Below are 71463 nucleotides of genomic sequence, written 5' to 3'. Positions count from 1 at the left end.
CCACTACAAATGTAGAAAGAACAGACTCAGGCTGGTTTCTGGTGCTACTGATGTTTCCACAGAGTCCTAAATGCCTAGAAGAGAATGCTCATGTTTGGCTTCAGGGGGTGGGTGTCCTGTGATTATGTGGGAAGGTCCAATTCTTTTTTTTTGTTTGTTTTGTTTTTTGTTTTTTTGGGCCACATGGCTCTGCTCAGGCATTACGTCTAGCTCTCTGCTGAGAAATAGCTCCTGGCAGGCATGGGGGTCCATATAGGACATGGGGATTCAAACCACCTTTGGTCCTGGGTCAACTGCTTGCAAGGCAAACACTCTACCACTGTGCCATTTCTCCAGCCCCAAAGGTCTAGTTCTTGAAACTTGGCCTTTGCATGAGGAAGGAGGCAACCAGGGTCCCCTGGGGGTGGGCTTGGTTTTGGGGGACCACATCCAGCAGTACTCAGGACTTTCTCCTGACTCTGCACTCCGGGATCACTCCTGGCTCTACTCAGAGGACCCACCAAACATGATGCTGAGAACTAAACCAGAGTTTGTCATGTGTAAACAAGCACCTTTTCTGCTATATTATCTCTCTGGTCTCCAACTTGCTTTTTTGAAGGCAAAATCCAACCTTTAAGTGTTTGAACAATGACATTTAAATCTACCAGCCACATCCTGCATGTTTTGGAAGCACAGCTGAGGGTGTGGCCCCTTACCCCAGCTCTAGTGCCCTTGGGAGTTAAGACCTTGGTTCTACAATAATACAGACCTCCCTCAGTGAGACAGACCGCCTCAAAGAAACATCCCCCCCCTCAAGAAGACAGGACCTTCCCTTAAACTCCAGATCTGCCACTTGATAGCTATGTGGCAGTTGTTGGATTATGGGTTCCTACCCTACTTCTTTACTTTAGGGTGTGATCTGGTGATTCCCGACTTAGTATTTATTCTTCACCCTAGGATGTGATTTGGTTCTTGCTAATAAAAGACCTGGGCTTCAGGAAGGCAGGGTGTTCATTAGTGGACCTTCCTCCACTAAGCTGCCTTCCTTTTTAGAAGTGGAAGGCTTGTGTGTTGGAATTCCTGAACCTGTTCTAACCCCCTTTCATTGTGTGGACTATATTTGCATTGACGTTTGCTTCCAGGCCTATATCTCTCCAGGTCCTGGTTTTGGAACCTGAGGCTTTCTTGACAGATGGCGCCTGAACAGGGACTCAGCCAACATTGGTGAGATGTTAATTTCGTGTCTTAAGTATATTTCACTGCCTGGGCTTTTTAGTTTGCATCTAATTGATTCAAAGTGGTAACAAAGACTTGGTTTTTGGTTGAAGGACCCTAGATTTTCCTCATGCAAATTGCATTAGTGGTGGTTTTCTTTATTTTTTAGTTTGTATGTATTGTGAGATGTGAAAAATACGGGTTGACTAACCTTGCACTAAAAGTTTCTGAAGCACTTTCTAATGTTTCTAAAAGGCCTGTATAGCCAAAAATTAGAAAGGCATTTCCAGCGATCATACCTAGTCACACCAAAAGCTCTGAGGTGGTTGTTCTGTCCCCACCCTTACTGGAGCTAGGCCAGTAGAGTTTTTAGTTGTTTCACTCAATTTTATTGGCTTACAAAGCGAATCAAATTATATTAAAATGGCCCAATCAGAAGCTAAATTAGAAGGGAAATCTATAAGATTCTTACACCACCACCACCACCACCACCACAGCTCTTTAGAGAGTGTGGAATGGACCTGCATCACCCACAACGGCTAGTTCTTAGAGAAATTGGTACTAACACAGAATCAGAAATGAATTCTCTCCCATCAGGAAAACAATCAAACTTCAACCTATGAGAGTTTAAATATGGATTACTTCTGTTGATTTAAGAAACATGCTTGGATGGGGCCGGGCGGTGGCGCTGGAGGTAAGGTGCCTGCCTTGCCTGCGCTAGCCTAGGACGGACCGCGGTTCGATCCCCCGGCGTCCCATATGGTCCCCCAAGAAGCCAGGAGCAACTTCTGAGCGCATAGCCAGGAGTAACCCCTGAGCATCACAGGGTGTGGCCCAAAAACAAAAACAAAAACAAAAACAAAAAAAAAAAGAAACATGCTTGGAGAATGGTCCTTTGTTCATTTTGTGTTGAATTCCTTGGTACCTGGATTGATGGTGGGTGCTGGACCCACCAGGTCTTCAACTTTGTAGCAAAAACCTGTTTGAACACATCTCAATATTTACAGTAGAAAATGTGGTTATCTGAAAGCTCTAAGAGTAAAATGAATAGCTTACGTATATCACTCTGGAAGGATGGTCGCAGGAGGAATGTTGTCTTATGAGATGCTGATAGGAGAAGGGGAGTTCACAGAAGTAAATAAGCAGGCAAGACTACCACGTGCTGTTTTGAGACTTGTCAGGGAACTTGCTTTAAAGCAGGGGTCTCAAACTCAATTTACCTGGGGGCCGCAGGAGGCAAAGTTGGGGTGAGATAGGGCCACATAAGGGATTTCACTTACCGAAAATTCGCAATAAAAAATCGCATTAATGGGACCGGGAAGGTGGCACTAGAGGTGCACTAGCCTTGCAAGCGCTAGCGTAGGACAGACTGCGGTTCGATCCCCCGGTCCCATATGGTACCCCCAAGACAGGAGCTTTTTTTTTTTTTTTGGTTTTTGGGCCACACCCGGCATTGCTCAGGGGTTATTCCTAGCTGGCTGCCTGCTCAGAAATAGCTCCTGGCAGGCACGGGGAACCATATGGGACACCGGGATTTGAACCAACTTCCTTTGGTCCTGGATCGGCTGCTTGCAAAGCAAACTGCCGCTGTGCTATTTCTCCAGGCCCTCCAGGAGCTATTTCTGAGTGCATAGTCAGGAGTAACCCCTGAGCGTCCAACGGGTGTGGCCCAAAAACAAAACAAAACAAAAATTCGCATTAGTAAGAAAAAAAATTGCAAAGAATCGCATTAAACATTTGCATACCACAAACGGAACTGCTCGGGGTATGCAAATGTTTAATGCGATTTTTTTCTTACTAATGCGATTTTTATTGCGATTATTCGGTAAGCGAATAATCGTGAATACTGCCATATTTGAAGGCCGGCCGTGGGCCACAAAATGTTGTACGGAGGGCCGCAAACGGCCCGCGGGCCGCTTGGGGAAAAATTGAATCAGAAACCGAGTACAGGGTAGTTATACAAAGATTTTTCAGGGAGCTATGGAGCCATATGCAGAATTTGTAGGGAAATTGACGGAGGTGATTAAAAGGCAGATTAGAGATACAGAAGTTCTAAAGCTCCTGATAAAAAAAACCTTTGCCTTTGATAATGCCAGTAAATATTGTCAGGCTATATAACGTCTAATTAGGGAGAAAGAAGATGTCATGAGATTTCTACTTGCTTGTAGAAATGCTGGAACTTACAATTATTCCCTTTTGCACCACCCGCCCCCCGTTGGAACGTACAATTCCCCCCACACACACACACCTTTAACAACATTTGCCATTCAAATGCAAACTCCAAGTGTGGCAATATGGGATGATATTTATAATAATGTTCTTTTTTTTTTGTTTTTGTTTTTGTTTTTTTGGGGGTCACACCCAGCAGCACTCAGGGGTTACTCCTCGCTCTACACTCAGAAATCGCTCCTGGCTGGCTTTGGGGACTATATGGGATGTGGGGATTTGAACCACCACCATTCTTCTGCATGCAAGGCAAACGCCCTACCTCCATGCTATCTATCTGGCCCCTATAATAATGTTCTAGTGCTTTTACCAACAGGGAAACAGCTGTAGGCTATGGACTCCCACTACAGTGCTCATTATTAGAATGTTTTAGTGTTTTAACTTCTATCCTATTATGTTCATAATAACTTCCTTTTTTGGGGGGGTCACACCTGGCAGTGCTCAGGGGTTACTCCTGGCTCTATGCTCAGAAATCACTCCTGGCAGGCTTGGGAGACCATATGGGATGCTGGGATTTGAACCACCATCCTTCTGCATGCAAGGCAAATGCCTTAGCTCCATGCTATCTCTCTGGCCCCTATAATAACTTCTTCTTTTTTTTTATCATTTTTTTCACAATCTTCTTTCTTTTTTTTTATAATGCAATGTATTGTATATAATAATATATTGTATATACATTGTATTCCATTATTGAATAACAATATTTTTTTTCTTAACACCACCCATCACCAGTGCAACATTCCCATCACCAATGTCCCAAGTCTCCCTCCTCCCCACCCGACCCCCGCCTGTACTCTAAACAGGTTCTCAATTTCCCTCATACATTCTCATTATTATGACAGTTCAAAATGTAGTTATTTATCCAACTAAACTCATCACTCTTTGTGATGAGCTTCCTGAGGTGAGCTGGAACTTCCAGCTCTTTTCTCTTTTATGTCTGAAAGTTATTATTGCAAGAATGTCTTTCATTTTTCTTAAAACCCATAAATGTGTGAGACCATTCTGCGTTTTTCTCTCTCTCTCTGACTTATTTTACTCAGCATAATAGATTCCGTGTACATCCATGTATAGGAAAATTTCATGACTTCATCTCTCCTGACAGCTGCATAATATTCCATTGTGTATATGTACCACAGTTTCTTTAGCCATTCATCTGTTGAAGGGCATCTTGGTTGTTTCCAGAGTCTTGCTATGGTAAATAGAGCTGCAATGAATATAGGTGTAAGGAAGGGGTTTTTGTATTGTATTTTTGTGTTCCTAGGGTATATTCCTAGGAGTGGTATAGCTGGATCGTATGGGAGCTCGATTTCCAGTTTTTGGAGGAATCTCCATATTGCTTTCCATAAAGGTTGAACTAGACGGCATTCCCACCAGCAGTGGATAAGAGTTCCTTTCTCCCCACATCCCCGCCAACACTGTTTATTCTCATTCTTTGTGATGTGTGCCATTCTCTGTGGTGTGAGGTGGTATCTCATCATTGTTTTGATTTGCATCTCCCTGATGATTAGTGATGTGGAGCACTTTTTCATGTGTCTTTTGGCCATCTGTATTTCTTCTTTGTCAAAGTGTCTGTTCATTTCTTATCCCCATTTTTTGATGGGATTAGATGTTTTTTTCTTGTAAAGTTCTGTCAGTGCCTTGTATATTTTGGAGATTAGCCCCTTATCTGATGGGTATTGGGTGAATAGTTTCTCCCACTCAGTGGGTGGCTCTTGTATCTTGGGCACTATTTCCTTTGAGGTGCAGAAGCTTCTCAGCTTAATATATTCCCATCTGTTAATTTCTGCTTTCACTTGCTTGGAGAGTGCAGTTTATTCCTTGAAGATGCCTTTAGCCTCAATGTCCTGGAGTGTTTTACCTACGTATTGTTCTATATATCTTATGGTTTGGAGGCTGATATCAAGGTCTTTAATCCATTTGGATTTTACCTTTGTACATGATGTTAGCTGGGGGTCGAAGTTCAATTTTTTTGCAAGTGGCTACCCAGTTCTGCCAACACCACTTGTTGAAGAGGCTTTCTTTGTTCCATTTAGGATTTTTTGCTCCTTTATCAAAAATTAGGTGATTGTATGTCTGGGGAACATTCTCTGAGTATTCAAGCTTATTCCACTGATCTGAGGGCCTGTCCTTATTCCAATACCATGCTGTTTTGATAACTATTGCTTTGTAGTAAAGTTTAAAGTTGGGGAAAGTAATTCCTCCCATATTCTTTTTCCCAATGATTGCTTTAGCTATTCGAGGGTGTTTATTGTTCCAAATAAATTTCAAAAGTGCCTGGTCCACTTCTTTGAAGAATGTCATGGGTATCTTTAGGGGGATCGCATTAAATCTGTACAGTGCTTTGGGGAGTATTGCCATTTTAATGATGTTAATCCTGCCAATCCATGAGCAGGGTATGTGCTTCCATTTCCGCGTGTCCTCTCTTATTTCTTGGAGCAGAGTTTTATAGTTTTCCTTGTATAGGTCCTTCACATTTTTAGTCAAGTTGATTCCAAGATATTTGAGTTTGTGTGACACTATAGTGAATGGAGTTGTTTTCTTAATGTCCATTTCTTCCTTATTAGTATTGGTGTATAGAAAGGCCATTGATTTTTGTGTGTTAATTTTGTAGCCTGCCACCTTGCTATATGAGTCTATTGTTTCTAGAAGCTTTTTGGTAGAGTCTTTGGGGTTTTCTAAGTAGAGAATCATGTCATCTGCAAACAGTGAGAGCTTGACTTCTTCCTTTCCTATCTGGATTCCCTTGATATCCTTTTCTTGCCTAATCGCTATAGCGAGTACTTCCAGTGCTATGTTGAATAGGAGTGGTGAGAGAGGACAGCCTTGTCTTGTGCCAGAATTTAGAGGAAAGGCTTTCAGTTTTTCTCCATTGAGGACAATATTTGCCTCTGGCTTGTGGTAGATGGCCTTAACTATATTGAGAAAGGTTCCTTCCATTCCCATCTTGCTGAGAGTTTTGATCAAGAATGGGTGTTGGACCTTGTCAAATGCTTTCTCTGCGTCAATTGATATGATCATGTGATTTTTATTTTTCTTGCTGTTGATGTTGTGTATTATGTTGACAGATTTACGGATGTTAAACCAGCCTTGCATTCCTGGAATGAAACCTACTTGATCGTAGTGGATGATCTTCTTAATGAGGCATTGAATCCTATTTGCCAGGATTTTGTTGAAGATCTTTGCATCTGCATTCATCAGCGATATTGGTCTGTAATTTTCTTTTTTCGTAGCATCTCTGTCTGGTTTAGGTATCAAGGTAATGTTGGCTTCATAAAAGCTATTTGGAAGTTTTCCTGTTTTTTCAATTTCATGAAAGAGTCTTGCCAGGATTGGTAGTAGTTCCTCTTGAAAGGTTTGAAAGAATTCATTAGTAAATCCATCTGGGCCTGGGCTTTTGTTTTTGGGCAGACATTTGATTACTTTCTTAATTTCCTCAATAGTAATGGGTGTGTTTAGATATGCTACATCCTCTTCATTCAATCGTGGAAGATTATAAGATTCCAAGAATTTATCCATTTCTTCCAGGTTTTCATTTTTAGTGGCATAGAGTTTCTCAAAGTAGTTTCTGATTACCCTTTGAATCTCTACCATATCAGTAGTGATCTCTCCTTTTTCATTCCTAATACGAGTTATCAAGTTTCTCTCTCTTTCTTTCTTTGTTAGTTTTGCCAGTGGTCTATCAATCTTGTTTATTTTTTCAAAGAACCAACTTCTGCTTTCGTTGATCTTTTGGATGGTTTTTTCTGGTTTCCACTTCATTGATTTCTGCTCTCAGCTTTGTTATTTCCTTCTGCCTCCCTATTTTTGGATCCTTTTGTTGAGCACTTTCTAATTCTATGAGCTGCGTCATTAAGCTATTCAGGTATGCCCCTTCTTCTTCCTGATGTGTGCTTGCAAAGCTATAAATTTTCCTCTCAGTACTGCTTTTGCTGTGTCCCATAGGTTCTGATAATTTGTGTCTCCATTGTCATTTGTTTTCAGGAAGGTTTTGATTTCCTCTTTGATTTCATCTCGGACCCACTGATTATTCAGTATGAGGCTATTTAACTTCCAGGTGTTAAAATTTTTCTTCTGTGTCCCTTTGTAGTTTATATATAATTTCAGGGCTTTGTGGTCAGCAAAGGCAGCCTGCAAAATTTCTATCCTCTTGATATTATGGAGGTATGTTTTGTGTGCTAACATGTAGTCTATCCTAGAGAATGTCCCATGTACATTAGAGAAAAATGTGTATCCAGGCTTCTGGGGGTGGAGTGTCCCTGTATATATCTACTAGGCCTCTTTCTTCCATTTCTCTCCTCAGGTCTAGTATATTCTTGTTGGGTTTCAGTCTGGTTGACCTGTCTAGTGTTGACAATGCCGTGTTGAGGTCTCCCACAATTATTGTGTTGTTATTGATATTATTTTTCAGATTTGTCAACAGTTGTATTAAATATTTTGCTGGCCCCTCATTCGGTGCATATATGTTTAGGAGGGTGATTTCTTCCTGCTGTACATATCCCTTGATTAATACAAAATGTCCATCTTTGTCCCTTACAACTTTCCTAAGTATAAAGTTTGCATCATCTGATATTAATATGGCCACTCCTGCTTTTTTTTGGGTGTTGTTTGCTTGGATGATTTTCCTCCAGCCTTTTATTTTGAGTCTATGTTTGTTCTGACTATTCAGGTGCGTTTCTTGTAGGCAGCAGAAGGTTGGATTGAGTTTTTTGATCCATTTAGCCACTCTGTGTCTCTTAACTGGTGCATTTAGTCCATTGACATTGAGAGAAAGAATTGTCCTGGGAGTTAGTGCCATCTTTATATTAAAGTTTGGTGTGTCTGTTGGTAAGCCTTGTCTTAAAGTATGCCGTTCAGTTTTTCTTTTAAGAATGGTTTTGAGTCTGTGAAGTTTTTGAGCTGTTGTTTGTCTGTGAAACTATGTATTGTTCCTTCAAACCTGAAAGTGAGTTTTGCTGGGTGCAGTATTCTAGGCGAAGCATTTATTTCATTGAGTTTTGTCACTATGTCCCACCACTGCCTTCTGGCCTTGAGTGTTTCTGGTGACAGGTCTGCAGTAAATCTCAAGGATGTTCCCTTGAATGTAATTTCTCTTTTCGATCTTGCTGCTTTCAGAATTCTGTCTCTATCTATGGGATTCATCATTGTGACTAGGATGTGTCTTGGGGTGTTTTTTCTGGGGTCTCTTTTAGTTGGCACTCTTCGGGCATGCAGGATTTGATCACATGTATTCATTATCTCTGGTAGTTTCTCTTTAATGATGTTCTTGACTGTTGATTCTTCCCGGAGATTTTCTTCCTGAGTCTCTGGGACTCCAATGATTCTTAAGTTGTTTCTGTTGAGCTTATCATAGACTTCTATTTTCATCTGTTCCCATTCTTTGAGTAATTTTTCCATTGTTTGATCATTTGCTTTGAGGCTTTTTTCCAATTTCTTCTGCTGTATGTAATTGTTATGTATCTCATCTTCCAGTGTACTGATTCTATCCTCAGCTGCTGTTAACCTGTGGGAAATCTCAAACATGTTTTTCTTCAATTCATCTACTGAGTTTCTCAGACCTGTTATTTGATCTGAAATTTCTGTTTGGAGTTTTCTCATTTCTATCTTCATATTCTCCTGATTCTTTTTAGTTTTCTCTTCTATACTTTGTTTGAGTTCTTTGAACATGTTCCATATTGCAACTCTAAACTCCTTATCTGAGAGACTGACTAGGTGGTTGGTCATGTTCAAGTCATCAGAGTTGCCATCTTCATTCTCTATGTCTGGCACTGGCCCGTGTTGTTTCCCCCATTGTCACACTAGTACTGCGTGTTTTTCTACGTGTTGTGATTGTATTCATCGGCTAAATGCTGTGCACCGTCACGAAGGGGAGCAGAGCAACCGTGCTCCTCTGGCTTCTCCCTTTCTGGGCGTGTCGACTCACCTCCACGGAAGGCTCACAGGAAGGCAGGCTGGCAGATGGGCCGCACCCAGGATGAAATCAGGCCAAAAATGCAGGACAGCAGAGTAGAGAGGCAGAAGTGTGCTGGCATCTGAGATCCAGCGAAGTTCAGTGGCTCCTCCCTTTCTGGGTGTGTCGACTCACCTCCACGGAAGGCTCACGGGAAGGCAGACTCCCCAGAAAGCTCACAGGAAGGCAGGCTGGCTGATGAGCCGCACCAAGGGTGAAATCAGGCCGAAAATGCAGGACAGCAGAGTAGAGAGGCAGAAGGGTGCTGGCATCTGAGATCCAGCGAAGTTCAGTGGCTCCTCCCTTTCTGGGCGTGTCAACTCACCTCCACGGAAGGCTCACGGGAAGGCAGACTCCCCGGAAAGTTCACACAAAGGCAGGCTGGCTGATGAGCCGCACCAAGGGTGAAATCAGGCCGAAAATGCAGGACAGCAGAGTAGAGAGGCAGAAGGGTGCTGGCATCTGAGATCCAGCGAAGTTCAGTATAATAACTTCTTAATGTTAACAGTGATCCATAGAGATATAGTTTGGATGCCCTAGTTTCACATTACAGTGATATATTCCATTGGATTCTTAATACAGTGCTCATTATGATAATGTCTTAACAAATATTTTAAATAATTCATTTTTCATTTGATTATATCTGCTTGTATGATCTAATGTTTCTCCACAGAGATCCTTGAATAAGGCATCTGAATGCCATAGACTCTTTTTACAGTGCTCATTACCATAATTACTTAGTATTCTAGCCTTGAAGATTATGATTGTTTTAAGAATGTTCTATGGGGCTGGAGAGATAGCATGGAGGTAAGGCATTTGCCTTGCATGCAGAAGGTCGGTGGTTTGAATTCCTGCATCCCATGTGGTCCTCTGAGCCTGCCAGGTCCTCTGAGCATAGAGCCAGGATTAGTAACCCCTGAGCACTGCCGGGTGTGGCCCAAAAACCAAAAAAAAAAAAAAAAGAATGTTCTATGCACATTCTAAACCATGAAACCTTTTCAGCAAAGTTCCCCTCCATCAACGTCTATTACTCCAAGGAACTAGAAAAATGTTACACCTGAGATGCCAGTTTTATATTTGAAGCACTTTGATCCATTCTGCCTGGGTCAATTTTCCTAATGTAATCTATGGATTGATCCTTTTGTTCGTGTGTGTGTGTGTGTGTGTGGTGGCCACCTCTATATTTGTTTAATGTTTGTCATATGATACATCATGTCTATCTATATTGTAGACAGCCCCTCCTTGTATATGGCCATGCTTTCTCCTCGGAAGATGACTCCACCGCTGCCACAGTGGCTGAACTGGTGCTTATGGTGCCGCTCTAGTATGTTTGAAGGATCAACATAAATTGTGTGGACTGCCAACTGCATGGTGGAGAGTGGGGCTTGTGCAGCACCATTGGCGTGCAAGCTGCTCATGGTCCTCTCCAATGCCTCATCCTGCAATGAAGGTCTCTTGCTCCATGTCATTGCCATGGCTGCTGCTGTTGTCAGAGTTACTCAAGTCATCCTTAAAGAAGGCAGGCATACTGCTGTTACTGATGTGTTCTCTGTGATCACTTTTTACCACAGATTGACTGTTGCTCACAACTGGCTTCACTTTTTATTTATTTTTTTTTTTTTGGTGGAAGTGGTGGGATACATGGCTTCAGCTTTTGAGAGATCCTCAGCTCTGGGACATTTCCTGATCTGTGACTGCTGTGAGCTGTTTTGTTCAGATTCCTTAAGACTACGTTGCTGACAGAAGTTGTGATCTAGAATTTATACTCTCCTCAGACTATCTCAAAAGATTTAGGGGATATGTATACCTTATTTGTATACTTCTTAAGTTTATCTCTTCAACATGTATATTCTTTATTGTATTTTTCATTATGTAGTTCATCTTTCCCCCTTCTCTTTATATTTGCTAGTAGGAATTTTTAGAAGTTACTATAGATAGTACTCTTGAAGTTTTGTGCTTTTGATAGGACCAAATTAGGAATTATTTGGTTTGTTATTATCTTTCCCTTAGGCCTCAATAGTATCTTATGGCACCATTCCTTTTGCATAGACACACTAAAATAAAAAAAAATATTAGATGCTAAAAGGAGTTATTATTCACTAAGGAAGAGAAATCAGTAATTTCTTGCTACTGGGTGGCCTTCTACCCTAAACATTTGCCTTGATGACTTAGGCTTTAGTCACGTGAACATCGACTGATTACTCCTGAACCTTGGGTCTCATCTTTGGGTCCAGCACAGCTCTTTGCACCTACACTGGGAATCAACCTTTTACTAGTATGAACCCTGTAACTGTACTGTCTAGCCATAGCCTGGGCTCTGCTCTCAACATTGAAAAAAGTTTTAGGGTCTGGAGAGATAGCACAGCGGTGTTTGCCTTGCAAGCAGCCGATCCAGGACCAAAGGTGGTTGGTTTGAATCCCAGTGTCCCGTATGGTCCCCTGTGCCTGCCAGGAGCTATTTCTGAGCAGACAGCCATGAGTAACCCCTGAGCACCGCCAGGTGTGGCCCAAAAACAAAAACAAGTTTTAGAGATCAGAGTCTCTCTGAAACTGAAGAGGGATGGAACAGACCTCCTTCTACCAGGACACTCCTATAGAAGATGAGAGGCCCAAGGACACCTTTCAGTTCATCATGTTGACTTGACCTTTATATCTTTACATCTGCCAAGCCTGGGTAACACTGATATAACAGGGAGACCATAAAGGCAGATTGACTGAGGGACATTGGAGATAGTCTAGGAATGAATGGAACTGCCTTGGCACATACTTGCCCAGGGTTGGCTAACACACTAACCTGACTATGGCTTGGAAATCAGCAATGACTTGTTTTGAAGGCAGATTTCCCTGCCTTGCCACTTAATGGTGATATAAAACCAGGAGACACATCAGGACATCCTGGCATCGACATAGGGTATGTGCTAACACCAATATCTCCAATTACTGAAACCTGACAGTGAAAACCATGATTGAGGAAAACCTGTCCTGGGACCTTGAAGAAAGACTTTGGGGTTAGACAAATTAATGTGCCTGGAGTCTGTAGTTGATCTTAGGGCAGGGTGCTTCTTTGGTATAGATACCCTGTTTTTAGGCTAAAAGTTTTTTCTTTTTCTTTTTCCAACTTCTGCTACACCTATGCAAAATATTGTCAACCCCTTTATATTTTAGTTAGAGGCATCTACCCTTTTCTTAGAGCCATTGGGTGTGAATTACTTTGTTTTGCCGCAGTTGGGGTGACCCTTGAGTGCAAAGTCAGTAGTAAGCCTTGAACATTGGGGTGTGTGACCCAAACAACTAAAACAAAACAAAACAAAACAAAAAAGGATTCCTCTAGGGCAGGGCCACAAAATGTTGTACAGAGAGCCATTTGCGGCCCTCAGGCCACGAGTTTGAGAACCCTGCTTTACGGAGAGATGTTGGATTACCGGGCCCTACCCTACTCTGTATCCATTCTCCACCTTAGGGTGTGACCTGGTGATTGGATTACTGGGTCCCTCCCTATTTAGTATTCATTCTCTACCCTAGGATGCGGTCTGGTTTTTGCTAATAAAAGACCCAGATTTCAGGAAGGCAGGGTATTCATTCTTTGGTCTTCCTCCACTAAGCTGCCTTCATTCTTAGCCTTGTGTGTTGAAATTCCTGAACCTGTTCTTGCCCCCTTTCGCTGTGTGTATTATTTCCGCATCTCACCAGGTTCTAGTTTTGGAATCTGAGGCTTCCTTCAAAGCTAGTGATTCTCTTAACTTCTCTGAGTTAGTTCTGGAATCATTGTGAAACCAGGTGCTTCATTTGGGGGTCCTTAAGGCAGAACCCTATGCTGGATGGCTGAGCCAGGGCACAGCTGCACCTCTAAATAACTCTCATTTCCAAGGGGAAGCAGCTGGTCATTGATTTTCAAACGTTCCTCCAGAGGATGCCAAAAGCTGTCCTGGGATTTGAAGAAGCTCCTTCATTTCCAGAGTCTCCATTGGAGTCCCAGGTGTGGGGCATTTTGAGCACTGGTCCCCTGAGCATAGCCAGGAATGATTCCTGAGCACTGCTGGGTTGTGGCTCAGAAACCCAAGATATATAGGATATATATCTATATAGTAGATACATTTTATAGGACACATATATCAATATCCTATATGTATCTATATTTGTACATGTACAAATATAGGTACATATATTGGGTAGATATAGTATAGATACAAAAGTCTTTCTGGTGGTAACTTTAAATTACTTTACTTAAACATAGAGGTTACCAACTTGTTCATGATTGCATTTCAGTCATACAATATCCAACACCCTTCACCAGTGCACATTTCCCACCACCAATGTTTCCAGTTTCCCCCCTACTTTACTCTCTTGCCCTACCTCTCTCTATCCCCCACCCTCTCACCCTCTTCCTTTTTCCCATTTCTTCTTCTTCTTCTTCTTCTTCTTCTTCTTCTTCTTCTTCTTCTTCTTCTTCTTCTTCTTCTTCTTCTTCTCCTTCTCCTCCTCCTCCTCCTCCTCCTCCTCCTTCTTCTTCTTCTTCTTCTTCTTCTTCTTCTTCTTCTTCTTCTTCTTCTTCTTATTATTATTATTATTATTATTATTATTATTATTATTATTATATATTTTTTGGTTTTTGGGTCACACCCAGTGGTGCTCAGGGTTACTTCTGACTCTACACTCAGAAGTCACTCCTGGCAGGCTCAGAGGACCATATAGGATGTCGGGATTCAAACCAGGATTCGTCCTGTGTTGGCTACATTCAAGGCAAACTCCTTACCATTGTGATATTGCTCCAGCCCCCTTTTCTCCCCTTTTAAATACTGGTTTGCACTCTTGTTATTGAAGGAGCATCATGCCTATCACTATCTTCTTCTAGCACCCAAAGATACAGATGTCTTAAGCGGTAAAACAGCGGCAATGCTGAGATCCAATCCTCCCTATGAGCCAACAATTTCCTCACTTAGCCCATAATGACCTAAGTCAAAGCTGGAGTGACACCTCAACTGAAGGGTGTTGGCCCTTCCAGCTGAGCATTTTGAAGCTACAGATGAAATCAAGGTTTGGTAGCTCATCCCTAGATGTGACTTGAAAATTTTTCTATTGGCCTGTCTTCAAGTTTAGAGCAGTTGTTTTCAGTACTTTGCTGCTAGATTTAGGAGTGAGATTTAGAAGGTCCTCTGCATCTGATTTAGGAGTGAGAGCTCTTCCTGACGTACTTGTCTCTCAAACCTCTTTGTCTCTTATAACCTTTTTGAGCTTCAGATAAGTCTATGTTATCTGATACTAGTACAGCCACCCGATTCTTTGGGGATTCTTTGATTGAAGGATTGTCTTCCCACCTGACTCGGACTCTGTGTTTGCTCTAATTATGTCCTTACTGTTGCTGAAGTGGACTTTTGGGAGGCAGCAAAGCATGCTGAAAACCCTCAGTTGCATGTGCTCTGCTCTGGCCTAACTGCCTGGGGGGGGGGGGGTCACCCTCATACCTTCCTGAGAGGTGTCATTGCCTCCATCTACTAAGGAAGGTGACTGCTGTGGGGTTCAGGGGGACCCAGTGTCTATTCAAGGCCTGGCACATCCAGGGTTTGCATCTTCCTTTCCTGCACATAGGTGACTATGAGAGGGCCATGAGAGGGCACCGGAGGAGGGAAGGGGGGCACGGAGAAGGGTCGCATGTGTTGGTTTCCAGTGTGACCATGGGCAAATAGGAGGCCACCTTCGGGGGTGCTGCTGTGGGAGATAAACACACACAAACACAAGAGAAGATGCACTGCCTACAGCCAGGAGCAGCCGTTGCCAAGGTAACGCCAGGAAGGCAGGCAGCCTGGCAGGTGTGAGGGGCTGCACTCACCTGCTGTCTGGAGGCTGTGTGTGTGAATGTGGAAAGGAGGGGTGTGTGTCTGCGTGTGTGAGAAAATGTCTCTGTGTGAGGGAGCTGTGTCTACAGTGTGTAAATGAATGGGACTAAATAGGTATGAGTATTTGTAAGTGATTATGTGCGTGAATGTTTCTGAGTGTATATGTCTTTGAGTGTGAAGGTGTCTGTGAATGTGTGAATGTGTCTGACTGTGTGTCTGTGTGTGTGTAGACACGTAGCATGTCATTTGGGAAGAAGACAATTTCCTATCAGCCCCCAATGTCTCCAGTGCCTTAATCTTCCGGTCCCTGCCCCTCAGGCTTCCATGTGGCGATGGCCCTGACAGGCACTGAGCACCAAATCCCCCACCACATCTTGCTGCCACTGTTGTGGCTATTCCACTAAAAGGTGTCCTGTACCCTTTTGTCTGCTCAGGGAGTGCCTCAGCAGATCCTGGCTTTCTGCTGACCCCACTTTTAGTTCAACAACAATAGCACCCCCCCAAACAGCAATCTCTGAATTAGCAGGCTGACATCCCCACCTACTTAATCTTCCCACTTCTTAATTATGCCTTTATTTCAGACATGTCTCTTTATTTTAATTATATCCAATTACACATAATTGCAGATTCAGAAAAGGCTCCTCGCCAAAGCGCTGCTGATTTCTCCTGGGTTCACTCTCCTCCACCCTCTGGGCACCAGTAGGTGCCTTCGTGGTGCTCACTGTCCAGGGCAGGTGCTAGCCATGACTCAGTGTGGCTGTCAGGATGAGTAAACTCTACAGAGTCAAGGAGGTAACTTGATGGCAGCTCCAGAGTAGAGGCGTGTTGGAGAACCCGCTGTCTGCCTTCTGCTGGCTGCCTCCCTGTTCACAGCCCCTGTTCAGGCAGGAAAACTCGCTCCCAGGGATGTGTGGCCATGCACATGACTAAGAGGAGCTGCATGTTTGACTGCTCAGTGCTGTGTAAGGGAGGAGACACTGGGGGGGGGGTTGCTCTTAGAAGCAACACTGTCCACATCCACACCCTCTTGCCCTTCAATTGATGCTATCAGCTTCTGCTCACTGCTGGACTCAGAAATCAAGGGGTTCTCTCAGTGCCATGAAATCTGGCACTGGCGTTCATGACTGCCACAGATGTACAGACCCTAAAGATCGTGTCCTCCTCTCCAGAACTTTCCTTCTGTGGCTCTGTGACATGAATGGGCTGTGTCCTTTTTGTTTTGTTTGGTGTTACTCCTGGCTCTGTACTCAGGGATCACTCCTGGCAGGCTTGGGGGACCTTATGGGATGCTGAGGACCAAATCCAGGTCAGCTAAGTGCAAGGCAATCACCCTCCCTACTTTGCTATCTCTGCAGCCTCAGTGTGGGTCTTTTTCTTATAGCAGCAAGTTTTCTGCTATTCTGGCCTCAGAGGTTTTATTTTGGGGAGGGGAGTGTGTTAGTGGAAGGTTTGGAGCCAAATCTGGCAGTGCTCATGGCTTACTTCTGCCACTGCACTCAGGGATCACTCCCGGTGGCTCAGGGAATCCATATGAGGTGGTGGGGATTGAACCTGGCTAGGTCTCCTGCAAGGCAAGTGCCCTCCCCACTTTGCTAGTCCCCCCACCTCCATCTCCTGCCTGCAGAATCCTAACACACAGAAGTGCTGAGGACCCAACAGGTGGCCCCATCCTGGGCCATGCATGGCTGACTCCACACCCAGCTGCGTCCAAGTCATGGCTGAACTCCCCCCACTGTCTGCTCAGGTCACTCAGGCTTTGAGCAGACAAAGGAGAGCCAGAGTCCATCTCAGAGGCTCATATAGTGTCACCAGGCAGCAGCATCTGTGACATCCAATGTTTGCTCAGGAATTGGGATACCACCCCAGGCAGATGGGGGACCACTTTCTCATGGTCACCTCTGAGAAACAGCCCAAGGATGCTGTAGATCAGCAAAGGGACCAGCACTCCCAATGAGGGCAAGTGACAATGGGTTCTTTAAAGAACCCACATTCTTCCCAAGTGGGAATTCACAGATTCAAGGCAAGAGAACCCATCACAAGATGGCTTCTCTGGCTCCAGATAATTCTAGAAGGCTTCAGGTGGTCTCCAAAGCATGCTGGGCTTTGAGGCTTCAGAGACTCAGGAGGAAGCTTCAGGCCATTTAAGGATGGGGGACATTTGAGGAAAGGACAAGAAAGGGGCTTGGGGGTGCTCGGGAGCTTGCTAGGGAGGGAGGGAGCCAGTAGAGTTGTTGATACCCAGGAAGTTCAGAGCGGAGAGAGAGAGAAAGAGAAAGAGAGGAAGAAAGGAAGAGAGAGTCCAGCAGGTGTGTGAACATTTAGAATGTTCAGAGAGGAAAGAGGGAGAGAGAGAGTGACCGAGGGGGGAGAGGGAGTGTGTGTGAGAGTGAAAGAGACAATGAGAGTGAGAGACACAGTGATCTGCATGGGAAAAAGTGGGAAAAGGACCCAGGAAGGGCAGGGACTAGACTAGCTCAAGCATGGAGGACTCCAGAGCTGGGAGGAGTCACAGGACTATCTGGTGCTGAATTTGCTTAGTCGGCTGGGGCCATCTCTAGCCTGTGGTTGCCCAGTTCATTCCAGCCACTGGCCGGGCCTCCTTTGGCACATACCTGTATCTTACTACTCCATGCAGAGCCTGGAGGTGAAGTGCAACCCCAAGACTCAAATCTGAGTTCACACAGCCTGGACTTGCCCTTGAATTCTGCTCCCTAGGGAATTTGAGGGAGACTGTGGACTCCCCCCAGAGTCCCCACTATTGTTTGAGGATGCAGACCATGTCCAGCCTGTGGTTCTTAGGCCTCGCTGTGCCCTCTGGCCAGGGCACTGACCCTTAGCACTTGCCAGTGGAAATTGAAGAAATTGAAGCTAGAAGAACATCTGAAAGTTTCAAATCGAGGTCAATTGATTTGACTTTCAATGATAGGATCACACTGAAAGATGATCAGGAAAAAAAAGGGGGGGACCTCCCTGTGTGCCTTAAAATGCTACTCCCTGCCATGACTTACATGAGTCTAAAATGCCATCCTCTTGACCAGTCCTAGCAGCCTCCCAGGGCCCGGTAGGCCCAGCCAGGCACTGAGCAATTCTCTGAGGATGTTCAGGGCTCCCAAGCTGGTCTTTGGGTCCGGTTCTGTCGGGCTCTACTGCCACCTGCTGTTCATGCGCTGCACTGCGTGGTCCCGCTGGTCCACATCTGAGCTGCAACCACCCCGCAGACGTAAATGTCATTTTTAAAGCCATATTCCGTGCTTTCGCTCTAACAAGCCTGCATGGGAGAGCGAAACTGTTCTCGCGTAGGTAACGGGTTGATGCTTTATGAAGCCAGAACAGTCGATAACTGCTCCAAGGAAACACAGAAGGAGCAGGTGCAAGATCAGCTTAATCCATCATACCCTCCGCCCTCCCTCCCTCCTCCAGACCAGGTCCTTCCTTAGCAGACTAGCAAAACAGGCTGCTCGACTGCGGCGACGATCTTAGGAAGGGTGGCTTGAAAAAGGGGGCTAGTTTGAGAAGGTCAAGGGGAGAATCAGGAACAAGTAGAGAATGATCTCACCACTACAGAGCCCAATTACATCTTTGATGGGCTCGGAGGCTCCTCCCACACGAAGTACCGGGCGGTGAGACTCTCAGAGGGTGTCGGAGAGACAGCTGTACAGAACTCAAACCTAGGCACGGTCCCTGCTGGAGAGTGACAGCGACCAGGAGCACTGGGGAGGGAGAGAACAGGAATGGAGCAGTGCTTTGGGAGGGGTGTCTGGAAGGGGGTGTGGATCCCAAGGTCCTAAGGATCTTGCAGAAACAGTTCAGGCTGGGCTATAGGCTGGTGCATTTTTATCAAGTCCTAGAGGCACAAGACGGAGAGATAGCACAGCGATAAGGCGTTTGCCTTGCACAGCAGCCAATTCAGGACGGACGACGGTTCGAATCCCGGTGTCACATATAATCCTCCATGCCTGCCAGGAGCGATTTCTGAGCACAGAGCCAGGAATAACACCTGAGCGCTGCCGGGTGTGACCCCCCCCCCTAAAAAACCCCAAAAGTCATAGAGGCAGCTGCAGTAGGGGATGGGTCAGTGCACCCCGGGGACGGCTACCTGAGTTCCTCCCAGAGGCGTTAGCATTACCTTTCTATCTCAACGTCACGGTGCTGCAGTCCCTGGGCCCCCCTCACTCTCGGAGGCGCCCCGAAACCTCGGTCCCCAGACCCATTGCACACCTGCACTCTCCTACTGGGGGGATTGGAAGGACATTCTGTATCAGCCCCAGGCTCTGAGGGGCGGACACAGGCCAAGGTCCTCTTCTCGTCGTCCTATCTTCCCCTGTCCTTTGAGACACAAACAATTTGGAGGGGCTATGAGTGTGGCAGGTAGGGTGGAGGGTGCGTCAAAGCTAAAAGATAGCGGTTTTGGTTATTTTTTTCCCCTGGTCGGAACTGAAAGGCTCAAGTCTAGATATGCGCCCGGACGGCTTCTGAACGGACCGACGCCGGCCCGAACTCGCAGCTTTTGATCTCCGCCCCACCCACCGCCGCTTCCGCCCGGATTGACGCCTATCGGGTAGCCACTTCCGCCAGGAGTTCCGGCGGCTGGTCCAGGGACTCGGCCCTTGGTCCTGCAGCGGCCGCTCCCGCTTAGCGCTGCCCCCACCCGCCGGCCGAGGCGCCGGGGCCTGTCGCGGGCCTCTCGGGGCCGAGTCTAGGCCGTGTCCAGCGCCGAGTCCCCGCGGCCTGCGACCGTGGTGTCCGCAGGCCCTGCCCGGCCCTGCCCGGCTGCATCCCCGGTGTCCTCCCTCCCCTCCGGCCGGCCCAGCCTTACCCCTGCCCCTGCCCGGCCACCATGGAGTTTGCGGAGCTGATCAAGACCCCGCGGGTGGACAACGTGGTGCTGCACCGGCCCTTCCATCCGGCCGTCGAGGGGACGCTGTGCCTGACCGGCCACCACCTCATCCTGTCATCGCGCCAGGACTGCTCGGAGGAGCTGTGGCTCCTGCACTCCAACATCGACGCCATCGACAAGCGGTGAGCGCGACCCTGCGGGGCCCAGGGGTGCTCGGGGACCCACCTTGGCCTGCCGGCCGTCCGTCACGGCGTGGGGCGTTTCCTCTTGCTCCTCCTTATGGAGTGTCTGGGATGCCCCATGGCTCCCCACTGGTCACGGTCAGGGACTGCGGGGTCGTAGGCGACATCACTTAGGGCCACCCTCAGCACACCCTGCCTGGCCACCTAGGCCCCTGGTCTCCCCCTCCACAAAAAGCATCCAGTTTGTCATATTCCTCCCCGACACCCCCTTTTAGATCTTGTGGACCTCAGTATAAACTTCCCACCATGGGAGGTGTTGCTGTCTTATTTATTTGTTGTTTTGGGGGCCATACTCAGAGGTGCCCAGGGGTTAATCCTGGTTCTGCTTTCAGAAATTATTCCTGGTGGGGCTCCGGGGACTTTATAGGTTGCCCGGGATTGAATTTGGGTTGGGCCATGTGTAAGGCAGACGCCCTTCCCACTGTGCTATTGCTCTGGTTCCTCTTTATTTATTTGTAATTCCTCCCCTCCCTTTTTTTGGTTTTGTGTTTTGGTTTTGTGTTTGCTGCCAGGTGATGCCTGGATGGAACTCAGGGCCCCTAGCTCTGCACCTCAATTCTGTCTGGAATCCTTTCTGAGAAGTGTGTTTGTTACCTTTTTCTTTGGGAGACACCCCAGATTTTGTTTTCCCTGGGCAGTGCCCTCTGCCCTGTGCTCTTGCCCAGCGGAAGGGGCAGTGAGGAAGGTTAGATCCCTACATTTAGTGGGTATTTCCCGCCCAGAGCCAGGGGGTGCTGAGCTGGTGGTCACCTCTATCTGTCCCTCTCTGTGCCCTCCTCTCTCTTTGTTGTTCTCTGTCCCTGTCTCATTTCCTGAGGTCTCGCCTATCAGGGCCCTTGGTACTGCTCTGCACACTCCACTCTGGCTCATCTATCCTGCATCCTTATGTCTGTCTGTCTGTCTCTCCCTTTGCCTGCTCTGCTTGGCAGCTCTCAGGCTCTGCTCACACATTGTGGCACCAGGAGCCTGAGATGTGCAGGACCTAATGCCGTCAGCGAATTTGGAAGTGGCTCTTATCCAACCCTTCACTCTATCTACATTCTGTGGTGCCTTCCCAATCATCTTTGTGAACCCCACAAGTGGAATAGCTCCCCCTGACATTCTGCTGCTCCCCAGTCAGAGTTTCTCTTATTGTCTGTGACACTGGATGTGTCTTGGGTAGGCAGGTGTGAAAACAGGAAGGTGTCCACTGATGGGCGTGGGTGCCCCAGCTTCAGAGCCACCTTGTTTTTTGTCAGGGTGCTCTGTGCACTTGCCCATCATCCCACATGCTAGCATTACCTGCCGGGCACAAAGAAGTGTACAGGGGTGAACTGCAGTGTTTCAGGCCCCACCTCTTTCCTGAGGCATGGGTGTGGTGCTGGGAACCTCTGTGCTGGGCATCAGATCAGGTTTGCTGCCCCAGAGCTGCTGAATAGTTTTGCATTTCACAGTGATCTTATGGGGTCTAAGCATCTCAGCATTCAGAAAGCATCTTTCTGGGCAGAAGTAAGGGAGGAAGGAAATAAGGAAGAGGAAGGAAGGAAGAGAGGGAAGGAAGAAAGGAAAAAAGGAGGAAGGAAGGAACGAACGAACGAATGAAGGAAGGAGGAAGGAAGCTGGGTATTTTGTTTTTTTTTTTAAACTGCCCTCCATTCGCTGCTCTCACTCCGGCATGTTCTCCTTTAACCTGTGGCTTACTGTGGCCCCTCTGAGCAGAGTTGGGAAGAGATGTTGGAAAAGATCTGTGTGACCCATGGGCAGGGCTGAGTGAGGGGGTTCCGGGCAAGGACAGGACAGGCAGAGTGAAGGGAAGGCCCAGGGAGCCATTGTCCTGGGCTATGTCCTCACTTAGACTTTCTGATGGGAAAGTCATAAACACTGTGACCCATGACTCGCCCATGGCTAGCCCAGGGCTAGGTGAAGGTGAAAGTTTCCCCAGCATCTGAAAGCTCTGACCAGGTTTGAGAGAGGCTGTTCCCTTGGTGTGAGATTTGGGATTCAGTGAGGTAAAGTCTGGAGGGGGTAGTTGTTCTTACTGCTGCTTGGTCCCTCATACCCATGAACCGTTCCCTAGGGGGTAGTGTCCCATTCAGCCCTGCTTTGCACCCCTGCTGTCCCTCAGACCCATGCTGCCCTGGACTCCCTCCCTGGCACCACCAATCAGCTCTTAATGTGGATGGTGGCTGCTGCTATCTATACAGAGGGCCAGAGAGTCCCAAGGTCTGGCCCTGCTCCTCCTGCCAGCCCTGAGGTGAAAATAGACAGAGACCAATGTAATGTGCAGGTGAGTTAAAGATGCCAAAGGAAGAGTCAAGACAGGAACCTCTTGGGGAAAAAATGTAGAATTACCTGGTGAGGGGCCGGAGCCATAGGCAGTGGCAAGGACATTTGCTTTGTACACAGTCAACCCCAGGTTCCTTCCCCATCATCTCTTATGGTCCCCTGAACCAGAAGTAATTTTGGAGTGCAGGGCCAGTAAGCCCTGAGAGCTGTTGGGTGTGACTCAAAAATTTTTAAAAAAGAAGTAAGAATTGCCTAATAAACTTGGGATAAAGGATTCCTAAGACTTAATAATAAGTATGAACCCAGGATGGGAAACTTCTCTCTCTCTCTCTCTCTCTCTCTCTCTCTCTCTCTCTCTCTCACTTTCTTTCTTTCTCTCTCTCACTTTCTTTCTCTCTCTCTCACTTTCTTTCTCTCTCACTCTCTCTCTCAGATTGTTTGGGTGTTATAGCATCACCCAGATGCTGGGGTGCTGGGGTGGTGGTCAGATGGTGGGGTTGTGGTCCGGGCAGAGCCAGTATTCAGCATCCTGTCTCAACATGCACCAGGGCCAGGACATGGAGTTCATGGACCTCAGACTCCCACACCCCAGACATTACACACACTTGGGGACAAAACTTTAAAATAAACAGTGGGGGTTGGAGAGATAGCACAGTGGTAAGGCATTTGCCTTAGATGCAGAAGGATGGTGGTTCAAATCCTGGCATCCCATATGGTCCCCTGAGCCTGCCAGGAGCGATTTCTGAGCATAGAGCCAGGAGTAACCCCTGAGCACTTCCAGGTGTGACCCAAAAACCAAAAATCAAAACAAAACAAAACAAAACAAACAAACAAAAAACAGTGAGTGAGCTTTGCCGTAAACCTAAAAAGTGGTCCACAAAGGATGCCAAGAAAGATGGAATGGTGGGTGAAAAGTGATGGAAGATGGAAAGATGGGTGAGAGGTGAGCAGGCAGTGAAGTTAGTACTTAGTAGACAGAACCTGTCTGCACATTGGCCAGGGACAGCACAGCTGAGTACCAAGAGGCCAAGGGGATTCCTGGGCAGCTTGCCTCCCACTCACCAGCCTCTGTGGCCAGACAGCAGGTCCGGCGCTTTCCTTGCACAAAGCTGACCAGGTTTGATTTTTTTGTTTGTTTGGGGGTCACGCTCAGCTGTACTCAGAGCTTCCTTCTGGCTCTGCACTCAGGAATTACTCCTGATAGGACTCAGGGGATCCAAGGGGCTGACAGGGATCGAACCTGGGTTGGCCTCATGCAATACAAATGCTCTCCCTGCTGTACTATTGCTCTGGCCCTTGTATTTGAAAAACTTTTTTTTTTTTTTTTTTTTTTTGGTTTTTGGGCCACACCCGGCGGTGCTCAGGGGTTACTCCTGGCTGTCTGCTCAGAAATAGCTCCTGGCAGGCATGGGGGACCATATGGGACACCGGGATTCGAACCAACCACCTTTGGTCCTGGATCGGCTGCTTGCAAGGCAAACACCGCTGTGCTATCTCTCCGGGCCCGTATTTGAAAAACTTTTAAGTGCAGAAAATTTAAGGACTTGTTAGCTCATGTTTTTGTAATGCAGGCTCAATTCTCTCTTAATTAGAATAACTTGGGGTCAGCGTGGTGGCGGTGCCTGCCTTGCCTGCGCTAGCCTAGGACGGACCTAGGTTCGATCCCCCGGCGTCCCATATGGTCCCCCAAGCCAGGCGCGATTTCTGAGCTCATAGCCAGGAATAACCCCTGAGTGTCACCGAGTGTGGCCCAAAAAAACAAAAAAACAAAAAAAAAAATTAGAATAACTTAGGAAGAAGGAAGTTGAGTATGGCTTGATAGCAACTAGGTTCTCTTTCCGAAGAAACAATTGTATTCTTTTTTGGGGAGGGTCACACCCTGCAGCGCTTGGGGATTACTCCTGGTTCTGCGCTCAGAAGTCACTCCTGGCAGGCTCAGGGAACCAAATGGAATGGTGGAATTTGAACTGGGGTCCATCCTGTGTTGGCCATATACAAGGTAAATGCCTTACCACTTGCTATCGCTCTAGCCCAACAATTGTATTTTTTTTTTTTTTTTTTTTTGGTTTTTGGGTCACACCCAGCACACTCAGGAATTACTCCTGGCTCAGAAATCATGCCTGGCAGGCTCGGGGGACCATATGGGATGTCAGGATTCAAACCACTGTCCTTCTCCATGTAAGGCAAACGCTCTACCTCCATGCTATCTCTCCAACCCCCAAAAATTGTATTCATTTTTTTTTAACAATTATATTCTTGTTTTTGTTTTTATTTGTTTTTGTTTTTGGGCCACACCCGGCAGTGCTCAGGGTTTACTCCTGGCTGTCTGCTCAGAAATAGCTCCTGGCAGGCACGGGGGACCATATGGGACACTGGGATTCGAACCAACCACCTTTGGTCCTGGATGGGCTGCTTGCAAGGCAAACGCCGCTGTGCTATCTCTCTGGGCCCAACAATTATATTCTTAAGGGTAGGAATATGTGCTTCTTTTTCTTTTCTTTTTTTATTCTTTAGGTTTTGGGACTATGCCTGGCAGTGTTCAGGGCTTTCTCCTGGCTCTGCACTCAAGAATTTTTTTTGACAATGCTAGGGGACCCTGTGTAATGCTAGGGATGGAATCTGGGTCAGCCATGTGCCAGGCAAGTGCCCTCCCCACTGCCCTATATTGCTCAGACCCTTAGGAATGTGCATTTTAAAGCATGAATTGTCATGTATTTATTGTTATTTTCCAGATTTGTGGGCCCACTGGGGACCATCATTATCAAATGTAAAGATTTTCGCATTATCCAGCTGGATATTCCCGGAATGGAGGAGTGTTTGAACATCGCCAGTTCCATTGAAGTAAGTGCTCCGGGAGTCCAGTCTGCTGACGACAAACCACCGTAAGCCGAGAATTCTCTGCTCTGATCTTCAGTAGCTGCTCTGCCATGTGCTGTGACTATAGGGACAGCTGGGCCCTGTGTTATTATCACTGGGGTCCCTGACTCAAAGCAGCATTTCTCTTCCTTGCATTTATTTATTTATTTATTTATTTATTTATTTATTTATTTATTTATTTATTTATTTATTGGTTTGTTTTGGAGGCCATAACCAATGGTTCTCAGGGCTTCTTCTTGGCTCTGTGCTTAGGGCTCACTCCTGGTGCGGCTCAGAATCATCTGGAGTGCTGGGGATAGAACTGGTTCCCCGCATTGTTCCTGCAGCCCTGAGTTAATGGGAATGTCTGCATCAACTGCTACTGCTTCTGCAGAACCTTTTTCCTCTTGTGGAACTGCTGCTCTGGCCATTAATCAGGCACCCCACACCTCTGTCTGTGTACGAGCACCTCTCCTCTCTCCTCTTACCCCTCAGTGATGTCAGCCCCATCCCTACGGGTGCTTTTGTCAGAATTGCCTTCCCTGGGAAGGCTGAGTCACAAATACTCCTGTTTGTGGGCTGGCTATGTCCGCTGTGGGACTATCTTAATGTTCAGATGGTTCTGTTTGGTTCCAGTTCTCACCAGTGTGCTGCGGGGCTTGGGACCAGGGCTCTGGTGTGCAAAGCTGGTTAATTGGCCTTGGAGCCATTGCCCAACCCAGTGATTAGGTGAGACTCACAGATATTGTCATGGAAATGACCAAGATGCTTTGTTTTTAATAAACTTGATTTTTCCTCATACCAGGTTTGCTTAAGTCAGGAGGTCGGCTGGTTCTTATTTGTTTTCACAATCCATACACTGTTCAGATGTTAAATACTAGACATTTTACTTGTGTAACTGATTGTTTAAATTGGTAAATGACTTATTCTTTTCTCACCATTCATTTTGGTTGACTTTTTTTTTTTTTTTTTGGCTTTTGGTATTTGAGCTACACTTAGCGGCACTGAGGGGTTATTCCTGACACTGCACTCAGGAACCACTCCTAGAAGGCTCAGGGCACCGTATGGGATGCTGGGAATTAAATCTGGGTCCCACATGCAAGACAGTTGCCCTATCTGCTGTGCTATCACTCTGACCCCACTGGTGAAAAAAAAATTTTTTTTTGGGTGACACCCATTAATGCTCAGGGGTTACTCCTGGCTCTATACTCAGAAATTGCCTCTGGCAGGCTTGGGGGACCAGATGGGATGCTGGGATTTGAACCATTGTCCTACATGCAAGGCAAATGCCCTACCTTCACGCTATCTCTCTGGCCCCCACTGGTGACATTTTTTTTAACTTGCCTTTTTTTTTGGTCTTTGGGCCACACCTGGTGATGCTCAGGGGTTACTCCTGGCTAGGTGCTCAGAAATCTCTCCTGGCTCGGAGGAGGACCATATGGGACAGCAGGGGATTGAACTGTGGTCTGACTTAGGTTAGCCGCGTGCAAGGCAAACACTCTACTGCTTGTGCCATTGCTCTGGCTCTACAATTTTTTTTTGTTTTTGTTTTTGTTTTTGTTTTTTGTTTGTTTTTGAGCCACACCCGGCAGTGCTCAGGGGTTACTCCTGGCTCTCTGCTCAGAAATAGCTCCTGGCAGGCACGGGGGACCATATGGGACACCGGGATTTGAACCAACCACCTTAGGTCCTGGATCAGCTGCTTGCAAGGCAAACGCCGCTGTGCTATCTTTCCGGGCCCCTACAATTTTTTTTTTTTGAAACAGTTGTGATCTACAGAGTCCTTCATTGTTGAATTTTAGATATTCAGTGAGTCAGGGCCCTTCCCACCACTAGTGTCAACCTTCTTCCACCACTGGACCCAGAGTGCATCCTATCCCACCTCCTTCTGGCTCCCAGCCTTTCTTTATTCTTTTCCTCTTTGTTTTATATAAAAATGTGGGAATATGATCCCGGAGAGATAGCACAGCGGTGTTTGCCTTGCAAGCAGCCGATCCAGGACCTAAGGTGGTTGGTTCGAATCCCGGTGTCCCATATGGTCCCCCGTGCCTGCCAGGAGCTATTTCTGAGAAGACAGCCAGGAGTAGCCCCTGAGCAACACTGGGTATGGCCCAAAAACAAGAAAAAACAAAAAACAAAAAAATAAAAGTGGGAATATGTGGTAAAATAAAGTAATCCATCTCCCAGGGTTCTATGAAAAAGCTGGGAGCCCCAATTTAAAAGATAAGAAAATACAATAAAAACAGTGTGTGACAGTTGTTGTTGTTTCTTAGGCACAGCAAAATATGAGGAAAATAGAAAGGAAAAATCTTTGGCCTAAAAACAGGGAGACCCTACCCATGAAGCATCCTGCCATAAGACCAACTACAGACTTCAGGCATAGTAAGCTGTCTAACCCCAAAGTCTTTCTCTGTGGTCCCAGTAAAATCTCTTCACAATCATGGTTGTTGCTGTTAGGTTTCTGTAGTTAGAAATACTGGTTTCTGGGACCAGAGAGATAGCACAGTGGTAGGGCCTTGCATGCAGCAGACCCAGGACAGACAGTGGTTTGAATCCCGGCACCCCATATGGTCCTCCGAGCCTGCCAGGAGTGCAGAGCCAGGAGTAACCTTCTGAGGGCCACTGGGCGTGACTTAAAAACAAAAACAAAAACAAAAAAAGAAATTCTGGTTTCTGTACAGCTCCTACGTTAAAGTCAGGGTGATGTAGAGCATCTTCTGGTTTCTTCTGACCATTATGTGGCAATGCAGAGAACCCTTCCCTGAAAGCAGGTTGTTGTTGTTGTTACCAAGTCATCAGGGTGTCATATGAACCCACTCTGGAGTAAATCAATGCTAGGGCAACATTAATGCCTTCCCTAGTAGAAGTCTGATTCCTGGTGCTGGTGTAGAAAGCTGTGCTGTTTCGGGCTGAGAGATAGCATGGAGGTAAGGCATTTGCCTTTCATGCAGAAGGTCATTGGTTCAAATCCCAGCATCTCATATGGTTCCCTGAGTCTGCCAGGAACGATTTCTGAGCGTGGAGCCAGGAGTAACCCCTGAGCACTGCCAGGTGTGACCCAACAACCAAAAACCAAAAAAAAAAAAAAAAAAGAAAAAAGAAAACAAGAAAACTGTGCTGTTTTCATAGATGGGATCCAAGGTTCAGGGGTGAATGGTCAATATCTGAACTTCTGAAGCCTAACCCAAGTCACTATGACAAGTGTTCAGGAATATCCTGCAATATAAAATTTATGTGTTCCTGTATCTATTAGATAAGAACTTGTTTCAACATGTAAGATTTCCCATTTTAATGCACCTATGCAAAAGGAACAATGTCATTGGTGCTTATGGGGGTAAAAATAACAAGCTAAAACAATCCCAATAACTTGGTTCTAACATGAACTCAGAACACTAGAGAAACTTATCTACTAGAATTCCCTACTAAATAGATTCCAAAAAATGAGGGAAATTGATGCTACATAAGAAGATAGACACTATTAAGAAAATACATCTAGGGGCCGGGCGGTGGCGCTAAAGATAAGGTGCCTGCCTTACCTGTGCTAGCCTAGGACGGACTGCGGTTCGATCCCCCGGCGTCCCATATGGTCCCCCAAGCCAGGAGCGACTTCTGAGCGCATAGCCAGGAGTAACCCCTGAGCATCACCGGGTGTGGCCCAAAAACCAAAAAAAAAAAAAAATACATCTAAAGAAATATTCAAAGGAGTATACAAGTCCCCTTTAAGTCTTTTGAAATAGTTTGGGGTGTTAATTTGCATTTTAAATCATTGCCACTATTAAAACAATTACCTTGGTATACAGTATTTTCAAGATTATTTCAGAGACATGTGTATATACTGAATTTACTAATTTTTTTTTGTCTTTGAATGATTAATCAGGCTTTTGTGTCAAAAAAGAAAAAAAAGTCAGAGTGATAATACATTGGGGAAGGTGCTTACCTTGCACATAGCCAACTGGGTTTGATCCTCAGCATCCCATATGTTCCCATGAGCCCTCCAAGATTCCTGAATGCAGAGCCCCTGAACATTGTCAGGTGTGACCCAAAAACCAAAAACCCAACAAACAAAGAAAGGATTATTGATTTACCTTGGTTGAAATAATTATGGATAATATTATGGAAGGAACTAAGCAATAGCACAGCAGGGAGGGCATTTGCCTTGCACATGCCCAACCTGGGTTCCATTCCCGACATCTCGTATGGCCCCCCGAACCTGCCAGTAGTGATTTCTGAGTGCAAAGCCAGGAATAATCCCTGAGCACTGCTGGGTGTGGCCCAGAAACAAAAACAAAACAAAACAGAAAAAGAAAACACTATGGAGTTTCCTCAAGAAATTTAAGATTGGGGCCGGGAAGGTGGCGCTAGAGGTAAGGTGTCTGCCTTACAAGCCCTAGCCAAGGAACGGACCGCGGTTCGATCCCCTGGTGTCCCATATGGTCCCCCCAAGCCAGGGGCGATTTCTGAGCACATAGCCAGGAGTAACCCCTGAGCGTCAAACGGGTGTGGCCCAAAAACCAAAAAAAAAAAATAAAAGAAAAAAAAAGAAATTTAAAATTATTTTGGAGAGGCTGACCTGGCTTGAGCTCCGCCACCCAGTAGGTACTCTGAGCCCCACCAGGAGTGATCCCTGGGCACAGAGCCAGGAGTGAGCCCTGAGCAAAGCCATGTGAGGACCCTTCTACAGTAAAATAACTGAAAATTGGAAGTGCTCTAACACAGCAGAAACCCCACTTCCAGTGTCTCCTTAGGAGAGGAATCATTGTGGAAACAGTCATGCTCTGACAGAGCAGTGGAGACCTACCAGAGACAGTGCCTGGGCAACTGCTCAAGGCCTAATGGGGAGAACCACCTGCCTTCTGCTGCAACCAGGCCAATTGGGAGGGCACTGCCCAGGAAAGTACCCACACATGACATACACAGTTCTGGTTGGACTGTGGCACTACAGGAGCATCTGAGAAGCCCAGATCAGAAACAGAACAGAACTGGGCTGAGGGCAGTGGATGAGGAGGATGAATGAGATGAAGGTTAGTCGATGGGGGGCTCAGGGAGGTTCCATGTGTGACGTCAAGAAGTGAAGTGACACTGGCTTCATGGGAGTTGATGGAGATGGTCGGGCTCTACACTGTCCCCTCCCACAGTAGAGGGGTTCCAGGAATCCTGAAAACATCCATGTGTATAGAGTCTGTGCCTCCTGCCCTTTAAATATAATAGTTTTCTAGTTTTACCCTAACTTAATCTTGAAAAAGTATTAAGTATTTTGTAATGTCTTAAAAATAAAACTGTGAGGGCTGGAGTGATAACACAGAAGTGAAAGTGTTTACCTTGCATCTGGTTGACCCAAGTTCGACCCCCAGCATCCCATAGGGTCCCCTGAACCTGCCAGGAGTGATTTCTGAGTGCAGAGCCAGTAGTAACCCCTGAACAATGCCAGATATGGTCCAAAACCCAAAAGCAAATAATAAAATAAAACAAAACCATGAATGACTGCTGTGATAGCGTAGCTATCATCCAGGTTTGATTCCCAGCTTTTCATAGTGTCCCCTGAGCCTACCAGGCGGGATCCCTTGAGTGCAGAGCCAGGAGTCAGTCCTGAGCCCACCAGTATGACCAGCAGATACAGCTGCCTTTGGTATGATTGACACCAGGAATGAGACAGACCAGGCTCCTTGCCACTCTTGCCCATCTTAGGAGTTCTGCCTGACACAGCTCAAGGACATGGTCCATGGCAGGTGGAAGAAGAATGAGCTGGGGTAGAGTGTTTGGGTTCCAACCACCAAGTGAGCCCCGGGTGGGACTGTTTGCACCATCTCCGCTCTGCCCTCATGTATTGTCCCTCCGCCAGGCGCTGTCCACACTGGACTCCATCACACTCATGTACCCCTTCTTCTACCGGCCAATGTTTGAGGTGACTGAGGATGGCTGGCATGCCTTCCTCCCGGAGCGCGAGTTCCAGCTTTGCCCAGCCCTGGTAAGTGACTTTGCAAAACTTGAGGGTCCACTAGTCTCCAGCATCGAGCACACCCTGGCAGGGGAAGGCTATGCCCCAGACCCATGTCAGCAGCTGCTCTGTGTCCAGAAGTGGTTCATATTTTGGGCTTAGGGGCCACTGACCCAGAACTGTGTATGCCAGGGTTGCTCGAATTTTGTTTATTTATATCTTTTTTTTTTGATTTTGGGCCACACCCGGTGGTGCTCAGGGGTTACTCCTGGCTGTCTGCTCAGAAATAGCTCCTGGCAGGCACGGGGGACCATATGGGACACCGAGATTCGAACCAACCATCTTAGGTCCTGGATCGGCTGCTTGCAAGGCAAACACCGCTGTGCTATCTCTCCGGGCCCTATTTATATCTTTTTTATTAAGTCATCATGAGAGCCGGAGTTAAAAAATTGTGCTGTTTTTTTTTTTGGGGGGGGCACACCCATTTGATGCTCTGGGGTTACTCCTGGCTAAGTGCTCAGAAATTGCCCCTGGCTTGGGGGGACCATATGGGACTCCGGGGGTTCGAACCGCATTCCTTCCTTGGCTAGCACTTGCAAGGCAGACACCTTACCTCTAGCGCCACCTCACTGGCCCCGGCTAAAAAATTGTTGATGTTTGAGTTTTGATCAATGTTCCCACACCTTCACCAGTGTTCATTTCCTGTCACCAATTTCACCAATTACCTTTCTGGCCCCACGTGCCAGCCTGCCCCTCTTGCAGATACTTTTATTTTCTCTCTCTCTCTCTCTCTCTCTCTCTCTCTCTCTCTCTCTCTCTCTCTCTCTCTCTCTTCTCTCTCTCACTCTCTCACTCTCTCACTCTCTTCTCTCTCTCTCTCTCTCTCTCTCTCTCTCTCTCTCTCTCTCTCTCTCTCTCTCTCTCTCTCTCTCTCTCATATTCCCTTCCCCAACCATTGCTCTCCTTTTATATGGAACTATTCTACACCAGGCTTTCTCTTCCACATAGATCACTATTGCTAAGTTTCATTATCACTGAACAGAATTCTTTAAGCTCTTTTGACCATCAGGGAAACTCTTAGGCTCCTAGCCTGACTATGTACTATTGTTGCCCCTGAGAGTCAGGTTGCACTAATGGGACAGAGGTCAGTACTCTGCACTGAGCCCTATCCTTGGCTCCCTATGGTGTGTGATTTATTTTACTGGAAAAGACTTCTACATACTACCCAATTTCTACTCCTGACATTCAAAAGAGGGTTTTGGGCCTTACAACCCTAGCACAGCAGGCCAGAACCATTGATGGTCTGAGGTATCTCCCATCTCTGCGTTTATCTCCCGATTTAGCAGTGAGCAGGGATTTCAGGCCTCAGTGATTATGCTGAGTCACCTGGAGGGCTTCATCCAGTCTAGAACTATCCATGGATCATGTAGAATTTGCCTCAAGACTGAGAGGGACAGGGCCTGGTAACCAGAAGCTGAGCAGGTAGCAGGGAGCTGACACCCAGGCCCTGGAACAGAGGCAGGTCCCTGAGCAATTTCTGCCTTAGGGATGGAGGAGGAAAGTTCTGGAGAGGTGCCAGCCACAGCTGCTGCAGGGTATCCTTCTCTGTGAGGAGCTATGAGGCGCCCTGGGCTTGGCCCTTAAGGGGTCCTGGTGCTCTGTGCCGCTTGGACTATTCTTTCCTGCTCCATAGGCCAGTGAGTGGCGGCTGAGCTATGTCAACAAGGACTTTTCTGTGTGTTCCTCATACCCACCCATCGTGGTGGTGCCCAAGACCATCGAGGATGATGCCGTGTCCAAGGTGGCTGCCTTCCGGCAGGGTGGCCGCTTCCCCGTGCTCAGCTACTACCACCAGAAGAACGGGATGGTGTGTACTGGCCCTGTGGGGGTGGGGGTGGGGCTGGGGAAAGGGGGACAGGCCTTTCTGGGGCAAAGGAAGGGCAGTGACTTCAGTCCTCTGCACCATACAGATTCTTGCCCTCACTGCCAGTGGCTAATGTCCTGTGAAAACCTCACCTTTGTGGCCTTTGTGGCCCAGGGAAGACTCAGGGGCATTTAGAGAGCATTTTCAGTCCCGTGGTAGCCTGACCAGACCCCCGTGGCCCCTGAGCTCTGTCACAAGCAGGATTTCACAGCTGGCCCAGGGATCACCTGCTTCTATTCAGAGCAGGGTCCTGACGTGCAGGGGATGGGGCCAGCTCCATGAAAAGAGCTGGTACACGTGAACACTTTTCCCCAAGCCACTTCCCCGGGACCCCCATAAATCCCACCAGCCCCAGCTTCACAAACTTGAAGCAGAAAGTCTCCTAGCTCTTGGGCTCTGTCGCTGGAGGGCAGGGGTGCTGGACCTTCAGCTCCCAAGGATCTTAGGTTTTGGGCAACACACCCCACACCTGACCTCCCCCCCACGCCCCCAGGTCATCATGCGCAGTGGGCAGCCACTGACGGGCACCAACGGGAAGCGCTGTCGGGAGGATGAGAAGCTGCTGAACGCGCCGCTGAGAGCCGGGAAACGGGGCTATGTCATCGACACACGGCCCCTCAATGTGGCCCAGCAGGCCCGGGCCAAGGGGGGCGGCTTCGAGCAGGAGGCCCATTACCCGCAGTGGAGGCGTATCCACAAGGCCATTGAGAGGTACACAAGTCTCCCGCCCCAATTCTCCTCTCTGGTATCTCCAAGGACACACGGCCTGAGTCCCTGCTGGTCCCAGCCCATCCTGCAGTTCGGACAGTCTGGGGTGGGGGCATACCAGTCACCTATGGTGGCACGCAGGCATTTTCGGGCTTCCCCCGTGGATGGGTTCCCAAGAGTCTGGCTCCACCCTAACTGCTCTCTGTTATGCCTCCCTGGTCCCCAGGTATCACGTCCTGCAGGAGAGCCTGGTCCGGATGGTGGAGGCTTGCAATGATCAGACCCAGAACATGGACCGGTGGCTCAGCAAGCTTGAGGCCTCCAATTGGCTGACTCATGTCAAGGAAACCCTGACCACCGCCTGCCTGGCTGCCCAGTGCATCGACAGGTGAGGAGCTGGCCCTGGCTTCAACCCTTTCCAGCTCACCATCAGCACCAGCCTGCTGAGCGACAGTGGCCCCAGGGCACGGCTGGGTTTTCAGGACCCACTTTTGCTGCTTCTGTGAGATCCTCAAGCCTCAGTCGACCTGTTTTCATTTCATTTTCTTTTGGGGCCACATCTGGTGGACTTCAGGGGTTACTGCTGGCTCTCTGTGCTCAGAATTTGCTATTTGCCTTGCAAACAGCTGTGCTATCACTCTGTCCCACCTTTTTTTTTTTTTTTTTTTTTTTTTGGTTTTTGGGCCACACCCAGCAGTGCTCAGGGGTTACTCCTGGCTGTCTGCTCAGAAATAGCTCCTTGCAGGCACGGGGGACCATATGGGACACCGGGATTTGAACCAACCACCTTAGGTCCTGGATCGGCTGCTTGTAAGGCAAACACCGCTGTGCTATCTCTCCGGGACCTTTTCTTTTCTTTTCTTTTCTTTTCTTTTTTTTTTTTTTTTGGTTTTTGGGCCACACCCAGCAGTCCTCAGGGGTTACTCCTGGCTGTCTGCTCAGAAATAGCTCCTGGCAGGCACGGGGGACCATATGGGACACCGGGATTCGAACCAACCACCTTTGGTCCTGGATCGGCTGCTTGCAAGGCAAACACCGCTGTGCTATCTCTCTGGGACCTTCTTTTCTTTTCTTCTCTTTTCTTTTCTTTTCTTTTTTTCTTTTTTTTTCTTTTTTTTTTTTTTTTTTTTTGTGGTTTTTGGGTCACACCCGGCAGTGCTCAGGGGTTATTTCTGGTTCCAGGCTCAGAAATTGCTCCTGGCAGGCACAGGGGACCATATGGGAAGCCGGGATTCGAACCGATGACCTCCTGCATGAAAGGCAAACGCCTTACCTCCATGCTATCTCTCCGGCCCTTCTTTTCTTTTCTTTTCTTTTCTTTTCTTTTCTTTTCTTTTCTTTTCTTTTCTTTTCTTTTCTTTTCTTTTCTTCTTTTCTTTCCTTTCCTTCCTTCTTTCGTTCTTCCTTCCTCCCTTCCTTCTTCCCTCCCTCCCTCCCTCCCTCCCTCCCTCCTTCCTTCCTTCCTTCCTTCCTTCCTTCCTTCCTTCCTTCCTTCCTTCCTTCCTTCCTTCCTTCCTTCCTTCCTTCCTTCCTTCCTTCCTTCCTTTTTTTTTTGGTTTGGGGCTTTTGGTGCCACACCCACTGGCACTAAGGGGTTATTTCTGGCTCTGCACTCAGAATTACTCCTGGCACATTCAGAAGACCCTGTGGGATTCTGGGGATTGGACCCGGGTCGGCTGCGTACTAGACAAACACCCTATCCCTGCTATTGTTCCAGTCCCACGGTTTGTTTCCTTGTGTCTTCTCAAAGGGCTGTGTTCCCCAAGTCCTTCATGACTTCCCCAAGGGTGCCTGTCTTCTCTGCTGTTGGCTCATGTGGGTGGACCTGTGCAGGGCAGCCCCTAAGTGTCAGAGGTGGCTTTTGTGAGGGTACTGGTGGGATATTATCCACCAGCAGTGGTGGTGGGGTGATGCAGTCCCCAGCCCCTTCCTCTCAAGGTCCTGTCCCCTGCCCTGTAATCAGTTTGGAGCAGACACTTGAGTACTTGAGTCTGTTTCCTTGGTGCTTCCAGATCCGAGAACACTGAGTAGCTTCCTGATGGGAGAGGAGCAAAGTTGCATGGCTTTAGGCCAGTATTTGCCAAGGTGGTGATACTTCTTCCCACACAGAACCAGGGTCGTTCAGGGGCCAGAGTAGTGAGTGGAGCAGTTATGAGGGTGCTTCCTGGGTGTTTGTTTGGAGAAGAGAGATTCCAAGGGGACACCCAGTCTTTGTTTTCTGGAAATGTTCCATCCTGCGGGCACACATGCTTCAGAGGCAGAAAGAGCGCATGCAGGGCCAAGAGAGGACACGGTTCCATGTTCCATTCTGAGAGGTGCTGGTCCTGGCCTCATTTTTTTCTGATACAGGTTGAGAAAACAGGGACCCCAGGAGTAAGTTCCCTGGAAGGGAACTGAGGACTGAGCGGTGCTGAGAATCGACCTATGGAGCTTTTTGTTGTTGTTGTTGTTGTTGGTTTTTTTGGGTCACATCCAGTGACACTCAGGGGTTACTCCTGGCTATGAGCTCAGAAATCGCTCCTGGCTTGGGGGACCATATGGGATGCCAGGGGAATTGAACTGTGGTCCGTCCTAGGCTAGCACCGGTAAGGTAGACACCTTACCGTTCTGCCCCATCACTCTGGTCCAGAGCTTTTCTTTCTTTCTGGACTGTTGTTTGCTTGTGTCTAGTACAGTGGGTGAGCACTTGGTAGCTGGTACTGGTAACAAGCTGAGTACAGTGCCCCCACACTTCATGTCAGCCTTGGCACTCTCCCAAGGTTGAATCTTATTTTTTGTTTTGAGGGACACACCTGGTGGTGCTCAGGGGTTATTCCTGGTTCTTTACCCAAGGATCACTCCTAGCAGTGCTCAGGGGACCCTGTGGGATGCTGGAGGTTGAAACTGAGTTGGCTGTGTGCAAGGCAAATGCCGTCCATTGTGCTACGGATCTGGCCTCCCCCAAAGGTGAATCTTTGCTTTATTTTGCATATGATTTCCTTTTCTTGGGATTTTTGTTGTTGTTGTTTTGGTTTGGTTTGGTTTTGGGGCCATACCCGGTGACACTTAAGGGTTACTTCTGGCTATGCACTCAGAAATTGCTCCTGGCTTGGAGACCATATGGGATGCCAGGGGATTGAACCGCGGTTTGTCCTATGTTAGCATGTGCAAGGCAGATACACTACCACTTGTGTCACTGCTCTGGTCCCATGATTTCCTTTTCTTTTTTTGAGGGGGGGGCCACACCCGTTTGATGCTCAGAGGTTACTCCTGGCTAAGCGCTCAGAAATTGCCCCTGGCTTGGGGGGACTGTATGGGACGCTGGGGATTGAACCTTGGTCCTTCCTTACCTCTAGAGCCACCTCTCCGGGCCCGATTTCCTTTTCTTATATGTGCTACTTGTTACTTATACAAGTTGCAGAACATTCTACAAATTTATAAAAAAAAAAAAAAAAAAAAAAGAAAGAAAATTTGCCCTGTGATTCATTAGTCAATATGTAAAAACAGACTTGAAGTCAGTGGAATCAAGTTCACAGTCTGATGCCACAGATGACTAACGGATGAAGTCCATGGGTCAGAAGTCTTCCCCCCGACCCTCCACCCCCTGTCCTAAGAATGAGGGTGTTAGCCTGTCTGTGGATGAAGGTCAGAGTCTTTCTTTCAGGTTATGGATGCACAACTAATTCAGCCAAAGACAAAGCCAGGTACATGATGACAGCCACAGGCAAGAAAGCCATTGAGAGGCTGGGTTGATGGGGACTTGTAGAATGTTCTATGGTTCTTTTGGTTTTTGGGGTTACACCCTGTGGCATTTACTCCTGGCTTTGCGCTCAGAAATCATTCCTGGCTCAGGGGACCATATGGGATGCCAGGGGATGGAACCGAGGTCCGAGGTCTGTTCTGGGTCAGCTGCATGCAAGGCAAACTCCCTACCACTATGCTACTACTCTGGTCCCTGTTCTATAGGTTTTTTGGGGGGAGTCGGTTATGGTCACACCCACAGTTCTCAGGTGTTACTCCTGGCTCCATGCTCAGAAATCATTCCTGGCAAGCTTGGGGGATCATATGGGATGCCAGGATTCGAACCACCATCCTGCATGCAAGGCAACGCCTTACCTCCATGTTATTTCTCTGGCCCCTGTTCTATGATTCTTTATGCAGCGTGCATAAAGAATATTGAAAATAGGGGCCAGAGAGATAGTACAGCGGTAGGGCATTTGCCTTGCAAGCAGCAGACCCAGGACCAACGGTGGTGATTTGAATCCTGGCAGGAGCAATTTCTGAGTGAAGAGTCAGGAGTAACCCCTGAGCACCACTGGATGTGCCCACCACAAATAATATTGAAAATAGTGGGGGAAATACAAGGCAGTTGCCTGTTATTCTAGCTTATGTTGAATATTCGTGCTCATGGAGAAAGCTTGGACCAAGGATGATGGCTTTGATGTGAAAATGGAAAGTATTTCTTCTTTTCCAGAATTTTTCTGGACTGTTTAATAAAGAGGTGGGAGTGAGGGAAGGGAGAAGGGAGCATCCACCGAGTGCCTGGTATTCGTGCCCTTTCTTGTGTAGAGCAATGGGGTTCTCTCTCCCCCAAGTGCCTGGCAGCAGGGATACCACTGGCTTTGTTTTTTGCTTTTCCTGTTCTTTCCTGTTCCTGTTTCTCAGAGTGCCATGTGGGTGAGTTTCCCAGGTCAGTTCTATAGCTTGTGAAGGTTCTGTGGAACTTGCCACTCCTTAAAGGTCTTTTTTTTTTCTTTTTTGGTTTTTGGGTCACACCTGGCAGTGCTCAGGGGTTACTCCTGGCTCCACGCTCAGAAATCACTCCTGGCAGGCACAGAGGACCATATGGGACGCTGGGATCTAAACCAATGACCTTCTGCATGAAAGGCAAACGCCTTACCTCCATGCTATCTCTCCGGCCCCAAAAGTCTTGATGTGTGACTTTTGGGGCTCGTTGTTTCTGTTCTTTCTGAGAGAAGCTCCCTCCTGTGCTGTGTTCACTTTATTCCCGCCCGTACAGTGCGGAGTTCACACCCGCAAACAGGTTCCGAGGGCAGATTTGGCTGCAGGACGGAACTGGGCCCCCATCGGTTCTCTGGTCTTCCTCCCAGGGAAGGCGCATCCGTCCTGATCCACGGCACGGAAGGCACTGACTCCACACTTCAGGTCACTTCACTGGCCCAGATCATCCTGGAGCCCAGGAGCCGGACTGTGCACGGGTTCGAGGCCCTCATAGAGAGAGAGTGGCTACAGGTGAGCATGCTGGGAATGCTGACCCTTGGGGTGACACATGTGAAGATGACATGCTGGCTAGGGGAGAAATGCTGCTCTTAGCTCCAGCTAAACCACCCTCATTGACCTACCAACATTTTAAAGAAAAATTACTTTGAATCATCATGAAATACAGTTACAAAGTTTTGTCCTGGTTGAGTTTCACTGTTCCAACTGAATCACTGTGAGACACAGTTACAATTGTTCCTGATTGAATTTCACTGACAGAACATTGCAACTGAATCGCTGTGAAATGCACAGTTACAAAGTTGTTCCTGATTGAATTTCACTCACAGTGTTCTCACTACCATCCCCTCCCCAGTGCACATTTCCTGCCACCAATGCCCCAGTTTCCCTTCTGCCCTCCCCTCTGGCTTTCCCCCTTCCTGTGTCTATGGCAGACAGTTTTCTTCTCTCTTCTCCTCCTCCTCCTCTTCCTCCTCCTCCTCCTCTTCTTTCTCCCCCCTTCCTTCCTCCTCCTCCCCTCCTCCTCCCCCTCCTCTTCCTCCTCCTCCTCTGCCTCCTCCTTCTTCTTCTTCCTTCTTTCTTCTCACTATGGTTTGCAAATACTGTTCCTGAAGGAGTTTCATGACTATCACTTTTCCTCCTTCCATCACCCAGTTCTTGTCCAGAGTGATCATTCCCCACTCTCATTGTCCTAATGTTCCCTTCTCTGCCCTAACTGCACCCTTCGCTCTGTGATAAGCTTCCTACCATGGACCATCTTCCTGATAACTAACCTGCATTGACACTAATATTGGACCTTCAGATCAGCCCATTTTCTTTGTGCCCTAATTCCTGAACGAGGTCAAATGGTATCTTCTTTGGGGAACCTTCTGTGAGTCCTCTGTCTGTTAGACACACACACACACACACACACACACACACACACACACACGCACACATGCATGCACACACACCATGCTCCCACTATGTGTCTGTAAAATCAAGATGCCATGAAACAAACGGAAACCCTGCACCATGTCTGACCATTCCCATGCACAAACTATGACTCACAGGGGAATCATGGTTGCAAACGAGCTCCAAGACCTGCCCTGGGAGCTGAGAGCTGCAGGTTGGCCATGTCTGTGCTACGGTAAATGCTGGCATGCTGGATGGGCAGCCTCTGTTCACAGGTCACTGAGCTCAGCAGTGGTCCACAGTCCCAGTATCACGTGGCTTCCAATTAGGGTTAACATGGCACTGGGAGCTTTTCTCCAAGGCTCATAGTGGCCCAACTTGGCCCAACCGTGGATCCCTCAGGAGAGAAGATGTCAGCCAGCCTTTGCCTATGCTGCAGGGACCTGTGTTCTTGGACTCCACTGTAGGGCCCACGGGCCCTGAAGAACCAATCCTGCTTCTCAACTCTGAGGTCTCTTCTTTTCTGCTTGCTACTCTGAGCACAGAGGAGGATGGCAGTTCCTACGGCTGTGCAAATGGGTTTCTTTGTCTTTTCGCTGCTGCAAATGGCTCTGACACCCTAGCAGTTGCTGACCCCCACCCACCTTTGGCTGGCCTTGTCCCAGGACCCCCCAGTGCTCATCCATCTCCCTGCAGGCTGGGCACCCATTCCAGCAGCGCTGCGCACAGTCAGCCTATGGAGGCAGCAGGCAGAGGAGTGAGGCACCCGTGTTCCTGCTCTTCCTCGACTGCGTGTGGCAGATCCTGCGCCAGTTCCCCTGCTCCTTTGAGTTCAACGAACAGCTCCTCATCCTGCTCTTCGAGCATGCCTACGCCTCCCAGTTTGGGACATTTCTGGGCAACAACGAGAGTGACAGGTGGGAGCCCAGCTCATCTCAGGGGTGACATCCCTTCTAGCATGTCCTAAACAGACACCCGGATAGGACAGGCTCTCTGTCCATGTGGGCGAGGGTTACAGCTGAGTGTCAGGCTGCATGAGGAGATTTCTGCACCCCATGTGGGAAGAGAAACTTTGGAGACAGGATCCTTCTGTCTCCCATTTGAAGGGGCCATCAGGGAGAACCTGTCCGGTTGTCTAGGCAAGAAAGTAATATGCAGGAAAGATCAAGGTTGATGCAGGGGAGCAGACACCAGCTGGCACCCTCTAAATATGGCCTAAAGAGCAGATTTCCTTCAACAGCTCTTGGCTCTGTCTCTCAGAGGCCTAAGAGCCACCTTCAGACCACAGTAACCTGTCAATTAACCACTGTCAGGTTTACAGGCTCTGAGACACAGAGCTGGGCATCATAGTAGCTTGCTTGGTAGCTAGCAGCACCTAGCTGAAGATAAAATTGAAAGCTTTTGGGGCTGGAGCAATAGCACTACGGGTTGGGCATTTGCCTTACATGTGGCTAATCTGAGTTCGATCCCTGGCATCCCATATGGTCCCCTGAACCCGCCAGGAATACCTTGCATGTCACCGGGTGTGTCCCCCAAACAAAAAAAAAATCGAAAATATGGGGGCCTGAGAGATAGCATGGAGGTAGGGCATTTGCCTTGCATGTAGAAGGATGGTGGTTCGGATCTCGGCATCCCTTATGGTCCCCTAAGCCTGCCTGGAGCGATTTCTGAGCGTAGAGCCAGGAGTAACCCCTGAGCGCTGCCGGGTGTGACCCAAAAATAAACAAAAATAAATAAAAATTTAAAAGTACAGAATGAAATTACAAGTTTTCTTTTTTCCCCACAAATGAATAGAATTATTGCACCTTTACCAACTTAAACATAAACTGATTGACCGAGTAAAAGTTTGGTTGGTTGGTTTTAACACAGAGCTGACATGAGAAAATGTTCAACATTAGACAGGCCACACCTGTTTGATGCTTAGGGGTTACTCCTGGCTAAGCGCTCAGAAATCGCCCCTGGCTTGGGGGGACCATATGGGATGCTGGGGGATCGAACCGTGGTCCTTCCTTGGCTAGCGCTTGCAAGGCAGACACCTTACCTCTAGCGCCACCTCACCAGCCCCGAGTTTTTTTTTTTTTTTTACCCATTCTAGTCTTTAGAACAAGGAGGAAGAATTAAGACCAGTTGAGTGTTCTAGAACTTTCTCAGGATTTTTTTTTTCTTCTTCGATATTTTGGCTATTCAGCCCCATAGGATTCTTTTGATCAGAACTACAAAGGCAGTTTAGTGGGTGCATTTATAATTTACAGTGTTGTTTCTTCTCACCCCAGGCTATCTGCTCTGCACTTGACTATTTTTTTTTCTTTCCTGATTATAGTGTAGAATTGGTACAGGATTAACTTGTTCCCAGGCATGTCCAGGCCTCCTTGTCTCATATTTATGCTATAAAATCAAGCCTGTAGAAGCAGTCAGATGTACAGCTTCCATCTGCTGTTTATTCACAGTTCTGACTTAAATGAATCTTTGAACAACAGTATATTTCTGTCCATGACATTTATCGTTGCTGCTGTTTTCAAGTTGACTTTGGAATAATAATAATATTGTACTGTTGGTGTTAATATTTTTACTTCTGTCCCCTCAAATGGGCCTACTTCCAAAAAGTGGCATTTGAGTAGACTCATGATGATTCGTATTTTACTTTATCAACTAGAAACAGTCCTGTAATGCCGTAGGCACGTGAATACATCACTGCTCCATCCTTCCTTTGAAATGTTCTAGTCATGTGGACATAGGATCATTGGTTCATTCTTCCTGGGACACTCTAGTGAAATGGATACAGCATCACTGGTCCATGCTTCTTCTGTTCTCTTCACGATTAACAAGTGGAAGGGCAGATGCTTCCCAGCTTTAGGGCTCTGTTTGTATCTCTGCTGTGAAATCTCAGGTCTGCTCATGAAATGAGAGCAGGGGAGGTCTCGGAGGAGCAGCTGGCAGACTCTGCATCTTCCAGTGATTGTATTAAGGAGACTGGGACATTTGGGTTCTATGAATGCTGAGTCTAACAGGACTTATGCATGCTTGTGAATCTGTAAGGTTGGAATTTTAACTGGCTATGTAGTTTTTCAAAGAAAAGCCTTGAAAAACCATAGAAACACTCCGTAAAACTGGCTGGACTGAACACAGTGGGTGGAGTTTTTGCATTACTTTCCTGAGTAATGATGCCAAGTATCTTTGAGTATCATCTTAGGAGAAATATCTAGTCAGATTGTCCTATTTTTGTTTTTGTTTTTCAGCCACACCAAGTGGTGCTTATAGGTTCCTTCTGGTTCTGCACTCAGAGGTGCTTGGGAGACCATATGGGATGCCAAGGATCCAATGTAAAATAAAAATATTTACAACTTGGGTGAGACTGTCACCATCCAAGGAACTGTGTTTCTAACCCCTTAGACAGCTCTGATGAAGCTGGGTAGTGGAAGAGAAATAATACCAAGCCAGTGAGTTAAAGATTCATTGTAGTTACTCTGCTTTTTCCTTCATAAGATGAAGCAGGATAGCGGAAAAGAAATAATACCAAGCCAGTGAGTTAAAGATTCATTGGAGTTGGTCTGCTTTTTGCTTCATTGAACATACCTTTCTCTGCCATGTGCTTGCTCAGCTAAGCCCAAAGCCAGCATTCCTTTATTTTTTACCTCCAGAACCAAATCCACCAGGGTGAGGGAAGGTCCTGTAATCCAGGTGGGTTTTTACATCTCTAAGGAAGAGGTAGGGAAAAAGGAAGTTGGGGGAAGGTTCACATTACCATCACATTACCAGACAAAGCAAATGCCCTACTTTCTGTACTATTGCTCTGGCTCCTGTCCATTTTATAAAAGTATATTTGTGCTTTGTTGAGAGAATCCTGTTAGGGATTTCACTAAAGCTGAGGGCTGCTTTGGGGATATTGGTGTCTTTTTTTGTTTGTTTTTTGTTTTTCGGGCCACACCCGTTTGATGCTCAGGGCTTACTCCTGGCTAAGCGCTCAGAAATTGCCCCTGGCTTGGGGGACCATATGGGACGCGGGGGATCGAACCATGGTCCTTCCTTGGCTAGCACTTGCAAGGCAGACAACTTACCTCTAGCATCACCTCGTCGGCCCCGGATATTAGTGTCTTGACAACAATCATTTCTTTGTTTTCTTTTGGTTTTGGGGCCATACCTGTGGTGCTCAGGACTTCCTCTTGGCCCTGCACTCAGGGATCACTTCTGGTAGACTCTATGGGATGGACATAGGGGGTGCTGGAGACTGAACCCAAGCCAGCCTGATGGATATTTTTATTTGTATGTTTGTTTGTTTATTTTTGGGTTTTGGGCCACACCTGGTGCCACTCAGGGGTTACTCCTGGCTATGCACTCAGATATCACTCCTGGCTCAGGGAACCATATGGTATGCAAGGAATCAAACCTAGGTTTGTCCTGGTCAGTCACATGCAAGGCAAAGGCCCCACCACTGTGCTATTGCTCTGGCAAAGGATATTTTTAATCTTTTTTTTTTTTTTTTTTTTTTGGTTTTTGGGCCACACCCGGTGACGCTCAGGGGTTACTCCTGGAAATACGCTCAGAAATCGCTCCTGGCTTGGGGGACCATATGGGACACCGGGGGATCGAACCACGGTCCGTCCTAGGCTAGCGCAGGCAAGGCAGGCACCTTACCTCTAGCGCCACCGCCCGGCCCCGGATATTTTTAATCTTACAACATCATCTTCCTGGCCCAAGTCTCTCTGCCCTCTGACTAGGAAGAGAAACCCCTCACAGCCTGCATACCCCCCACCCCAGCCTGTCAATGCTGGGAACTTGTCCTTCCTCATCAGGTGCCGGTTGAAGCTGCAGCAGAAGACAATGTCACTGTGGTCCTGGCTGAACCGGCCTAGTGAGCTGCGGCGCTTCACCAACCCTCTCTACGAGGCCAACAACTTGGTCATCTGGCCCTCGGTGGCACCCCAGAGCCTCCAGCTGTGGGAAGGTGAGCCTCCCCGCTGTGTCTCCCTCTCTTGCATGCCCCTTCCATGGTGTCACCTGCCTTGCCCCCTTACTCCGAAGGCATCACGTGGGATGTTCCTGCTGGCTGAGAGGATCTGTCTATACCTCATGCCAACAGCACTGAACACTCCAATGTCTGTAAGCATGTTGTTCTATGCAGTCTCGTCCCATGGAGGTCAGCCTGTCTACAGGGTGTGGACCTCTTGCCTGCAAGCTGGCCCAGCACAGATTCAGGGTGATGGGAATTCTGTGCCTGGTCACCACAGAGACATGTGCACTGACTGCTGCTTCCATGGAAGGCTTCTGGAACATTCCTCCATGATGTGCTTGATGCCTGGAGTGTGGTGACTTTCAGGAGGAGGCACTGTGAACAGATTCTGCTGCCCCACTCAGAGTTGAAGGGATGTTGGAGTCCCCTCGTCATAACTGATCTGGAAAGCTCACAGAGTCTCGCTGCTATTTACCGTATTTTCCGGCATCTAAGACAACCAGGTGTATAAGACGACCCCCTAATTTTACAGTTAAAACATAGGGTTAGGCCTATATTTGCTGTATAAGACAGAATGTTCCTGTGCTGCAACTGTATGTACCACAGTGAGCCAAGCACAAGCAAAGGTTCAAAGGTTATACTGTAATAGACTTCCTCTCTGACTCTGGCCAATCTGAGCAGACTTTTTACAGTGTAGATTCGGGTACAGAACACTGTATAATTTGCATGCATAAAAAGCTTGCTTGGGGGCCCGGAGAGATAGCACAGCGGTGTTTGCCTTGCAAGCAGCCGATCCAGGACCAAAGGTGGTTGGTTCGAATCCCGGTGTCCCATATGGTCCCCCGTGCCTGCCAGGAGCTACTTCTGAGCAGACAGCCAGGAGTAACCTCTGAGCAACGCTGGGTGTGGCCCAAAAAAAAAAAAAAAGCTTGCTTGGATTGGCTGAGTCAGAGAGGCGGTCTGAGCAGCCTTGCAGTGATTGGTGCAGAATATCATCTAATTTGCATGCATCAAAAGCCTGCTTGGATTGGCTGAGTCAGAGAGGCAGAGGGGTGGTCCGAGCAGCCTGGCAGTGATTGGTGCAAGATTGAGTTGAAAAAATTCGTTTTGTGGTAGTATTCAGACAATTTTCGTTTAGCGGCATATTGAAACATTTTTCGGGATATACTCAGTATATAAGACGACCCCCAATTTTCAGTTGACTTTTTTTTGTTTCAAAAGTCGTCTTATACGCCGGAAAATACGGTAGTCACGTTGTTGTGACTCAGTGGTCCCCATGGCTGAGAATGGCCTCATTCACAGACGGGTTTAGAGCACAGAGGGTTCAACCTGGCCTCAGACTCTTCGCCACTGCTGTCCTCCCATGGGATTGGGGAGCACTTGGCCTTATGCAGGATCCCTTCACAGGCGCCAGGTGGCTCTGTGGATGTGTTGAAAGACCTTCTGGAACCTGCCCGCTGTAGACAGGTTGCAGTTTGGGGAGCTGCTGAGATGACTGCTCATTCCCTCTGCTCCTCTGTATGGACGGGAGAGTGGCTTAGATGGCTAATAAACATGATTATGATATTCATTATCCTCTGAGGATCCCCAGAGAAAGGGAGGGGGTGAAGAGGCAAAGCCTCAAAACCCAACATTCCCTCCCATTCTCTCATTTACCCATGAGTTTATACACCTTTGGAGGCTGGTTCTGTAATGAAGGAAATATGATTCAGGGAGCCTGAGAAGGACATCTCAGCAGGCTAAGGGCATGTCTCCCCCGGCACCAAGTGGTCTCCCAGGCACTTCCAGGAGCTCTGAGCACAAAACTGGGGAGGAAACTCTCAGAACCAAGAAACAGCAGTAGCAGCAATAAAGGAAGAGCCCTAAAAACGGGTGGCTGTTTCCTGCTCCTGTCGAGCCTATCTGCTAATCTGGTGCTTTGTCTTCAGGGTTTGGGGTTCTTTTAAAGAATCTGTAGGCATATAGCAGAAAAATAGCATTGTACTATGGGGTGGGGTAGGTCCGGGCCATGTGTTGCTCATAAGGCATGGTTGGCTCTGCACGCAGGAAGCTAATCCTCTCTCTTCTCCTCTCTCTCTCTCTCTCTCTCTCTCTCTCTCTCTCTCTCTCTCTCTCTCTCTCTCTCTCTCTCTCTCTCTCTCTCTTACTCTCACTCTCATTCTCTCATTCTCTCTCTTCCCCCCTTTAGGCATTTTCTTGCGTTGGAACAGGTCCTCCAAGTACCTGGACGAAGCATACGAAGAAATGGTCAATGTCATCGAGCACAACAAGGAATTACAGGCGAAGGTCAATGCCCTTCGAAGGCAGCTAGCAGAGCTGGAAACGGAGGATGGGGTGCAGGAGACACCCTGAAGCACCCTGTACAACATGTACCTTTCCTATCCCCTCCTTTCCTTTTCCCAGTCAGTCCCCTCTCCCAGGAGCCCTGGCTTGGCGGCTCACATGTAAGAGGTTTCATCCTCACAAACAAAGCTGCTGTGAAGACATAGGTGGCTTGTGGCCTGGCAGACCTTTGGGGGGGGGGCAAGGAGCACTGTATTTATGGTAAAAAAGAGGGACAGATCCCCCCCAGCACCTGCCTTCCTTTCCTCAGGCACTTTCTCAAGCCCCCTCTGCCTTGGGGAGATGAGACCGCTCCTGGGTTTGCCACAGGGAAGGGCGGATGGTTTCACAAGGGACCAGACTTTCAACATTCCCCATCCTGAAAAGGTTCTATAAATAAGCATTTCCCGAGTTTAATGAGCACCTCCCGTGGTCTCTGCCTTCCAAAACAGCAGTTCTCTACCCACAGCATTGGACTAACAGAACTGCTCATTCTCCTCCTAAGGAGAATGAGTTTCGTCAAGAAAGGGAACTGAAAATCCATATTCAAAGGGAATTTTCTGTAAAGGGGCTGACAGGTAAGAGGGGCCCTCTGATAATTTACACAAGGAAGTGGATTTCTTTCAACCGTTAGACACTAGGAGAACATTTGGCGGAGAAGCCAGTAGGAATTGTTACTGCCAGGAGGGGTATTGTGACTGCTCTGGTTCTGGTTCTCACCAAATACAGTAAATGGGCCCCCGAGGCGCCATGGGACAGGAAACCATCATTTCGGTATGAATTTGCTATTAAGCTACAGTAATGGTGTGTTTACACTGGAAATGCATTGACTGCCTCGTCTGGGATTTTCACTGCACTGGCTTCTGTATCTGTGAGTGTGTGGTTTTGTTTTGTTTCTTTTCCTCCTGTGTTCCTGTCATTCGTAAAAGTTAAAGCTGTCATGTTGCCTTGATCCTTTGGGAAATGAATTTGGACCCTACCGACTGGTCCACTAGATGTCGCCCCCATAGGGCTTACTTGGGGGTGAAGGTTGATGAGCAAGCTGCAGCTGAACGTCTGAAAAAGTTCAGAGACAGAGTTTAAACGTCAGAGATAGTAGATAGTTGTGACTAATTTCCTTCCTGATGGCAGCTGGAGTTCCCTTTTCCCTTTGTGTTTATCGTCAGAAGTCCTGCGAGTTTGCTTTCTCCTTTATGAGGGTAACTTCGGGACCAGGAGTGATGGCACAGCGGGGAAGGCACTTAACTTCCATGTAGCCACCCGGGTTCATCTCTGGCTCTGTGCATGGTCCCCTTATCCCGGCCGAGTGATCCCTGAGATTCCTGAAGTGTGCATCCCCCAAGAGAAAGCAAAATTAGTTTGAACAGGATAACAGGAGAATAGTGATCTGTAATATCAGCCCACATCTGTATGTAACAAAATGCACCGTCATGGACCCTATTTTGGTGTCATGTCCTTGGCTAAAGGTCTACTTTGAAGACCTTTAGGGACTTGAGAGCGCCCATCAAACTGAACATGGTTGTGCCGGAGGCCTGGGTTCGACCCCCCACCCCTACTTGCCCGCCCCCCAGCCTATTCAAAATGGCTCAAAACAGACACAAGAATGAAAATGAGACACTGAATCTCTGGGGGCTGAATGGCCAGTGCCCCTCCCGCTGCTCAGTTCCTCGGCTAGCTGTGCTGCTAGAGGTCTGTCCTTCCTCGGCTTCCGTCCCCCTCCCCCCAAGCTCATTTTTACCCTCTCTATACTGTGGAGAGTGGGGTTTGTAGTCCTGAACCTCAGAACAAAGATGCCTCCCACCCTCTGAGCGCTCTGCAGTGCCCTCCTGCCTGTGATGGGAATTATCCTTGTGCATCTTCCCCTCTTCCTGGACACGCCCCCTTTTTTCCCTCCTTCGCCTCAGAACCGCTTGCTTGAACAGTTCATACGCCTTTGTTACCTTCCCTTGGCCTCCTGGGCCTCAGGCCTCTTCCCGAGTGAACCTTCAGCGGGGCCGGGGATCCTGATTGGTGGGTGAGGGGCTCTGTGGGTGGGGCTTGATGGATATGCCCTGTCTCCCCAGGACACCCAGAGGAAGGTGTCTCTTAACCAAGACCAGGAGCAGCGCTGGCATCTTAACCTTCACTTTCTTGGGGGTTCTGAAGCTTCTGCCAGCATACATGGATTCTAGAAGCAGACCGTGGGTCGGAGCCGGTTGCATTGCTGACTGCTGGATTGGCAGAATCATGCAGTGCACACCCCACACTCCAAGCGCTCCTCAGACCACATGGGAGGGTTACCTTGGCTTTGCAGGAAGATCGAATTGCCTGGCTCATCCCCTGGCCTCATGGGGAGACAGAATCAAATTCTTTCCCCCAATTTTAAGAGTGAAGGCTGACTTTGGGAAGCATAGCGTGAGCCCCGGGAAAACTATTTTATAAATATAAATGACCAACTGTACTTATCTGCCAGCAGTGCAGGGTCCTCTGATCTCCAGGAAGAAATTTTATAAAAAGCAGAATAAGGGCCGGCGAGGTGGCGCTAGAGGTAAGGTGCCTGCCTTGCAAGCACTAGCCAAGGACCTTGGTTCGATCCCGGTGTCCCATATGGTCCCCGCAAGCCAGGGGCAATTTCTGAGCGCTTAGCCAGGAGTAACCCCTGAGCATCAAACGGGTGTGGCCCGAAAAAACAAAAACAAACAAAAACAAAAAAAATAACACAGTGACCTGAAGATATTGATCCTTCTCCACCAGTAAACTTGGGCCCTTGTACGTGTGCTGCCCCATGGTTGTTCTCCGGAACAGCTGTTGTGTTTGTTTGTTTTTTAAGACTTTTCAGCAATATTTTCATTTTGATCGTATTAAATGGGAGGAGAAATGAACCGAAATTGGAACATCTAGTCAGGTTTATAAAGAACCGACAAATTTGTATTATTTCTCAGAGACAATATTGGACCTTGGAAGCCAGATTTTAGAGTGGTGTTTGGGGGGACGTAGGGGAGAAAATGGGCAATAATTTACTATCTCAGATATGGGGGAATCTAAAAGCTGAAAAACTATTCTTTGAATTCTGAGACCTGGTTTAACATGTTGCTCATGTTAAAGGGGAGCCCCTGAAGTTTGATCTTTGGTTCAGTATTTGTGTTAAGTTAAAATAAACATACAAGGGCCTGGAGAGATAGCACAGCGGTGTTTGCTTTGCAAGCTGCCGATCCAGGACCAAAGGTGGTTGGTTCGAATCCCGGTGTCCCATATGGTCCCCCGTGCCTGCCAGGAGCTATTTCTGAGCAGACAGCCAGGAGTAACCCCTGAGCACTGCCGGGTGTGGCCCCCCAAAAAATAAACATACAAACATGCCTATGTTACAAAAAGGATTACCTGTTACTATTGATTGAGATGAGAAATGAGAAATTTTGGTCGCCTTAAAAACAATATACTTAAAGTTGTAACCAGTGGGTCAGAGAGAGAGCACAGTGGGGAGGGTGTTTGCCTTGCACAAGGTTCAATCCCTAGCATCCCAAATAGTCTCCAGAGCCTGCCAGGAGTAAGTTCTGAGCATACACAGCCAAGAGTAAGCCCTGAATACCTCCGAGTGTGCCCCCCCCACCCTGAGTAAATAAAACAACATGAACAGACTGATTTCTCCATATTTTTCCCTAGGTTATAGAAAATACTTTTTTTTTTTTTAGATATAATTTTGTTCCTGTTTTCTCAAGTCCAACAGCTTCTGCTTTCACTGTCCTCACAGTCCAGTGCCCAGGACATCTTATTCCGCTAAGCCTGTGGCACCATATGGGCTGGAGCACTGTGGTGGGGCAAATACATACTTTGCATGTCTGTCCCGGGTCCCATTCCTGGCACCACCAGAACCAAACATAAACCCAAACTGAAGCTCAGAAAGAAGCAACCCTCATGAAATGCTAGGACAAGGTTTGAGAAAGTCTGAACTTGTCCAAAAGTCCTGTCTCTTGCACCAATGAGAAAAACCTTTACCCTTCATGCCGACTTCCTGGAAGACATGGGCCCTGAGAAGCTGCTCCTAGTGAGATACAACCTCTGAGCCATTTCCGGATGAACCATGTGGGGTGTGTGAACAAAATAAGTTGTGACAGCACTGCCCAGACACCTGCTCCACTTGGGAAATTGCTCTCTCTCTTTGGGGCTGTTGGGTCAGTCCCTATCTGTCCACCTGAGCTCTGTGGTCTACAGTCCTCCTTGCCCTATGGCCGTCTACACCAAAAACTAGATTATTGCATAGAATAGTTCAAATAAAAGTATGTTTTCCTTCAGTAGCCAGTATTGGGATTGTACCCTTGGTCTGTCTGGTGTGACTCTTGGATTTAAGTGCACTGTCGTTCATGTTTTACACAATAAAATTGCACTGGATAGCAAGCATGTCTACTGTATGTTGTGTTCAAACCTTAGAGAGCTGTTACATACAAATTTCTGTCTTGTTAACTGGACACAATATATAAGTACACACACACACACACAAAAATCATAGGACAGAAAAGCTAAGTTTTCCTAAGTCTGTAGAACATTTACATTCCTTGTATGTTCACTAAGTGGTAAGTTCATTTTAGTCCCCAAACTGGACTCATGTGAACCATTTTCCCAACTTCCTTTTTTCCTAACCTTTCTTTGAGATGTAAAAACCCACCTGGATTACAGGACCTTCCCCCACCCTGGTATATTTGGTTTTGGAGAATAAAGTGAGGGCAGTCCTGGCTTGGAGTGGGTGCATAGGCAGCATGGGGCGAGAGAGAGAGAGAGGGGGGGGGGGGGGGAGAGAGGGGGGAGAGAGAGAGAGAGAGAGAGAGAGAGAGAGAGAGAGAGAGAGAGAGAGAGAGAGAGAGAGAGAGAGCTCAGCATAGGCAGCACATGGCAGAGAGAGGCCATGAAGCAAAAAGCAGGCTGACTCAGGTTAATCTTCTCTTCACTGCTTGGTGTATTATTTCTCTGCTGCTATCCTGCTTCATCAGACCCATCGCGTAAGGAGTTAATAATCATGGTGCCTGAGGCAGTCTCACCCACTCGTGGATTTATATTTTATTTTTTAATTTACAACTGGTGCCCAAACATTGACCTGAACCCTGGACCCTCAGAGGAAATGCATAATGTTTTTTAGAGTTTTAAAAGATCTCAGCTATTGAGCCGGAGTGGTTGCGCTAGAGGTAAGGTGTCTGCCTTGCAAGCGCTAGCCTAGGGAATCACGGTTTGATCCCCTGGCGTCCCATAAGGTCCCCCAAGCCAGGAGTGATTTCTGAGCGCATTGCCGGGAGTAACCGCTGAGCATCACTGGCTGTGGCCGTGGAGGGGAGGAGTTCTCAGCTATCTTAGTGAATGTTTCTCAATTGCTATGTTTCATTGTGTATTGTAAGAATGTTTTATAAGAAAGTTGGCAAACTTATTTTCAAACTATGTGTGTGTGTGTGTGTGTGTGTGTGTATCTGCAAAAATGTTCTTGTGATTTTATTTAGAGAAGTTTATGGAAAGGAACTTGGATGTTCTAGATTAGAGTGTTCATTATATGAATATTTAAGAAATTTTAAATTGGGTGTATCTGCAGAAAGGTTCTAATGTTTCAGAGAAGTCTATAAAAATTTTATGATATGTAGATGATATGTAAAAGACTGGTTTTGTGGGGCCGGGCGGTGGCGCTGGAGGTAAGGTGCCTGCTTTGCCTGCGCTAGCCTAGGACGGACCGCGGTTCGATCCCCCGGCGTCCCATATGGTCCCCCAAGAAGCCAGGAGCAACTTCTGAGCGCATAGCCAGGAGTAACCCCTGAGCGTCACAGGGTGTGGCCCAAAAACCAAAAACCAAAAAAAAAAAAAAAAAGACTGGTTTTGTTTGTTTTTAAGCCAGTCAAATTGAGCAGTGGGGGGTTATATACCAACTTTTGTGATACTAATGTTAATAAATTCTAATAAACCACTGCCATCGGACCAGCCAAGGTTGTTTTGAGAATGATGTATACAGTGAATGTTAACTTTGATGCTTTAAGTTTTGACCTGAGGTTCAGTCTCTGGCGGAGAAAAGTGGAACAAAAGTTTGGTAACTTTTCTCATTTTATTGGTTGTTTTTTATTTTTTGTTTTATTTTTTTGGCCACACCCATCATTGCTCAGGGGTTACTCCTGGCTATCTGCCCAGAAATAGTTCCTGGCAGGCGCGGGGGACCATATGGGACGCCGGGATTCGAACCAACCACCTTAGGTCCTGGATTGGCTGCTTGCAAGGCAAACACCACTGTGCTATCTCTCTGGCCCCTATAGGGTTGTTTTTGTTTTTTTTTTAATAGATAAGGTGGAAATGTAATGTGACCCTTTACCCCAACTTCTTTTTTTCTTAATTTCTTTCATTGAGATGTAAGAACCCACCTGGATTACAGTACCTTCAAATAGAGAGAGGGAGAGGAGAAATAAAAAAGAGAGGGAGAGGGAGGGAGAGAGGGAAAGAGAGAGAGAGAGAGAGAGAGAGAGAGAGAGAGAGAGAGAGAGAGAGAGAGAGAGAGAGAGAGAGAGAAGGGTGGGGAGAGAGAGAGAAACAAGCTGACACTCTGGTTAATCTTTTCCTCACTGCTTGGTGTATTATTTCTCTGCCACTACCCTGCTTCATCAGACCCATCTACCTAAGGGGTTAGAAACACAGTGCCTGGGCAGTCTCACCCAACTTGTGGATTTATATTCAATTTTCATTTTACACTCATTCATCTCAGCTGGGCCCCTTTCACTGAATTAAGAATCCTGTCCAAAAAAAAAAAAAAAAAAAAAGAATCCTGTCAAGGTACAGATTAATACAACAGCAGGGAGGCATTTGCCTTGCATGTGGTCAACCAGGTTTGATCCTTGGCATTCCAAAGAGTCTCCTGAGCCTGCCAGGAGTAATTCTGAGTGTAGAGTCAGGAGGAAACCTGAGTGTTACCAGGTGTGGTCCAGAAAATGAACAAGAATATTGTCAAACATGGTTCCGTTATCTTAGACTGAGATTTGTGTATGCTTCTTTTTTTTTCTTCACAGGATTCTGGTATAGAGCTGATGTTCAGTTTCTATAGGACATGGTAATAATATTTGAATATATTGTTGGCCAAGTGAAACCTTATAGGCTGACTTTTCATTTTTCTCAAATATTTGTGAAGATGCATAACTGTGAGAAATATTTTCACATTATATTTTGGAAGAATTCTGATCTAAAGAGAAGTTGCCAGGCAGTACAATTATCTTACAATCAGTGTTTCAGGACCAATCCCACCCCCAGTGCCAACTACCCATCACCCATGTTCCCAGAGTCCATCCCATACCACCACCCACCACCCCAGCCTGCCAGCATCACAGGCACCTTTTTGAGTTTTATTGTTAAAGTTTGGGTCTCATAATTTCAGTGTTGTTGACTCTGGCTTGAATATTTAGTTCTGTCCTTAACACCACCAATGCACCTGATACCACTTGATCCCTATCCTCCATCATTTCATATGTGTCTTTCTTCTCCACTAGCCTAAAGTGATCACACTTTTTTTTTTGAGGGAGGGGCACACCCAGCACCAGATTACTCCTGGCCCCGATGCTCACAAATCATTCCTGGCAGGCTCAGGGGTACCATATGGGATGCCGGGAATTGAACCTGAGTCTGCCCTGGGTCAGCAACATGAAAGGCAAATGCCCTACCACTGTGCTCTTTCTGGCCCCTGATAACACCTTTTATATATGCTCTGAGACTCATGTATGAGTGTGTGACTTTCTTTTTTTTTTTTTTTTTTTTTTTTTTGGTTTTTGGGCCACACCCATTTGACGCTCAGGGGTTACTCCTGGCTATGCACTCAGAAGTCGCTCCTGGCTTGGGGGACCATATGGGATGCCGGGGGATCGAACCGCGGTCTGTCCTAGGCTAGCGCAGGCAAGGCAGGCACCTTACCTCCAGCACCACCGCCCAGCCCTGAGTGTGTGACTTTCTTTGCTGAAAGAGATGATGAAAATTACCTCATTAAATGAAATAAGCAGAACAAAGCTAACATTCCAAGAGGAATAATTACATATAAACACAATTTCCAGATAGAATATGATTAACACCTAAAGTAAAAAAAAAAAATAATACTGAGGACAGAACTAGATCCCAAACAAAACAAGAAGGCAGGAAAGAAGAGCTGCCAGGAGTGAACCCTGAGCTCAGTCATGAGTGATCCTTAAGCACAGAGCCAGGAGATGGAGTGAGCTCTCAATATAGAGCCAGGAGTGAGCCCGGAACTCAGAGCCAGGAGTTGAGTCCTAAGCACAGAGCCAGTAGTGAGCCCTAAGCACTGTAGGTGGTTGCCCCCAAAGTTTGGAACTAATCAGTGTTGGGAGAATGCAGAGAAAAAGGGACCTTCATTTACTATTGGTAGGACAGTTGTGTGGGTCAGCCTTTATGGAATAATTTGGAGACCTCAAAAAATTACAGCTAGAACTTTGACACAATCCAACATTCCTTCCTGGATATTGCCAACCCCCAAACACACTAATTTGCAAGGAATGTCTGCATTTCCATGGCCTGGAAACAAGCTTGACCACATGTGAGTGGCCACAGAAATTGCATGGATGCATGAAGGAATAATAGTCAGCCAAGAGAAAAGAGGCTTTGCCATTTGCCTCATCTTCAGTGGAACTGAATGCAGTCGTGCCAAGAGTCAGAAAACAGAAGCCAAATACTAAATGACCTTGCTTGTTTGTACAGTAGAAAATAAGCAAGCAGGGGATGAAACCTACCCCAGTGGAAACAAACCAATGTCCAACAAGAGTTGAAATGCAAAGTGAAGAAAGAAGAAAAAAGAAAGATAATGCAAAGTGGGATTGAAAGACTCTGGAATACTGGGGAAGGGCTATTGAGACACCCAGCAATGCTCCTGGCTCTGCGCTCAGGAATCACTCTTGGTGGTGCTTGGGGACCCAATGGGATACTGAGGATTGAACCAGGGTTAGCTGCATGCAATGCAAGAGTCCTCTCTGCTGTACTATTGCACTACCCCCAAATTATCCCCCCTTTTATTTAAACACCATAATTACACAGTTGTTCATGATTGAGTTTCAGTCTTAGAATGTCCACAACCCTCCACCAATATCCCAGTTTCCCTCCCACCTTCCTCCCCACCTGCCTCTGGGCAGACATTTTACTTCTTTCCCTCCCCCACCCTCTTGCCATGGCTGTCTTGGTACAGGTACATTAGAGAATTTCTTGAAATTCTCTCAGGAAAGTGTGTGCATGTAGTCGGCAGATTATGAACTATGAATAACAGGAGCCACACGCAGTTGTGTGGGAGAACACTGTGTTCTGGTTTATTACACAAATACCTGGGGTATATATGTAGGATTTTTGCCAGTTACAGTAAAGCTCACATTTGTTTCTTTGCAAAGTAAACCATATCTCTCTTGTTAACAGCTTTATCAGAATACAGTATTTGATCTTCAAAACCATTCACATGCCTGTAGGTGGTTTGCAGACCTTATGAAGAGACATATTTCAATTAAAGCCCAGAGGATGAAAAGAGGGTAAATTTTAACATCTCAGAGTTGTTCCTCTTTGGCCGGACCCTTGGTGTCAATTCTGATGTAGATTAAAGGATTTAGCAAGAAGTCAAGTTTTCAGATCAAGGTTCCTTTTAACCTGAGGGAGCAGGTTTTTGCTTTTAGGGCTATCACAGATAACTAATTTCCTAAAGAAATTAAGACTAAGACTAAGAAACAGTTGTAGCAGGTCAGCCCCTGAAGAGGTTGACTGATGGAGGGATGGAGAATGAGGCCCTTTTCTTCCAGCTCGGAGCACGCGTCTGCCACCCTGTCTAGCCCACGGTTCTGAGGTGAAACGGCGGGTAAACAGCTCGCAGACAATCAGGCTCGTGGAAATATTTGCTTTATTTGGATGGACAAAACTGAAGTCCAAAGACTCAGATTCAGTTCCAGCCAGCAAAAAGCCCTCGCCTTCCACAGACCCTTGCTCTTATACTCCAGAGTCAGGTCCCACCCAATGGTGGGATCAGATACCAACCAATGGTGGAAGCAGAATCAGGTCCTACCCTAGGGTGGGGGCAGAATGCCAGGTCACACCCTAGGGTAGGGCACAGATTAGGGTGAGCAACATAGTAATCCCCCAAAATATTTACATACACAACAATTCCCCCTTTTGTTTTTAGTAAACAAACAATATTGTCTACAATTATTAAAAGAAAAATTAGTCAATAATAAAAGAGCGGCTGTTTGCATAAGCGCATCACAGGAAAATGTAAAGAAAAACTTCTAACCTAAGCACAGGGTGTCTAAAACCAGAAACATGTATCAAGGAATCAACTACAAGCTCCTGAGAAGATAAATCTAAGACGTACATAGATCTTTCGAAGAGACATCAGAAAGGTTGTGTAGCAGGCAAGAAGAAGCACCTTTTCTTTATTTGTTGTTGTTGGTGGTGGTGGTGGTGGTCGTTTTTGGGTCACACCTGGCAGTGCTCAGGAGTTACTCCTGACTCCACGTTCAGAAATCGCTCCTGGCAGATACCGGCATTTGAACCAATGACCTTCTGCATGAAAGGCCAATGCCTCACCTCCATGCTATCTCTCCAGCTCCATTTTCATTCAAGTTCAGGTAGACCAGAAAGCCCATCTTTGAGGGCATTGAACTAGGCCTTTATTTCGGAAGAAGTGGCACATACACCCTCTGCACAGTGGGGAGCCACTGCAATGATGATCAATAGGTATCTGAACTTAGTCCAAGTTCTTAATCCGGTCTGAAGTCCATAAGATGTCTGAAATTGATGTCGACTATTTATAGATGGGAGCTTAAGTCACAAACCAAAACAAAATGTTTAAGGCAGAGACCCTCCCTGTGTAAATAAACAACTTGAGGGCCCATCCAAAATGGATGGAACCTTCTATAAACCTAGTATTTTGCCTATGATGCGCCCACGCAAAAAACCCTGAGAACAGACAAAAATATCATTTGGGAAATTATAGACAATAATATCTAACTCACAAACCTAAAGTCAAGAAAGCAAAACCTTAATGTAATACAACATCGATTCCTAATATTAAAAACTAAAATAGAAAAACATTAATTACGATAGTCAAAAGAAGTGTAGTACCAAATATAACTTCAAAGGATTACAGTTATAGGAAAAACAACAGATGTAATTTCTACAGAGTTCAATACCAATCTGTAAATATGAGGGGTCTGGAACTCCAAAAAGACCGGCAGAAGACACTTGATGGGTCTGGAAAAGCGGGTTGAAGCCTTGTACAGGAGATAACATCAAGCTGAATGAAGAAGGAAGGCCAGTACAGTCATCCATGTGTTGGGGCATCCCCAAGCGTTACATCATTACATCATAAGTTGGTTGGGCTTCTGTATTTCCTTTGGGATTGGTGCAATCTTGGGGTAGCCATTGTAGAAACGGTCAACAATAGCATTTTGTATGTGGATGGAAAACCAGAAATTCAGATAGCACAGTTTAACTGGGATCCAGAGACTGTGGGTCTTGTCCATGGATCTTTTCTCTGGTGTTACATTGTGACACAAATCCCAGGTGGCTTCATTTCCAACAAGTTTGCAGCATATATGGTGTAAAACTCCAACAGTCATGGATTTCTTCTTCCCGCCGAGATCAGGAAGCTTGTAGTTGTGGGTGAAGGAGATGGGTTGCACATGTGAAATCCTGAAAATTAAAATGTTAAGGACTAGGAAGAGAGAAGGAAGGATAAGGAAGACTAATTTGGGGAAGATAAAGTTAGGAAAAAGGAAACTATATACAAAATATGCAGAACAGACAGACACTAAACAAGACATACATACACAGACTTCACAAAAAATATGGCCATAACACTCACTCATACTAAAAAATATTTGTTGGAAAGGATCCAAAATAGAGCAAAAGAAAAGAGAATTCAGCTGAATCAACTAAAAGCTCCTTAAAATGTAATAGCCGGCAATTGTTTAGATAAATCATTTCAAATTCACTAAAAAAAATTTTTTTTTTTTGCCTAGCAGATCTGAAAGAGAATTTCATGCGTAATACAAACATGGACAACTCTACTATACGTGTATATCAGTATATATACAAAGTTATTGTATAACAGTAACTTTATGATAATCAATCATAGGCAAGAAGCACTGTGAAGAAAGTCCACCTAAAATTATCATTATGTAAGCGTCTTAAAACCTAAATTGAGGGAAATAAAGCAATGATGTTAAAATAAAAAGAGTGAAAGTCGTTAAATGAGTATACCTAGAAAGAAAAACAACATTAATATGATGAGAAATTTCTCTTTCAGGTGAACCTTGACTAAATTAATTTGTAAAATTTCATGATTAACTGAGACCTAGAGCAATAATGAAATTAAGACATAAATCCATCCTACAAGGAAACACATTGGGGATTCATGATTTTCAATCTATATTCATTGATCATGCCTGTGGAAAGAATCCTAGAGCATTAATAGCAACTGATAAGGAAGTAAAATGATTATCTGGTGTTCATTGTAGATCTCTAAGAAGTATAAAACAGGATGTATGCTGCTGTGGATTTCACCAATGTATTAGGGACTTTTTGATCTTCTTGTCATCAAAATTGATCCAGTGTTGTTTTGCAGCAATTTTACAGTATGAAGTACAGTGTCCATAGTGAACTTTACCATAATGGTTTGACACCGATGATAAGTTGTATTTCTTAATCTTGCTTTTACTCTCTGAAGTGAATTCCTCTAAATTGAGGTCTTCTAAAGGAAAATCTACATAAGTATGCAATTTTTTTATTTGTTTGCCATCAAAAGCAAAATGTTTCAAGTGTATTATAAGTACTGGTGGCAGTTTCCATAAGTACGTTTTCTTTGAAAAATCCCTTCTATTTTTGCAACTGTTGCACAGAACTTTGTTGTCATTTCTTAATTCTTCTTCTTTAAAAAATTCAGAGAGGCATTCCTGTAATGTACATTTATCTGTAGATGTAACAGCCAAAGACAAATGAACAAATGTCTCATAAACCTCAGACTTTTGGTGGCAAGTGAGACACTGGAGTATAGATTTGAATTGTCCTTGAAAGAGATCATAAATAATAGATTTATGAGCCTTTTGGTGTTCTGGACTAAATTGTTCATAATTTTCATTTCCCATGAGATGTGTAGTTTTGTCTGTCATTAGATTTACAGTAAGCAAGTCCTGATGTAATCCCTCTATTAGGAACATCAGTAGTTCGTGAGGATCCTGCTGATTGTGTCCAGCAAACTGGTCATTAAGTAAACCAATTGTTACTTTGAAGCTTTCAGGGTTAATATATCTATGAAATCCATTTCCCATGGTTTTGATGAGCCGACCAAATTCTTCGGCTAATTTACCTTCATGCCCCATCGGATTTTTCTTGTTAATATCCTTTTTATAATGATCTTTATAAAAATACTGAGTTAAGTCTGAAATATTATACAAGCATTGCAATATTGAGTTCATGTAGCAAGAGTTTCCTATATTTTGGAGCCCAGTTAAGACAGGTTCCTGTCTTTCCTTTTGCATCTCGGAGTATAAGGGTTTATCACTACCATCAGTCTCACTCATTGTATGGTGTGTGACAGCTAAATCGTTCCCTGCCCCAGAGACCTTAGTAATATTACTGCTGTTAGTGTCTGAAGTATTCTGTTTTTTCTCTGAAGGGGAGTTTGTAGTCTGAACCTGATCATTTGTGCTAGCCCGATTTCTAACAAGACGTAATGGAACCCAAAATTTCTTGGGAGGGTCATCATTTATAGAAACATAGGCATAACCCCTTCCTCTTAGGAGAAGATAGCCAGCTATCCATTTTTCATCCTCCTTGATCCAAATAGGTTTATGGGTTGTTTCTTGTCTCTGAATATCTTCTTTAAAATGTCTTTCCGCTGCAGTGTAGCTTTCCCCTTGGGGTAAGTTAAAGTAATTTAGTGTGATAAGAGTCAAAGATAGCAAATCCGTTGGTGGTAAACCTCTTTTTCTATTTTTTTGCAATTGAGTTTTTAAGGTTCTGTGAGTCCTTTCTACAATGGCCTGTCCCCTACAATTGTAAGGAATTCCTCTGAGATGTCTTATCTGCCATTCCTTACAAAAAAATTCAAAAGTTTTGCTAACATAGGCTGGCCCATTATCAGTTTTTATAGAATATGGAATACCCATCACAGAGAAACATTGTAAAAGAAAACTACAAGCAGCCTTAGATTTTTGAGAAGACATGGGAATTGCCCACATAAACCAAGAATAAGTGTCCACCACAACATGAAGATAAGGTTTCCTTGGAAATAAATCTGTTTGAGTTATATCCATTTGCCAAAGTTCGTTAGACTGTAAGCCTCTTGGGTTTGCTCCTGCTATGTGAGTCTTTTTTGTTAACGGTGCACATACGTTGCAGTTTTCTACGATTTCTCTAGCTTGCCTCCATGGAATTTGGTAATTCACATGTAAACGGCGAGCATTTGTGTGTAGGGCTGAATGTTCCTCTATAGGTGATTTAAATATAGGCATTGCTAGCAAGTCAGCAGTTTTATTTCCTTGAGCCATAGGTCCTGGAAGACCTGAGTGGGCTCTAATATGTGTGATGAAGATGGGCTCAGTTCGTTTTTGAAGAAGCTGCTGTAATTGTTTAAGTAAGTCCTGTATGATCGGGTTATTAGCATTAAGGGATGCAGTGGCTATCACATGACATAAATTTACCACATACAAAGAATCAGAAACTATATTCATGGCTTCAGATACATTTTCTAATAGGTAAATTAACGTTGCTAATTCAACTTTCTGTGCAGATTTATATTTGGTATCTATGGTCATATTAATGTTGTCTCCAGTTATTCCTCCTTTTCCATTTTGGGATCCATCAATGTAAAAAACCTTGGCATTGGGGATAGGGGAATCCCGAACAATTGAAGAAATAACAAACTGAGTTTTCTTTAAAAAGTCCCAAATTTTTCCTGCTGGATAATGGGAGGATATTTCTCCTGTGAAATCTGAGAGGGCCCTTTGTAGAGATTCATTAATTGGCAATATTGACTCAATTTCCTTTTTTGGTACTGGCAAAACTATTATATCTGGATCAAAACCTAGTAAAGATATAGATCTGAGTCTTGCCTTGATAATAATCTCTGAAATCAGTTGTAAGTAGGGGACAACTGAGCGAGGTTGTTTGTTATGTAAATACACCCATTCCAAAGGTCCTGACTGTTGCATCAAGGCCCCTGTGGGGGTTTCTATAGTAGGGAAGATTAACAGTAATACCTTTTCTCATGGGATGAATCTTGAGAGAAACGATTTTTGTAATCTGCTCAAGAAGATGTCCAATTCATTTTTGGCAGCTGTTGTTAAATTTCTCGGGCTATCTAAAGCAGGGTCACCCTCCAACGTTTTAAACAGATTAGATAACTCTGCATTTGGGATTCCTAGTGCAGGGCGGAGCCAATTTACGTCACCTAAAAGTCTCTGAAAATCATTAAGCGTTCTGAGGTTTTCTTTTTTGATAGAAAATTTTTGTGGACGTATAGATGTCCGGTCCAAAATAAAACCCAAATATTGATACGGTGGCATTATCTGTATTTTTTCTAAAGCTATTTTCAGTCCTGATGTTTGTAAACAGTCAGTAACATAAGAGTATAATTCCTGTAAATCTGTTTCGTTGTTCATTGTGAGCAAGATATCATCTGTATAATGAAATATCATGGCTTGAGGAAATTTTTCACGAGCAGGGCTCAAAACCTTATCTACAAAAAACTGACACATGGTTGGGGAATTCAGCATGCCTTGGGGGAGAACAGTCCATTGGAAACGTCTGCAGGGATGGGTATTATTGAGAGAAGGAACTGAGAATGCGAAACGTTTTTTATCATCTGGGTGGATAGGTATATGGTAGAAGCAGTCTTTCAGATCAATTATAATTAGTGGCCATTCCTTTGGAATAACTACAGGTGATGGTAAACCAGTCTGCAATTTGCCCATAGGTATCATGGATAAATTTATAGCTCTAAGATCCATCAAAAGTCTCCATTTACCGGATTTCTTTTTTATAGTGAATATAGGTGAATTCCATTGAGAAAAAGATGGTTCAATATGTCCTAAACTTAGCTGTTCCTCCACTAATTCTGTCAGCACCTTTAATTTATCAGTTTTAAGGGGCCACTGACCTGTCCAAATTGGTTCATCAGATTTCCATTTTATTTTTATTGGTGCTGGTGTTTTTACGGTAGTGGCCCCCACTAAAATTTTTTGGTTTTTAAATCAAAAGAAGGTTCGCGCTCTTCTGGAGCTAATGGGATGTGGAATTCTGCTTTCCACTGTTTATGTAGGTCACGGCCCCACAGGGATGGTGAAAATGAGCCCATGTGAGGTCTGATTATTGCTTTTTGATTTTCTGGGCTGTAAAATAGTATAGTCCTCGTACTCAACAGACAGGAACTCAGGCCTCCTATTCCTTCTAGGGAATACGGGATTTCCTGAAGAGGCCAATTTTCTGGCCATTCTTTATCAGAAATTACGGTAACCTGAGCACCCGTATCTATCATTCCATCAAAGGGTTTGCCTTCCAAGTGAAGTTTGATCATTGGGTGTTCATCTTTACATTTAGTAACCAGAGCCACGATTGGGTTTTGAGCAGCATCCGGATCTGTGCTTCTAAAACCTCCAATTCTAGTCTTATCTGAAGTCCCAAATTTGACATAAGGCACTATTACTATCTGGGCAATCGCTTCTCCTTTTTTAAAGGTCCATGTAACTGGTACAGTAATAACTACAATGATTTCTCCCATAGAATCTGAGTCAATGACACCAGTGATTACTGATATACCCTTTATGTTGAGGGAACTTCTGCCAAGAATCAAACCCATGGTATCTGGGGGTGGCGGGCCTACAATGCCAGTTTCTAACATGTAAGGGCATGCTCCTGGGTAAATTGTAATGTCCTCTGGGCATAATATGTCTAATCCGGCACTCCCTGAAGTGGAGTGGATTAATTCCCTTATCGTGATGAATTTTCTTGGGCTGGGCTTGGAAGGATTATTGTCTGTGAACTTTGCCCCTGATTTGGAAGGGCCTGGGGGGAGGCCCTGTGGGTGTTTCCCTGCATCTTGTATGTGTGTTCTTGGGGAGCTGAATTTATAAGGAGACGACAATTTCTTTTGATATGTCCCTGTTTTCCACAATGGTAGCAGGCGATTTGCCTCCTGGGGACTGTGTTGAAACCTCTACTTAGGTTATTATTAATGAGGTTTCTGGATCTGCAATCTTTCGCCCAGTGGCGACCCCTTTTGCATTTTGGGCAAAGACCTGGTTTCCGGAAAGTGTTCTGTCCCCGAGGGGAGTAAGGCATTGTTCCCTTGGTAACTGGGAAGGTTTGTACTGAGTCTAAGTAGGGTGGGGGTTGGGGTTCCACATAGACATTCCGGCAGGCATAAAGGTAATCATTCAGATCTGACTTTTCATTTAATGTATTCAATACTAATCTACAGGCTGAATTTGCATTATGATAGGCCAAAGATTTTACTAGGAAGTTTCTAATCTCCTCATCTTCCACCTGTAACTTCAGAGCATCTTTAATCTTACCTACAAACTCTGCAAATGACTCATAAGGGCCTTGGGTAATTTTTAAAAAGTTTCCTCTACCAATGCTGTTAGAATCATTTTTTCCCATGCTGACAATGCAATCTCCCTGATTAAATTTAAGATTTCCTTAGGTAAAGCTGCTTGTGTCTGAATATTTGCAAATTGATTTTCTGCCATCAATAATTCATACGATAGAGTAACACCTGCCACTTGCTTTTTCATACCATCCGGACTATATAATTTAGCTTTTACGCCTTCTGAATAGTACATTTCCCATTCAGTTCGCTGTTTAGACGACAGGCATATTTCAGCGATTCTTTTAAAATCATACAAAGTCCAAGATGAGTTATGACTCCAAAGTCTTAATAACTCCACACTGTATGGCGATTTTGGCCCATTTTCTCTACATGATCTTTTAAACCGATCTAATTCTTCCATCTGATAGGGTACATAGTTAGAAACATTTACCCCGTCTATAGGGGATAAGGCCTGATTAGCAAAATTACTCTGAATAGAGCTCTGAGACCGAGCATGTGGTTCATCGTTTGAATCTGCTCTGCTCTGTGATTCAATTTTGTGACTAGAAGGAGGCATCCCTCGTGGAGTTAGCACTGGAGGTAGATCATTATCTGAGTCACTACTGTCAAGCAATTCACTAGAATCAGGCTTAACATTCTGAGTTGTTTTTCTTCCAGCAAAAATTTCTATATTGTTGATGGTGGGGCTGGATTCATCAGCCTGCACCTTGGTCTGAGTTTTCGTCAGATAAATTTCCTTATTATCTATACTGGTTTTAGCCTCACCATTTCTACACTTTCTATTTCCTAAATAGAAATAACAGCAAATAACTATGCTCATAATAATAACGTTAGTCAACACAGAAATTCCACAAACTATGATGGCTAGAGACACTACACTTTTCATTTGAAATATAGACCACAACCATCCAACTGCAGTGATTGTCCTTAGATCAAAACCAATTAGTTTTAAACAAAATGGAATGATCCACTTGTATACTAGAGCGCCAATGCGTAAGACTAAGGGTGGTAAAATCCACATGACTAACCACAGAAACCATTTGATGGTCAGCATAGGAAATTTCCAATGAAGTATTTCACTTACAGTTCTGAGGGTCCAGGGTTCAGGTCCCTGTTCGGGCGCCATTATGTAGCAGGTCAGCCCCTGAAGAGGTTGACTGATGGAGGGATGGAGAATGAGGCCCTTTTCTTCCAGCTCGGAGCACGCGTCTGCCACCCTGTCTAGCCCACGATTCTGAGGTGAAACGGCGGGTAAACAGCTCACAGACAATCAGGCTCGTGGAAATATTTGCTTTATTTGGATGGACAAAACTGAAGTCCAAAGACTCAGATTCAGTTCCAGCCAGCAAAAAGCCCTCGCCTTCCACAGACCCTTGCTCTTATACTCCAGAGTCAGGTCCCACCCAATGGTGGGATCAGATACCAACCAATGGTGGAAGCAGAATCAGGTCCTACCCTAGGGTGGGGGCAGAATGCCAGGTCACACCCTAGGGTAGGGCACAGATTAGGGTGAGCAACATAGTAATCCCCCAAAATATTTACATACACAACAACAGTTTTTAGAAGGGACAATAAAAGAGACAAACTTAATTGAAAGAGATGGTAAATCTTTACCTAGTTAAAAGTTTTCTTAACAACCTATTGCTATTTTCAAGCCAAACTTTGGATGTTATATCCAAGGTAAAAAATTAGTTAGCAAGTCACTCAGAATCCTTTAGAGATGTCCCAAAAAAAAACATTCCTTAACCTGACAGAGCAGTCTATTTTAAAACGACAGGGGCTTTTTTATTTTTTATTATTTCCGGGTTGGGGGAGTGTTGGGCCACACCAGGCGGTGGTGCTCAGGGGTTATTCCTGGCCCTTTGCTCAGAAATCTGAGACCATATGAAATCAGGGAACCATATGAGATGTCAGGGATTGAACCCAGGTTTGTCCCAGGTTGGCAGCCTGCAAGTCAAATGCCCTACTACTGTGCTATTACTAGGCCCCATTTTTTTTTTACAGGAAATTTTTAAAAGACTATGAGGATTAAAATTACTATAATTTTTTTTGGGACACACCCAGCAGTGCTCAGGGGTTACTCCTGGCTCTACACTCAGAAATCGCTCCTGGCAGTCTCCGGGGACCCCATGGGATGCCAAGATTCAAACCACCGTCCTTCTGCATGCCAGGCAAACGCCCTACCTCCATGCTAACTCTTCAGCCCCGATTAAAATTTTTGGGGGGGCCACACCCATTTGATGCTCAGGGGTTACTCCTGGCTAAGCGCTCAGAAATTGCCCCTGACGTGGGGGGACCATATGTGATGCTGGGGGATCGAACTGCGGTCCTTCCTTGGTTAGCACTTGCAAGGCAGACACCTTACCTCTAGCGCCACTTTGCCGGCCCCTTAAAATTATTTTTAAGTATCTCTTGGTGGAGCCAGAGAGATACCATGGAGGTAATGCATTTGCCTTGCATGCAGAAGGTTGGTAGTTCAAATCCAGGCATCTCATATGGTCCCCCAGCCTGCCAGGAGTGATTTCTGAGCATAGAGTCAGGAGTAACCCCTGAGTGCTGCCAGGTGTGACCCAAAAACCAAGAACCAAAAACCAAAGAAAAATATATCTTGGTGTTGAGTTTTCCAGGTAGAGAAATTTGATCAAGGCTATATTTACCTGTAATAATCTTTGTATTTGGAAGTAAATACTCAAATATATACATAATTGGTACAGCATAAGGGAGATTCATATTTAGGCCAAATAGTTTGTAACTATGCTTGAGAATTATCACCCTCACTATCAGGGAACTCTAATCAGCCATTCACTCTGAGGAAGAGCCTCTCAGTGGGTCTTCTGATGAGCTTTCTTTACACCATGGTGGTGACTCTCTCTTCCTTTTAGATACTGTGGTATTGCATTATTGTTATTGAATGAGCATTGTGCCTATCATTTTATCTCCTTTCAGCACCCAGAGTCACCATTTCCCACTGTCCTTGTCTTAGTGGTCCCTTCTTTGCCCTAACTGCACTCCCTTCCATGTACCAGTCCTCTACTGTCTCTAAATTATTATTATTATTATTCCCACACTATCTATATTTTCCCTTATATCACACAAATGAACGAGATTCAAATAATACATTTATTTTTAAATAATATCTTTTTTTTTTTTTTTTGGTTTTTCGGGCCACACCTGTTTGATGCTCAGGGGTTACTCCTGGCTAAGCGCTCAGAAATTGCCTCTGGCTTGAGGAGATCATATATCTTTATTTAAAAAATATTACCTTTATTTAAGCATCATGATTACAAACATGTAGTTGGATTTCAGTTATAAAAAAAAATATCCCTTGGGGCTGGAGAGATAGCATGGAGGTAGGCTTTTTGCCTTGCATGCAGAAGGACGTAGGTTTGAATCCTGGTGTCCCATATGATCTCCTGAGCCTGCCGGGAGTGATTTCTGAGTGTAAAGGCAGGAGTAGGGAGTAGCCCCTGACTGAGCACTGCCGGGTGTGACCCAAAAACCAAAACAAACAAACAAACAAAAACCCCAGAATACCCCACCCTTCACCAGTGCAATCTTCCCACCATCAATACCCCCAATATCCCTCCTCTCCCACCCTGCCTGTATTCGAGACAGGCATTCTATTTCTCTCACTCAGTACCATTTACATGATAGTTGTTAGTGTAGTTATTTCTCTAACTACACTCACCACTCTTTGTGGTAAGCTTCATATCATGACCCGGCCCTTCCAGCCCTCATTTCTATTATCTCTGGGTATTATTACAATAATGTCTTTTATTTTTCTTAAATCCCATAGATGAGTTAGACTATTCTGTGTTTATATCTCTCCCTCTAACTTATTTCACTCAGAATAATAGTTTCCATGTCCATCCATGTATAGGAAAGTTTTATGACTTCATTTTCCCGATGGCTACAATAGTATTCCGTGGTGTATATGTACCACAACTTCTTTAGCCACTAATCTGTTGTCAGGCATTTGAGTTGTTTCTCGATTCTGGCTATTGTAAGTAGTGCTGTTATGAATATAGGTGTGCAGAAGGCATTTTTGTATTGTTTATATGTCCCTAGAGTATATCCCTAAGGAGTGGTATAGCTGGATCATATGGGAGCTGAATTTCCAGTTTTTTGAGGAATCTCCACATTGTTTTCCATAAAGGCTGGACTAGATGTCATTCCCACCAGCAGTGAATGAGAGTTCCTTCCTCTCCACATCCCCTCCAGCACTGATTGTTCTTGTTCTCTGTGATGTGTGCCAGTCTCTATTGTTTTGATTTGCATCTCCCTGATGATTAGTGACATGGAGCATTTTTTCATGTGCCTTTTGACCATTTGTATTTTTTTTTTGTTTGTTTTTGGGCCACACCCGGCGGCGCTCAGGGGTTACTCTTGGCTGTCTGCTCAGAAACAGCTCCTGGCAGGCACGGGGGACCATATGGGACACCGGGATTCGAATCAACCACCTTTGGTCCTGGATCGGCTGCTTGCAAGGCAAATGCCACTGTGCTATCTCTCCAGGCCGACCATTTGTATTTCTTCTTTGAGGAAGTGTCTGTTCATTTCTTCTCCCTTTTTTTTTTTTTTTTTGATGAGGTCAGTTGTTTTCTTCTTATTAAGTTCTGTCAGTATCTTGTATATCTTAGATATCAGCCCCTTATCTGATGGCTATTGGATGAATAGTTTCTCCCATTCTATGCCTTTGTATCCTAGTCACTATTTCCTTTGAGATGCAGAAGCTTCTCAGCTTAATCTAGTCCCATTTGTTTATTTCTGCTTCCACTTATTTGGACAGTGATGTTTCCTCTTGAAGATGCCTTTACACAGATTTCCATCTTATACCATGCACAAAGGTCAAATCTAAATGGATTAAAGACCTTGTTATCGGGCCGGAGAGATAGCACAGCGGCGTTTGCCTCGCAAGCAGCCGATCCAGGACCAAAGGTGGTTGGTTCGAATTCCGGTGTCCCATATGGTCCCCAGTGCCTGCCAGGAGCTATTTCTGAGCAGACAGCCAGGAGTAACCCCTGAGCACTGCCGGGTGTGGCCCAAAAACCAAAAAAAAAAAAAAAAAAAAAAAAAAAACACCTTGTTATCAGACCCGAAAGCTAAGGTATATAGAAGAAACCCTAGGTAAAACACTCCAAATCATATATTCTTAACGCTGGGGAACTTGGCGCTGTTTGGCTGACGTTAGCACGCATGCGACTAGGTAAGCTAATGAACCCAGTATATACCTGGGAACCCTTTGGAGACCAGCTGAGTCCGCGCAGCACCTGCATTGCTGGAAGATTTTGGGAAACTTCTCTGGTAGGGCCCAGCTCTCCCGCTATTGCCTCTAGGATTCCTTTGGTTTTCAATACAGCCTGGGTTGAAGGTTCAACACCCCGCAGAGGACGCGATGGGCTGTTCTGAGATGCCCCTGGAGCAGCGCGTGCTGGGCTGGTCCTGCAGCCTAGGCGTGTCAGCGCGCAGATGGGGTGCAGGGATGCAGCGCGCAGAGGCGGGGCTCGCCCCGACAGGTTCAGATTGCAGTTTGGAGCAGCAGGCGGGGAGCCGGGCGCCTCCGAAGCGGTTAGACTTCGTAGTGCCGCTTCCCAGGAAGGACCCGGAGGCCAGGGCTGGGCTCCAGATGTCGCGGGAGCCACGATTCCACTTCGGGCTCATTCGCCTGTCGCCCGCTGCTCCCCTTTCCCTGAACCCCGGGTGGGACCGATTCAGAGCTGGCGGTCGGGGCATCCCCGACGGCCTGGGTCCCTCTTGGAGGTGGCGGCGCTCGGGGGCATCGCGCGCCCGGGCGGTGCCCACGCGGGGACGCTGGTGGCCCTGGCACGTACCTGCAAGCGTCGGTGATTTTCCACCCAACGGGTGAGACGCTGCAGCTGGCGCCGGGCGCACCGCCGAGGGCGCGACCCCAGCGTGCGGGGCGGGGCGGGGCAGGGTTGCCACGACAACAGCCACCTTCCCCAGACCCTCCTCCCGGGACCCGGCCGGAGGCGGGATTGGTGCTCCGGGTGCGGGGCGGGCCGGCGGGAGAACATAAAAGACCCGCGCGGGTGCCCCTGGTCCCGCTCCCCGGCTTCCGCCACGTGCCCGCCTTCTCCTAGCTTGTAGTCTCCGGGGCTGCGCCCACAGGTCAGTGCCCGATTGCCCGATTGTCCCGAGCCCTGTCCTGCCACGCGTCCCTCCCCCTGGGTGCCCAACTGGGTGCCTGACGCCTGCTAGCCGGGCCCTTGGGAGACGCGGCGTGTCCAAGTGTCTGCGCCCCAGAGCGCGCGAGGGTCCCGGGGTCGGGCCTGGGGATGGCGCAGCCAGCCCTGGCGCGGACACTCCCGCCAGAGGGTCCACCCCGGATACGACGGGGACGAGGACCAGCTCGGCCGGATGGATGATGAGATTCGGGGCACTGCTGACGCTGGCACTTGGCTGAGGAGGTGCGCTCCGGGAGTGCTTCGGTAGTGGGCATCGCTCCGGAGAGAAAAAGGCAGGGATCCCTCCCCGAAGCTGCTGAGCTTTAGGGCGCAGCTGGGGTGGGCACCTTCTCGCTCCTT

General features: G+C 46.3%; 1 protein-coding gene across 1 annotated transcript; it reads left to right on the top strand.

Moving 5' to 3' along the window:
• Nucleotides 1-19769: 19769 nt before the first annotated feature.
• Nucleotides 19770-48290, top strand: MTMR9 (myotubularin related protein 9). The gene is made up of 10 exons (XM_049771109.1): nt 19770-20220; nt 25278-25386; nt 31241-31366; nt 33030-33203; nt 33754-33971; nt 34195-34356; nt 39059-39200; nt 40776-40996; nt 44870-45021; nt 47216-48290. The coding sequence occupies exons 1-10, from the start codon at nt 20039-20041 to the stop codon at nt 47377-47379; spliced, it is 1650 nt and encodes a 549-aa protein (XP_049627066.1). The 5' UTR covers nt 19770-20038; the 3' UTR covers nt 47380-48290.
• Nucleotides 48291-71463: the final 23173 nt, after the last annotated feature.

This window comes from Suncus etruscus, chromosome 4 (assembly GCF_024139225.1).
Source record: "Suncus etruscus isolate mSunEtr1 chromosome 4, mSunEtr1.pri.cur, whole genome shotgun sequence".
In the NCBI taxonomy this organism is placed as follows: Eukaryota; Metazoa; Chordata; class Mammalia; order Eulipotyphla; family Soricidae; genus Suncus; species Suncus etruscus.
This window is presented reverse-complemented; position numbering and strand designations above follow the sequence as displayed.

What these genes read in the sequence shown, in the direction of transcription:
- MTMR9 (XM_049771109.1), top strand. Translation starts at nt 20,039, where the DNA reads ATGGAGTTTGCGGAGCTGATCAAGACCCCGCGGGTGGACAACGTGGTG. An exon ending in ATCCACAAGGCCATTGAGAG is followed by an intron (nt 33,972 to 34,194) that starts GTACACAAGTCT and finishes CCTGGTCCCCAG; the next exon opens with GTATCACGTCCTGCAGGAGA. An exon ending in GCTGCCCAGTGCATCGACAG is followed by an intron (nt 34,357 to 39,058) that starts GTGAGGAGCTGG and finishes TCTTCCTCCCAG; the next exon opens with GGAAGGCGCATCCGTCCTGA.